Here is a 72,089-nt window from a genome sequence, read left to right on the forward strand (position 1 = left end):
ATCTAGGGAAGCCATACTGGAAAGATGATAACTTCCCCTTAACTTCATAGATGGAGTCTCCATGTGGTTAACCCTCCCCAGCCTGTGCACTCCACACTCCCAGATATCCTGAAGCCACATGCAGCTAGGGGCTGTGTACAAATAGCTGGGAGAAGCAGACACAATCTCAGGCGAGAGCCCAGTGACCCTCCTCACTCCCTCATGCTATGAGGGAGTGTTGACAGTCAACCTATTAGCTTAACGGTGACGGATTCTTGCAAGGAGCCACATTTGATATAATGAAGATGGCAGTTGCTTTGCTCAGAGGACCACCATCTATAATACCCACTATGAAGTAACCACACTTACTATGCACATGGTTTAACTGCAAAGTATGTCGGCTCCATGAAGACTTGGTGTGATATCTACGGGGAGAACACAGACCCTGGGGACATAGGTCCTCTCTTGCACAGGACACCGAGTGTGCTTTGAGCTGGAGGCCGCTGAATGTGCTGGGCTCAGGGGACGAGGGGTGAGAGTGGGCATTTGCCACTGTTCTGCCTAAGCACACACCCTTGGGGATTGCTTTTTCTCATCACACGGTGGCCAATTTGTATTCTGCTGTGTCACTGGGCTTGATTCTCAGAGAACACATCAAGGATGCATTGGAGGGTAGGTGTGTTACCTGGTCTCTCCATGTGTGCACACTTGTGTAGGCGAGAGTGCTTGCTTGAGAGAGAGTTGGAATTGGTCAGGGCCCTGTGGATGCCAGGCAAGCACTCTGCCCCTGAGCTATACCCCGACTCCATTTTGTTCTTCTCAGTTCCCCTAAGCTTCTCAGGCTGGCCTGGAACTCACTGTGTAGCCCAGACAGTCCTTGAACATTCAATCCTCCTGCCTCAGTTTCCCCAGTCAATGGGATCACAGACTTGAACCTCTGGCTACTTTGGCCTCATGGTGCTGATCCAGCAGACAGCAGAGAGGTTCTTCTGCTATTTGGAATGATTGGTCCCTGTTTCCAAGGCCATAGTGAAACCAGGGCCACACAAACACTCGGAGTACTCAGTAAACAGTACTCGGTGCTTGTCTGAGTCTCTCCAGAAGTTAGAGAGCCCAATACAAGAACTTTGGGCTGAGAGTGAGAACAGGCAACATATGGAATTATGAGTGGCCAGAGGCAGCTGCTACTGGTGGAGGCCTCATGGCCAATTAGACAAGTGAGGCCCACGGAAGCGCTGAGCACTCCCAGTTTCCCTGCTGGCTATCACTGCAGTGCTGGCCACCCTCCCCCTCCCCCATCTTCATTTTATATACAAGTGCTAGGAAGCGAACTCCCTCAATAGAGTCTTCAGTAACAGCCTAGTCAGTGGGCCGTGACTGAATTTGAGGAGTAATTTGTAGCTAGCAGAGGAGTCTCGGGACTGTGTACCCACTCCATCTGTAGCCAGATCTTTCCCACTTGTAAGAGAGATAGCTGCCTCTTGTTAGATGGAAACATAGAGCTTGTTTTCTGTTGGATGGGGTTCAGATATGCATGGAATTGTGTCCGAGGAAGGAGAGCAGGTGTGCACCGTGCCAGTTACAAATGTCTTCGTCTCTGCTCCCAGGCACGCTTGGCTGCTCCCGGGGAGGGGGGCGTAGAAATGGGTCCCGCTCTGTAAAGACTTTTCATTTTCCAGTTGGCTTGACATTAAACCTAGTCAGTAGAGGGCAGAGCAGGCACACTGCTGGAAAGGGAGTTTCCTCCCTGGTTCTGGAGCGTTCCCTGAATCATAGACTGACGCAGGACTAGCTGTCTTACCTGCTGCCCCTGAGCACAGGTGGGTGGCTTCTTTAACACCCCCTGCCTCAGTCACCCTGCAGGGTACAGCAGCCAGCAGCAGCCAGGGTGGCAGTAAAACCTCTGGTGGTGTTAAGGCTAAGAGTCTTCAGCATTTGGTCTCTAGGCAGTTTTCTGTGTTACTCTAGACAGTGGACTTCTGGCAAAGAGCCCGTTGTAGCAAATTTCACCTACATGACATCATAGCATCTTTTCTGATTGTGGCCACAAGACACTGTCTTTAGAAGGCTCTGGGGTCATTCTCTGGGTGTTCCCCTGGCCACAAGGTGAGACTGCCCCTCTTCTAGGCTGTTCCTCTTTTTTAGACTCTTTGCTCTTATCAGCCAATTTCACTAGTCCATGGCTGGAGTGAATTAATGACATCTTTGTCATTAAATGTCCCCATTAGACTCCGCTGTGGTTTCTATGCCCTCCTGGGCCCGCACTGCTACACCTGGACAGATGTGCAGACAGAGCTCTATGCAGCTGTGGCAGGGAGGCTGGAGGCTACTCAAGTGCTCAGGTAACTGGCAGAACTCATCCGGATCCAGCTCCAAATAGCCATACAACATTGGGCCCATCACCATCCCCTTCTTCCTGTGTAGGCAGCAAAGTCTGCCAGGGCCACCTTGAAGGTGACAGGGAAGCAAGCGGCAAGGGTTACCTGTTTATTTATGTATTTATGGGAAGTTGTGAAAAGGCTCTATTCCAGACAGAAAGAGTTCTGATAAAGAACCATTCAAGCCTAGAATTGATGAGGCTACGGGATTATCCACAGGAGCACGAGGGACTCAGAGACAGCAGGGAAGTCCCCCGAGCAACTTGCAGTTTTAACACTGAGGAGTCCCAACTTCGGCAGGGATGACCCATCAGGAAAAAAACTATAGGACCCACGAGCCCCACCCCTGTCTTATGCAACCTTGAAAAGGGGAGGGGCTTGGTGAGGATCCGGAAGATTCCTGAGCCCCTGAGCTTCTCCTTCCTTCCACAAAGGGGTCAACAGGCCCCATTTGTGTAGATGATAACAGCTGCTCTAATCCAAGATGGTGACAGTCATGTCTAGCCTGGAGGTGACTGGCAGGCCATACCAAAGAGTGATCTGAACCAGTGTGTGGGGCTCTGGGTGGTGGTGGTGGGGGCAAAGGGAGAAACTCTGTCTCTCCTTGGAGTGTACAAGTCTCTAAAGAGGGTCCCTACAAAGGCCTTTCAGCCACCCATCCCAACCTCTGTGATGAGGTCATAAGAAGGATGTGCAGGCTACCTGAGGGTGATTGGAGGGACGGGTGGTCCTGCTTGTTCTCTGTCACTCTCTCTCACTCATGGGCACTGGGCACCCTCAGCATCCAAGGCCAGATTTCAGTGATCGAAACATTCAGCATGTTAGCTGAAGTCCCTTCCCCGAGGAGCCTATTAAACAAATTCAGGAATTAGTGTGCAATCTTAGCGCCTGTTAAGTGCTCTGAGGAGAGGAAATGGGTTGAGAGGGAGAATCTAATTTAGAAGGGGGAGTGGGGAAGGAAAGTTCTCGGTGGGGGGTGTCAAGGTAGAGAACTTGAAGCATGAGGAGGTTGGGTGGTGGTGGTGGGAGACAGCAGCCTGGGACCAGTGGCTTCTAGAGAACAGGGGTTGGATCCTGGAGCCTGGTGTGTTGGCAGCTAAGCCCTTGCTACTGGAGATGGAATGGCTAAGTGTCAACATGGGGAGAAAAGGGAGAGAATATGGAGGTCAGAGAGGGGCTGGGTGTGGAAAGGGAGGGTAGAAGGAAAGAATAAGGTGGAACTTGGCTGTTGGTGGGGGATAGCACAGCCCTGCTGTGGCCTTGATGGAGGAGGGATATGAAGCTGCTTCTCCTCCTGAGTCTCCTGTCCACCAGGCTCTGAGGTCACTGGATCCTTAGCCCTGAGCCTGAGGGAGCCATGGCCCCACACATGCAATCAGGAAGGTATCAAGTCTGAGACTGTACACCCCACGTGTGTGTGTGTGGGGCATGGATGGCTTAATTAAGAGCCTGGCTTAATGTCTCTGGGTCTGCTCTGACAAGCAGTGACCCTGGGCTGCTTCCTCCCTTATCAGACCTGGAAGAGGATAAGGTTGCAGAGGGCAGAGGTCTGTGGGCTGGGTCACCTCCAGTTATGTTCCACATGGGTTGTCCAGAGAGGACCCGGAGCCCGTCCCCCACCTCAATAAGAACATGTGGTTACTGCCTGCTTCTCAGCTGGGCTGCAGAGCCTGCCCCTCCTCACTGTGATTAATTCAGTTTGGTAAAGCAGCATTTACGCTGGGAATTTAATCGTCATTTCTGATGGTGAAGGAATTGAAAAATAAATTGAAAGTGTCAGACGATGCATTAGGGCGGGTGATGGAGCGGAAGCAGCCACCCTCCCGGCCTCGCCATTGGGTGGTTCATGGGCCCAAGAAATTAGCCAAGTTGCTGTTGGATCAAGACGATGGCCGGATCAAGGACCAAGGTGACAAGAAGGGACATGAAGGGATGGAGACAAAGAAAGGAGGAGGATTCCCACTGAGGCAGGGCAATCTCTGGGCACCAGCCCCTGCCCCTCATCCAAGCTGGAGATGAGCCCAGAGCAGCAGAGACCTGCCCACAATGCTACTTGCTATAGTCCAGGAGTCTGCCGCCAGGCACGAGAACACCAAAGGGGTCCACCAGTTCTGCCCAGGGTCCATGACAGCAGTAAGAACATAACAAGGCAAGATCACAGACCCAAAGGACTACATGTCTTCATGGGGTGGGGAGTAGAGAGAGACCCACAGCAAATACAACAATGAGTGAATGAGCCAGACGACTTCTGAAACTATCAACTGGGAAGGAAATCAACCAGGCAAGGGCAGCGAGGAGCTGTGAGGAGCCGCTGGGGTTTGCATAGAATTGACATCAGGCAGAGATTCTGCATGAGATAGGCCTGCCAGACAAGGGTCAAGGGGCAAAGGGTAAAGGGCAAGGGGCAAGGGGCAAGGGGCAAGGGGCAAGGGGCAAGGGGCAAAGGGTAAGGGGCAGGGGCAAAGGGTAAGGGGCAGGGACAAGGAGCAAGGGGTAAGGAGCAAAGGGCAAGGGGCAAGGGGCAAAGGGCAAGGGCAAGGGGCAAGGGGCAAAGGGTAAGGGACAGGGGCAAAGGGTAAGGGGCAGGGACAAGGAGCAAGGGGTAAGGAGCAAAGGGCAAGGGGCAAGGGGCAAAGGGCAAGGGCAAGGGGAAAGGGCAAGGGGCAAGTGTTCAAGTTTGAGATGGTGAACTTGAAGACCTTGGAATCATTTAGAAATGACAGGAAGCCCACAGAGTAGTAATGAAGGTATGTGGGGGGTGTCTGGGAGAAGAGGCAGAGCCTGGACCATAACAGGGACTCTGGGCTTATCCTGAGTGCAGAAGGAGTCCACGGACAGTGTTTGGAGCAGGTGGGCATGCAATGGCTGCTGAGGCAATGGAGAAAGCAAGGGGCAGAAGAGGACCTGGTAGAAGACACTGTGGACACCAGTCTGGAGCAGAGTGGGAGAAGAGAAGCACCCATCCCCCACTACCCTCATGAGTACCAGGTCGTCAGATCGGCATTAGGGTCTGAAGGTGCCAGTGGTCACCTCTTCCCATCCACTCCCCCCACTCCTTTTCTTGTCAGAGAAAATTCACCAGCTTGCTTTTCTTTAAGACAATCCCTTTATTTCTCAGCTTGGTGGTCTGGAAGTTTCCACTCTGCTAAGCTTGGTGTGAGTTTCAGGGGTTCACTGCCCTATTGTAGGCCGCTATTGTTGAGGAAGTGAAAAGGAATCCTTCCAGTGTGCACACCCTGCACTGTGAGAGTGGCGTACCTGCCTCCTTTCCAGCCTGGCCAGGCTCCGCAGTCCTCTTCCTCCTATCCACTCTCCGGCCAGCACAAGAGGCAGCCACTGCCTGTTTGCTGCTGGGTGAATGAGGAGCAGGCCCAGCTGCAGGCCTCCTGGGGTGAATCCTGGGCAGTGGTCATTGTTAGCACGCAGGCTGGAAGGGGTGTGCCTGATTCCGGAAGTTCAAGTGTGGGCCAAGGAAAGGAGGATTGAGGAGGCAGAGGACTACGGGGGCAGGGGGAAGACTGCTGAGGAGGAGCTTATAGGTGGGGAGGAGGGACAGCTCATCTAGAAGAAATGTACCCGCTCCATGGCACCTGGATTTTAGCACCTAGGCTACTACTAGGTTCAGTTTCTGACACAATATCATAGCTATCCTGAGTTGGAACATATATGCACACATATATACATTCATGTTCACACATGCTTACTTACACACTCACGCACACACATTCAGATACAAACTTTTGTAAAGACATATTTGAAACACACATGCAGGTTCACATATTCATGCATACACACTCACGTACAGATACACATGCATGCACAAATAAATGCTCACACACTGAAGAAGAGACATATATACACACATGTACATACATACTTATGTACACACTCACATGCAGACACACATACATGCTCACACATGCACACACTCACGTACAGATAAACATACCTATAGTCATGTGCAGGCACATGCTCATACATATGAGTGATGCTCGCACATACCCCCACATTCATATAGACACACACAGACACACTCATATACAAGCACACACCCATGCACACTCACATACATACTCATGTGGAGATACATGCACATGCATATATATGTATATGTGTGCATGTATGCTTACATACATGTCTAGACACATATGCTCATTCACATGCATCCAGTGCATATACATACATGCTCACAGAGACACATTCACACAGGCTCTCAAACACACTCACATGCTGAAGCATGCACTCACAGACACTCAGGTTCAAGGACAAGCACCCCTCACCCTCAGGGTATCATAACCCCATTTGGCCAGGGAATTCCCTCTGTGGAACACCCTCTTCACAAGTCCTGTTTCCAGGTGGGCTGCAAGACTCACCAGCAGATGGAGAAGTGACAGGAGCGGTCGGGGAGAGACTGAATTCCATTTTTATTATCTGTGTCAGGACCCAATTTTTCAGGTGATAATTATAATAATTGAAAATGCTGTTATCAGGACTGGGGAGGGGGCACAGTGCACAGCTGGCTATGGGACAACGAGCAGGTGGCATTCTGGTAATGAGTGAGTGTGCCTCCCTTTCCCGAGCTCTTCTCATAACACTAGAAGGGCGGGCAGTGAGCTCAGAAGGGCGGGCTGAGGGTAGCTCAGAAGGGCGGGCTGAGGGTAGCTCTGAGCTGTGGCTGCTGAGTTCAATTCCTGCCTGAAGCCAACTCTGTGCACTTAAAGAAGTGACCTGACTCAGTTTCCTCATCTGTAAAATGGACCAAGGAGTGTGCGTCTGTCAGAGACTCTGTGAGGTTCTATGAGAGAGGGGTGCAATGGCCAGAACACTAGGCTGTGGGGCAGATTTATCATTGGTAAGTGCTGGGTGGAAGCTGACTTTCCTCCTTGAAGCAGAGGGCAGCGGAGGACACAGATTTCAGGTCTGATCATTGGTGGTTCAAAGTCTAACATGCAAATTGGGGATACGAGCCTTACTCCTGGTTGCTGTGAGGACCAGATGTGGTAATCAGTTTGCACCCAGCACCTCACAGGGATTGACAGCAGCATCTGCATCTAGGTCCACTCTCAACTTCCTTTCTGACCTCCTCCTTTGGTACCTAGAAGTCCCTGGTGCTTGTTTTTGCATCATGGCCCCAGGGGCTACCATTAGGTCCCAGGAAGAGGATGCAAACACTGGCAGAAACTCTCAGGAGTTCCTGACCGATCCCAGCAGCATACACCCTGGCCAGCTGTGCTCTGCTCTGCACTCCCCAGTGACCCCACTGGCCAACACTGTGGGTTTCTTGCAGGACACATGGCACTCCTGGTAGCTGGCACCCTGGGAGCTCTGGGCTGAGAGCCTTAGTCAGACTCTAGCTAGGACTAATGGGATTTTTGATGCCCAAAGCTCTTTGCCAGTGACAGGGGTCATTTGTGACCAACTATACCTGTTTCCTCCTGCCCCAGGTACAGCAGAGCCTGGGACAGCCGAGGACTGTCCTCAGGTGTGGCCCTCCTGCCTACACTTCCCCTTCTAACCCAGGCACTGGGGTCCTGGGTTCCGATTCTTTCCAGTGAATACCTAATGGCTTCCAGGATGGACTGTGAATGGCAATTGGCACTCCCAGCCCCGCACAGCGCGTCCTCCACAGGGCCACCTAATGAGTGCACGCTCCGGTGTGCTTCAGAGCCAAACACAAATGAGAAGCATTCCATGCTATCATTTAATTAGCTGTGGAAGGTGGAGCGGGATGTATAAGCCAGGAGATGGGGGTGGGGGGAGGTGGACTGCAGAGAAGAGAGAGCTAGGAAAGGGAGGGAGGGAGCGGGGGAAGGAAGAGGAGAGAGGGGGGGTTGGTGTTAAGGTTTCAGTTCACACCCAGGGAGGGGGCAGAATGGGGCAGGACCCAAGGAGCATGACCGCTCGGAGAGAGGTGGTACTGAGCAAGCGATTGCTTAAGGTCAGCTGTGTTTATGAGTGCATATGTGTTTTTGCACCCCTGCACCTGTGGATTTGATGTGTTCCTGTGAGTGTGTGGTCATGTGTGAGTCAGGTGTTAGTGCAAGAGTGTGTGCACGGGTGTGTGAGTGATCGTATGTGGACTCAGGATCAATGAGGACACACCCGTGTTTGCCTATGCCCATATGTGCACATGTACTTGTGAATACACACACGAGTGTTTGAGTGTTGGTGTGGGTTAGGGGTGTGAACGCATGTGAATGTTTTGTGAGCACAGGCAAATGTGGTTTTGGGGGGTGTCTGAGAGCATGTGTAAATGAAAATGTGTGACAATGAGCTCGTGTAAGTGTGTGTGTGAGCGAGTGCCCACGTAAATGGAAATGTGTGACAGTAAACTCGTGTAAGTGCATGTGAGCGTGTAAAGTATATTCATTAGCAGCAGCATGCTCACATCTCCAGGAAAGGGGCCTTTGTGATGTAAGCAGACACCCCTGAGGCTGTTTCCCACTTACAGATGGTCCGTGATGCTGCCAACACGGGATAAAACAGAAAGCCCATGTTCAGGAAGGATGAGTTTGATTCTCCAGGGAGGACCTAGCCATGGCTGGAGCTGTTAACTCTAGAATTCTTTTTTCAGTGAATGAGCCTAATGGTCTTTTCCACTGACGGTGAGCAATCTCCAAAAAGAAGGTCTATAAGAGTAAAGGCGACCAAGCAGTGGCAGGGGTCTGAAGCAATGTGGGAGGTACAGTGTGCCAACGTGCCAGTCCCAGGGTATGGAGGTTACTGACAGTATCCGATCATACGTGGGGCAAGAAGTCAGAAGATGGCTCTCAGTTTCCAACTACCCACCACTCCTTGCTCCGCTCATTCTTAAGTCATAAGGCCAACAAAAGCTGCCTAGTCTGGTATGTTTTACGCTTTAACTTAGCTTATTTAACTTCGTTATATAATTCTACTTCATTGTTTTATCATTTCATTGAATTTGCCAAGTGATCTATAAATACATTGTCTTGGGGACTGTCTGTCCCCAAACAGCTTGTATGGGGCAGGAAAGACTTGATGTTAGGGAATCTTTGATTTCCTAAGGTCCCAGAGCCTAGACCCTCATTCCTGGCAGCAAGAATGAACTGCATTTAACTAGATAATTCTACCCAGAAGTCAAGGAACCAGGTAACCCCGGCTGAAGTTGCCTGAGAGGGACACCCAGAGAGCTATCCGGGGTTCTGAAACACAGCGGCAAGCTACAGCGGGGAGCTGTCCGAGGTGCTAAAACCCAACGGAAAGCTACAGCAGGGTCCAAGGACCAGTTCTGTCTCCACTCTCTGTTTAACCGGGTTCCCCAGCCAATCTCCTCACGACCCAATCCATTGGTTGTCCTGTACTCACTCAACTGTTGGTTGGAAACCCAGAAAGCACCGGCGCTCAACATGTTTGTCGTCTTCATCCCCGTCTGCCTTCCATAATTTGTTTATTGCATTTTAGGTATTAGAGTGTAACCAGGTAAGTTGCAATGCTGAAAGAACTCCTAAGTGTGTCTGCAATGCCCTCAGATCTCTCCCTCTACAAGTCTGTTCTCCGAGGATGTAACACTTACATCCTTCCACCACGCATGGGAATCTACCTCTTCTACCTCGGCTGGCTGGCAGACCTATTCCAGCCAACAAGAGCAAACACATGCAGGAGACAGACTCTAGACGTCCTTCCACACCTTGCTCTCTCCCTCATGATGAACTTACAGAGGTGGGAATGGTCCCAAGATTGCCTGATGGAGGTGAAAATCCACTGGAGGGAGAGTCCAGAGTTCCCATGACAACTAACTGACATGTGAAGCCATCACAGAAGGCCCAGCAGCAGTGGACAGCTCACTCACCACAGATTCATGAGGAAGAAACAGAGAGAGCTTTGACACAAGCAACTGCAACTCCCCCCAAACCAGGACAACCAGAAGCTAGCTGTGCGCACATCACTCCCATGGTCGAAAGCCAGGAATGTGCTTGGCGAGGCCAGTAATACCCTGGGGCCAGGAGTTTTGGGGGAGCTGTGGGTTTGAATTCTTCCACTGTAGAGATTGAAGTTAACAATCTGAAGGGCTCTTAACATGTGACCTGTGGTGCACTTGAGATAGCCTGTGGTCCCTTTGTGCATATTGTTTAGTTTCCCCGTGGCTTGGTCCCATCGTATGATTGCTTTCTGTCCCATTTTTTTTCCACTGAAAACTGAACTTCTTGATAAACGTCCCTGGCAGAAGATATAAGTTGTGCAAAGACCTCCTGACCTCAGGTTTCCTATTTTCTCTTTTCTTTTCATCTCCTGGTCCTCTTTTTCAGGAACCTGACACTAAAGAAGGACTTGCTGGTCCAGGTCAGTCTCCACAATGTATCTTCTGTTCTCTACAAAGACGGGCTCCAGGCTGTCACGTTTGACTACAGTGAGTACAGTTTCTGTGAATCTTACCTACATGTGACGTGGGGTGCTGTGTTCAGTTCTTTTGGGCATAGGTTTTCTCTTTTGAGACAGTCTATGGCCAAAGCACCCTGGACACACCCAACCTTATTTTATTTTGAGACAAGGTCTCAAGTATTTCAGGCTGGCCTCAAACTTGATGAGTGGCTGGGGATGACCTTGAACTTATGATCCCCCTGCCTCCCTCCCTTTCTTCCTCCCCCATCCAAGTGCTGGGATTACAGGCATGCACCACCATTTGCACTTTACATCGTACGGGGGATTGAACCTAGGGTTTCATGCATGCTGGACAAGTACTCTACCTACCGATCCCCTAGGCTAGCATCGACTGGCATTCCAAAGACTGCTGTCATAACTCAAGTACCTCACTCTGCATTCGGAGACTGGGCCTCTACAAGGCTAATGTTAGGTTAAAATGGAGCCCTGTGACTATAGGTCTTTGTTTACAGTTCAAGACTAATGGTTCTCGATGAAACTACTGATTTATTTATGTACCTGCTCATTCCGAAGTGAGATATCGTTTCACTAAGTTGCCCAGACTGGTCTTGTATTTATCCTGTGGCTCAGGCAGGCCTTAAACACAGGATCCTCCTGCCTCAGCTCCTTGAGTAGGATTATAGGTCTTCACTGGCACTCCTGGCTTGGTGATTTGTTTAAATGTGGTCTTTTCCCTTTCATTCGATGTGTTTGGGGGGAACCGAGTCATTGGTGCCGCTTCCAGTACCGCAGTACCCAGGCTGGTGGGCACACAGATGGACACTGTCTTTAGCTTCTGGTTTGCAGCCCCTCCTACCTGTCACCACCTTCTGTGGCTCTAGGGCTCTGTGACAGAGGTGGGGTGTGGCTGCCAGGAGGCACTTGTTTTTCTGCAGACAATTAGGGGGAGATAGCTTCTAGAAAGAGTTTCCATGATTAACTCAAATGAAGTGTAAAATTGTTTTTGGTTTAAAGGCTTTGCTTACTGAGGGATCAAGTGGTAGGAGCGGCAGGCAGAGGAGGGAGGGTCCCGGCAGCCACTATGGCTGTCCCTACTCCTCAGTTTGCAGATCTTAGCAACGTGTCAGAAATGTATTGGGCCCCAGTCTGGCAGCCACTAGGGTGAGAACATTAGAGAGCTCACAACCCAGACTGGAAAGGATCTTTCACGTGGGAAGAATGTGGGTGGAAAGTGAGGTGATATTATACAGTTGCCCTGGGTTCTAATCCCAGCTGAGCCACATCCTGGCCAAGTGCCCCTGGCTGCCTGTTTCGGTCTTTGAATCCTGGTTGCCTAACTATAGGATGGGACACTCACCCCAGGGTCACTGGGAGTGCTGTATAAGGCAGTTATTTCAAGCCATAGCCCAAGGCTGGGCACAGGGAGTGCTCAGCAAAATCCCTGGGCTGGAGCAAATCTGTGTAAAGGGCTGGATGGGGCAGGAGAGCCTGGGAAGGAGGTGGAAAAAAATCAGGACTTGGGGAGGCTGGCAAGATGGTGTGGAGAGGTGGAGCTGAGGCCCTACAACCAGGTCACAGGGGCCCTGTGGTCTCTGCTGATCTGGTGGGAGTGTGAGGAGCTGTAGGAGGACTCTGTGGAGCCTATGAGAGGGCATAGAGCCTGTGTCCTGGTGGCCAAGGCAGTTGCCAGTGTTTGAGGTGTGAAGACAGTGCCCTGGACTGGGTAAGGATTGTTTCATCAGGGTCAGGGGTCAGAGAGTTCAAGGGGTCAGGGCTGGAAACTGGGGACCTGCAGCTGGGAAGCAGATGGTAGTAGGGCTGGACTGGACCAGGACCTAAGAAGTAACAGATGTCTAGGGCCAGAGACTCTGTGTTACAGGTCCTTGGGGAGGGAGGAGAGGGCCAGTCTGGATTGTGGAGAGGGCCAAGAATGATTAGACCTTCCGGCTGCTCTCCATTTGAGGGAGGAGCTGCTTAGACTCCAGGCTCAGTTTGACCTGAGCCACAGCTGATTCCCTAAGGCATACAGAGTTGTCGTAAAGCTCTTCCCTCAGCCCCAGCAGCCCTGGAAGGTAGCTCGGTATGTGTCACATGCTCTCTCCACATGGTGAATTCATGCTCTCTGGCTAGCCTAGCATCCCTTGCAGAGAGAAGGTCATAGACAGGATCAACCCCCACTCCCCATGGTTAGGACCGCAGGAGCCCTAATCAAGAAAGTTGGGACAGGAACAAAAAGATAGACTCTGAGGTACTGTTGAGACAGACAGACAGACAGACAGACAGACAGACAGACAGACAGACGTAGTAAGGGAGCAAGAATTAGAGGAAGCAGCAGGGAAGGCCTGGGATGTCAACAGCCCTTTCTATTGACCCTGACACCAGGTCTCGGACACTCCACCTTCTCAGTGTCTGGTCTCCTCAGATAAAAGAAGTCACTTTCTACCCAATGAATGTGATTGGGAGTAATGAAGCCGGAGGAGTCTCAGGAGACTGGATGGGGAAGATGGTCATCTCTTTGCAAACAGACAGAATTTGGTTTAGCTTAGAGGTGAGAGTTCGTACCATGCTCACAAAGGACCCACGCTTGGTTGCCACCACCCATGCTGGATAGCTCACAACTGCCTGTGACTCCAGCTCCAGGGGATTTAACGTCCCCCTTTGGCCTCCGTAGTTCACTGGATTCTTATGAACACCCCCTTCCACCAACAGACACACACACATGCACAGAATTTAAAAACAAAACAAAACAAAACAAAGGTAAAACCAAAAAATTGAAACAAGCAGGATTCCTGCTAACCTGACGAGGAGCTGGGCATTTTTCTGGCCTAGGGAAGCAGCTTAGGGAGAGTTCTGGACTCTGCCAAAGGCGTGCTGCTCCCCTGGTAAAAAGCATGGATCTGCAGCACTACCCCGAGCTTGGAACAGGGCATCCTTCCAGGAACTGCCACGCAGAGACTCTAAGCAGTGAGGTTAAGGGTGTGACCCAGATTCACAAGCCCCAGCCTGGTCCCTGTGCTCAGCTCTCTAACATGCCCAGGGGCGGGCAGTGTGGAGGCCTCTGCTGAGGTTTCGCTGTCTGCCTTTTACTATAATGCTAAGTACTGACCTCCAAGTGCTGGGAGTCAGCAAGCTGCCTTTGAGACCTGGCCCCCAGTTAATTCTGATTGGTAAATAAAGACACCAGCAGCCAAGTGCTGGGGAGAAAAGAGATAGGCAGGATTTAGGTTTCCTGGAACTTAGGAACTCAAGGATGAAGGAGAGAAGAGAGAGCAGCCATTCGATAGAGAAGCAAAAAGAATCACCACGGCCTTTGGACCAAGAGGATGTGGCAAGAGGGCTACCCAATTAGGTTAAGAGCAGCCAAGATAGAGCATAGTAAATCATATAATTTGGGGTTATCGATGGGAAAGTAGATTCTAATGGCATGGGGGATAGGCAGCTACACAGCTATTGTGCTGTTTAAGGCATATTAAAATATATAAGGCTCTGTGTGCCTTTCATTTGGGAACATAAATGGTATAAGGAAGGAACACTGCACTCAGGATATTTTTTGCAACAGCCTCTACGCGGGACACCTCTTCTCTTTCTTTCTTTCCCTCTACCCACTGTCTCTCTAGGCCAGAAGAGTTGGAAACAGGACCCAGGGTTCCAGCGCTCCAATAAACTGCCCACAGGGCCACCTCTCTGAGGCCCCAGCCTGGGCTGGGCAGGGAAGGTTAAGGCTGGAGCTGCCCTGACTGTTAGTGTTGATCCTGCAGTTCCCAAAGGCCTCAGGAGTTCCTGGAGCAAATGTTTTCTCTTCTAATGCACTGCAGCAGACTAAGGAGGGGCGGGTCTCCCTAGCAGCGTTAAAGAGTGGCATCCATTACCAGTGGTGGTCTGGCCCAGCAGCTCGAATAACTGTCCCAGAGTTGCGCCTGTGTGAGGATCTGGCTTTCCCAGCTGGCCACAAGCTTGGCCCGGTTTCTTTGGCCAGGGAGTGGAAACGAATGCCAAGATGACAGACTTCATGGTCAATGGACACAGGCTGGTTTCAGCTTCGTATGAGGAAGATCTGCCCCACCCCATGGATCCCTGGCAGCCCTTCACTGAGGAGGGTGTGGGGGGAGCTTTATATCAGGCTTTAACCAGCTCAATATCTCTAGTCTATAGCACCATAGGTGGGTGTAATGAGCTTCTGTGAGAATGGAGTCATCAGAAATGGATTGACTTCGCTCTGCCTAAGGCTGTACGATGACCTATGAGTCGAATCTGGGCCACCATCCAGAATGTAATACTTTGTGATACATGAAATTGTACCAAATCCAATGTCCGAGTTTGGGAGTGCATTTTTATTAGGTATAGCCAAGGCTTGTTTTCTCTTTGCACAGATTTCTCTTTGCATTAGATCTGGAAGGCTCGACTCCCAGTGCATCCTACCCCGAAGGGTGGAGGTGAGCCTGTAAGAGATGGCGCCTAGCAGGAGCTGTCAGGTCACTGGCTCACATTCTGGGAGGGACCCTGGCGCCTTTCTTTTGGTCTCTGTTGTGGATCCTGTCATAGGGTGAGGGGCTTAACTACATGTCCTCAGTCCATGACGTGTTGGATCGCCACAAGCCCAAAGCAATGGTGCCAACCAGCCATGGACCGAAACCTTCCCAGATCGATGCAAATAAAGCTTCCTTCTTCATTACTTGGCTATCTCAGCTATTTTGTAACAGTAATGGAAAGCTGAGGCATGCGTCATCACTCTCGCAGTACAATGGGGAAGGGGAGAGAGGGGCACGGAGAGGGAGGGAGAGGAAAGGGGGAGGGGGAGGGGATGGAGAGAGATTGTTAAAGCCTACTGTCCCTGTACAAGGGATGCTGACTCCCACCCTAGGCTGTAAAAATATTTTCATTTGTTTATTTTCTGTTTCTAAATTCTTTTATTAACAAGACAGTAAGGAGTGGGGAGGAATGGGCCGTGGGCAGCTGAGGTATATTTCAGGTGACCAGGTCTGTGATTGATACTGGCCTCTTGAAGTGGGACCAGGGGTGGGGGGGGGGAGCCAGAATAAGGCAGATGGGGTCTGGGAACAAATCCTAAAAGCAAAAGTATTTTAAAAAGAAAATTGGTTTTTAGCCTCAAAAAGATTTTTATTGGAGGTAAAAGGGTGATTCAGCCTGGGTTCACAATAAGATCCTATCTCACTGAGCAAAGGCATCCAGCAAGAGGGCTCAGCAGGTAAAGGTGTGTACTCCCGAGGCTGGCAACCTGAGGGCCTGCATGGGAGAAGGAAACCAATTCCCACCAAGTTGTCTTCTGAATTCTATATGCACCCCCAGACCCTCCACACCCACCTCAGACACACACACACACACACACACACACACACACACACGCCACATAACCTGCCACACATACATACATACATACCTCACGCACACACAACTGCCACACACACCTGCCATACCACACACAACCTGCCACTCACACCTGTCACACACATATACACACACATGCACACATGAGTGCACACAAGTGTCCACACGTACACACACTCCAAATGAATAGGTGTACAAGAATTTTAAATTACAAAGGTCTGGGACTGTAGCTCGGGACAGAGGACTTGCCCAGTGTGTACTCTCCTATAGCTTGTTTATACACTTAGTCACCAGCTAGTGACCCTGTTTGGGAGGTTGTGGGACCTGGGAGCCTCGATGGAAGGGTAGGTCCTGAGGCAGGGCTTGAGGCTGCGCAAGGGTTCCAATTGCTGGCCACTTCCTGCTCCTGAGTGGGGATAAGCCTCTTGCTCCTGGGCAGTGCCTTCTTGGCCTGCTGTCATTCTCCCCAGCATCACAGGCCGTATCTTGCTGGAGTCCATGCAAGCCCTCTTATTCTTAAGTTATTTTTGTTAGGGTATTTTAACACAATGGAAAAGTAACTAAGACATCTACTGAGGAAAAAACAAAAACAAAAACCCTCACCAATTTGGGGTTAATAGAAAACATGCTAGTTAAAATTATGTGTTTAACAGAACCAGCTTCGCCAAATAGTTTTTTCAGCAGAACTTTGGAGATCTGCAGCAGTGGTTCAGGATGGTAAAATCATAGCAGCAAAGACAAAGTAAGAATTGACAAACGGTCTATAGAAAGAAGACAGAGGCCTGAAGAATCTGCACACATGCTCTGTCCTTTTCAACAAACTCCTCCACCACCCGAGAGGTCTCGAGGAAAACGATTCTAGACACTTTCCCGCACACCTGCACAGATCAATTTGAGGTGAAACAGCTGATCTAAGCATGAAAATAGGACAGGAAGGGGGGTCATGTGACTCCATCATTTTGGGTACAGTCAGGATTTCTTAAGGCACAAAAGCGTTAATCACAATCATCATGAAAGGAAAAATAATCTTGAATTCTTTTTAGCTCAAACACCTTTTGATGGCCCAAACCCATTACTGAATACAAAACTCCACTTGAGCTCAGTGTGCAGAGTGTCTGCCTAGTGCATAGCAGGCACTGGGGTCAGTCCTCAGCACTGTGGAAGCTGGGCGTGTGGTGCACACCTGTGGTCCCAGCTCTCAGGGGGAGGAGGGGGAGGGGGAGGAGGAGGAAGGGGAGGAAGAGGAAGACCAGAAGCTCAAAATCACACTAGGCTACATAGAGAGTTTGAGGTTAACCTGGTCTACATGGAGGAGGAGGAGGAGGACCAAAAGCTCAAAGTCACATTAGGCTACATAGAGAGTTTGAGGTTAACCTGGTCTACATGGAGGAGGAGGAGGAGGAGGAGGAGGACCAAAAGCTCAAAGTCACATTAGGCTACATAGAGAGTTTGAGGTTAACCTGGTCTACATGGAGCAGGAGGAGGAGGGGGAGGGGGAGGAGGGGGAGGAGGGGGAGGAGGGGGAGGAGGAGGGGGAGGGGGAGGGGGAGGAGGAAGAGGAGGGGGAGGGGGAGGAGGAGGGGGAGGGGGAGGAGGAGAACCAGAAGCTCAAAGTCACACTAGTCTACATAGAGAGTTTGAGGTTAACCTGGGCTACATGAAACTGCAGCTAAAAACCCATGGGAAAGGGTCTGAAGGGAGAACTCAGGAGTTAAGAACACTCGCTGCTCTTCCAGGACCCTAGTTCAATTCCCAGCATCCAGGTCAAGTGACTCACAACTGTCTGTAATTCCAGCCCCGGGGAATCAGTCTTCTGTCCTCCTCCTGTTCCTCATTCATGTGAATGCAGGGATATTTCAAGACAGGGTTTCTCTGTGAGGCCCTGGCTGTCCTGGAACTCGCTCTGTAAACCACACTGACCTTGAACTCACAGAGGTCTACCTGCCTCTAAAGGTTTGGTTGCTGTTGTTGTTTTAGAAGATGCGGAGCCTCAATATAAAAAGAGCTCTTCACACGTCAAATCACCAGTCGAAAAATAGCACACATAGGGAAAGATATTACTGTTCCCCCTCTCATGGAAGAATGTCCGGTTTTGGAATTACTAGGACTCTGTACCAAGATAAAGTTGAAAAGACTGAAAAAGAGATTAAAAAATTAACACACAGACAAAAAGCCAAACCTAAGAGACATGTATGGTGGCTCCTAGGTTGAGAGGTCGCAGTCTGTGGTCTGTTGTCTCTATTGTTCTGGGCCTGCAGATTGCTGTGGGGTGGAGGGTGTGGGAAAGCCAAGATGCTCACTCAGAGTCTGAGGGAAGCAGAGGAAGAGAAGGGGTGGGAGACCCCACTCCTGTGACCTACATCTGACAACAGCTCTATCTACTACTCCTGGCCTCCCAATCAAGCCACCATCTCATGAAGCTATTAAGGGGTTAGAACCCATGGAGAAGGTCTGAGCCCTCAAGATCCAAGTTCTGCAGAGCCCATGAGCTGGCAACCAAAGCGCCCCAATAAACCTGCAGGAGGCATTCATATTCTAATGGTAATGTGTGCACAGACATATGTGTGCACAGACATATGTGTGCAGAGACCTACATGTGTGCAAATGTGTTTGTAAAGAGGAGAAAGAGGGAACCATTGGCCAGCTGAAAAGAGAAGTTATATAGCCTCTTTGCCCAGCAAATCCTTCTGGTTTCCCTCTCAAACCCCCATCGAATCCTCTCCGTCCCCCTCTCTCCCAACACTGCTGCTGGTCCAAAATGGGCCTTGTGCTTCCTGATGTGGGTCCTGTCTCAGTGCAGGAGTTTTTTTCTGCTGGTGATCCCAGGAGATATCAGGCATGAGCGAGTGGGCCAGGAAAAGCTCAAACACAAGTGGGTGACCCTGCAGGCTTGGTCCTATGGGGGCCATCCAGAGGACAGTATGCAATGCCATTTGGATGCCAGTGAGAGGAGATGAATGGTTCCCTACTGTTTACCATTCCTCCTGGTAAGGGCTCCTGGGTTTTAAGCCTGTGGCCTCCAGGGATGTATTTTCTCCTGGGGACTGGCCATGTTTCAGAATGTTAGATGGCATTTCTGCTCCAGATGTGGCCTGCTTATAGGAAGCTGGCCGTCCAGCACAGTAGAAAGCAGAGGGCTTGGAGTCACTGGCAGAATCCTTGACCCTCAGCTCCCTGTCTGCAAGAGAACCAGGCCCTGAAAGGGCCCAGTTTTGCCTACCCAGCCAGGCCATTGATTGCTCTCTCTTGCTCTGAAGAGCCATCTTGCCTCTTCCCTTCCACTCAACACCCTGTCTGCTTCCTGGTAGATGTGAGATCGACTGCAAATTAAACTTAATGGAACTTGAGTGATTATGTTGACTTTTAAAAGTGCCTACAGATAAATAAATACCCAATCAGCTCTCTCAGCATATCAGCTTTTCTACTGTTTCCCCAGGGCAGATCTGTGGTGCTGAAGGGGTAGGGAACACCATGTGGCATGAGGCCAAGACAGCTTCCCAGAGTGGTGACTTGCCACACATAGAGCCTGAAGAATGCAGATGTCTGTGCCCTTTGACCCTCAGGCCAACTTCCTTCGGAAAATAGAGGTAGAGACCGGGAAGGTTTGAGCACAGGGTCATATGCGTGTCCACCTGACCACAAGAACTGGTAAAATAGCTTTGGTATGAGAATAAGGCGGGCCACTAAACAGGGAAATTCCATCCAGACATTCACATTGGTAAAGTGCTTATAAAAAGAAAGGGGAGACATAAAATATGGATACAAATTGCTAATTTTACCCCTACAGATTACTATTCCTGGATTATACAATCCAGACAGGTGGAAGGAAAAAATACCAGCAGGGTCTAAGGCCGGGTTGGGCTCTGAAAAAAATTGGTTTTTAAAATTCATCTATACTTCATGCATTTATTTGTGTCTGTGCAGGTATAAACAGGCTGGTTTGTGGAGGTCAGAGGTCAATGTCAAATGTCTTATGAGACATGGTCTCTCACTGAATCTGCAGCTCACCAATTAGGCTAGACTGGCTGGCCTAGGGATCTTCCAGTCTCCACCTTCCCAGAGCCAAGCTTCCAGACATTAGCTACCATGTGTGGGTTTTCACGCAGGTGCTGGGTATTTGAACTCAGGCTATTACGTTTGTACAGCAAGCACTTTGCCTACTAAGCCACTCTTGCCTCCTGCCTGGTTTTGAGGTTCATTTCTTCCCTTGCAGAACATCTATTACTAGAATGTTGTTTCAAATCAGAGATAAACCTGAAGGGTGTGAGTGGGGCTCACATCCTTCCTACAGCCTGTCTTTGGGAGACTGAGCTGGCTGGTATCTGCCTTCGAATTTGCCTTAAAATGGTACCCGGTGCCTTGAGACTGTTCTGGCAGACTCTGTGTGCCCAGGCGCCATTAGAGGTCTTCCCTTCCCTCAGCCTAAGGCTGTTGCCTCCAGTGATGGGTTTCTTTAGTGTGTACACTTCTTGAAGTGTGAGAGACTAGAGGCCTGAACCCTCATCATGCTCCCTGGAGCTGCCTGTGCAATGGGGATCATGGCGTCCCAAGAGGAAGAATGGCCGTTGTTGCTTCTCTATTACGCCAGAGAGTAAATCCAGAGCAGGGTGCTGCTTGACTCTAAACCTGGTCCCAGGGAGGCCAGAGGAGATGGAGCAGAGTCCCCCAGGGCTCCTTAGTTCCCTCCTTGATATGACAGACACCTGGCCCTGGCTACAGGGCTCCTGTTGGCCCCAAAGACATAATGGTTGTCTTTCAGATAGCCCTGGGTTCCATAGTGGAGGCCTAGGGAGGATATCTGGTTTTCTTATATGGGAAAGGAGTAGCTTATATGGGAGGAGCACAGAGCCAGTGTCTACTGCTCCTGTTGCAAGGCTGGGTGTGGAGTCTTCCCCCACTCCCATCTGGAGATCGGATTCACTCACTCAGTATTGATTGGGGCTGTTCCTAGGTTCGTGTTATTGTAAATGAATGACCACGAACATCCTTGTACGAGGCTCCCAGTGCTCGTGTACAGGACTCTCTGGGGGTGCGCTCTAGACGCAGAGCTGCTGGAAGATGAGGGGTGTGTGTGGTAGGCTTTACAAGACAATAGTGAATTAGTCTGAAGCGCCTGCTTCCGGGACACAATGGAGGGAGTGCCTTCCTCCCCACCTAACCACACTGCACTCTGCCCAGTCAGCAGGTGGATTCTTTCCCTGCCTCCAGTTGTGCTTCTCTGATTGCTAATGAGGCTTCGCATATTCGCAGGCACTGATGAGCCATTCAGCCTTCTTCTTGAAACCCCAATTCAAAGATTCAAGTCCTTCGATTAGGGTCGTTCTGGAATCTTCGTGTATTCAGAGTGGGACCATTTACTGCTCACATGCCAAAATATCGGCTTCCGCACCCTGCTCTATCTTGCCAGTTTCTCTGCGGTGACATTGGATGAACTGAATGTCTTTGTGGGAAGGGAATCCACTCTGCCCATCCCTTCTCTCGCGCCCATCCTTTTCTTGTTTCGTTTTGTTTTGTTTCGACGAATACCTCCTGTCTCACCGAACTCACCCGAAGAGTCTGTATTTTTCTTCCAAAAGTGTAGAAAGGAGAAGCGTATAAGAGATGGTGGTCCCCCCGGGGAGGAGAAAGGCCTGGTGGGAAGGGTCTGGGCTCACGGAAAGGTCTTTTTACAAAAAAAAATTACCTTGCTCAAACTCTTGAGCATACTCTATGCTCATGCACTATGTATGCCATGTACGTAGAGGTCAGAGGGAATTGTATAAGTCTGTTCTCTCCTTTTACCATTTACCATTTACCGGGAATCCAACTCAGGATGTCAGGCTTGGCAGCAAGTGCACTCACCACTGGGTTATCTTGCCTCCCATCGTGGAAATGGTCCTAACCATCAACCTGCAGCTCCCTGGGGTTTGCTCTGCTCTGCGACCTCCACAGCATAGGTGGTTTGACTGATAACTGGATAGAGACACCCAAGGCAGTGTCTGCTGTACACATGGAAGCTGTATAAGGAAGGCGTTCGATGTCACAATCAGGGTGGACGTCTCCAATGCCATTGCTGCACTCTTCCTGACACTGCCTTCTGTTCTAGACCCCACCGAAGGAGTGATCCACACCCACAGCTTTGCCCGGCCTTTTCTAGTCTTCTCAGGGGTCCTGAGTTTACCTCCATTTCACAGAGAGGGAGCAGACATCCAGAGACGTTAAGCAAGACGATCGATCCTTTGCCACACAGCTAAGAGGACCTGAGTGGTCCATGCTGATCTTTCTGTGGCGCCAAGCCCCTCCTTCTCACAGCCAGGCTTGGAAAAAGCTGAGGTGGCCCTGGGATCCTCGTGCCTACAGCAGGGCAGCAGCCCTCCTTAGTCCTGCCACACAACAAACAGGCTTGACCATCACATGCACGCACACGAGAGCATTTGTGCACTCATACACGCATGCACACAGACACACAGAAACACACAGACAGACAGACAGACACACACACACACACACACACACACAAACACACACACACATCTTAGAGCAGAACTGAATGAGGCCTTCTTTAGGGACAGTGAAGGAGAAAAGGACCAGACTGAGGGGAGAGACTGGGACTAGATAGAGCAGGGTGGGGCGGGGCGATGTCTGACCCTGCTGACCTTCACTAGCCTCACGGTGAGATGAGGCCGATGGAATTTCACACAAACACTCTTCAGAAGCACAGCACCCAGGTTGCGTGATGATTTATAAGAATTACTGAGGAGGTCATTTCTAAGATATCAGTTGTCAGCTAGGCATGAAGGGAGGAGCCCGGGGCTGGAGGAGGGAAAAGCCTGGAGCTGGACTACAAAACCAGCTTTAATGATCAAACTGGAGGGGGAGGGGGAGGGGGAAGGGGAGAGGGAAAGGGAGGGGAGGAGACAGGAGGAGGGGGAAGAGGAGGAGGGGGAGGAGGAGGAATAGGAGGAGGGGGAAGAAGAGGAGGGGGAGGAGGAGGAGGGGGAGGAGGAGGAGGAAGAGGAAGAGGAAGAGAAGGAGGAGGAGGAAGAGGAAGAGAAGGAGGAGGAGGAAGAGGAAGAGAAGGAGGAGGAGGAAGAGGAGGAGGAGGAGGAGGAAGCGGCAGCAGGGGATACAGAATAGAAAAAGGCCTGATGGCATGGTGTGGCAGAGTGGGCACTGGATCTCAGGCAGTCTCTAATACAGTGGACTGCAGCCCTAACATTTCGTGTGGTCCTTTGAATCTATGAGCATTGGCTCCTGGATCCCTCTCCCCATGGACACCCAAGCCCTAAGAGGCTGGCACCTGAAGACAGTAATTTCACAGTCACACATTGTCAGTGTGACTTTCCATGAGACCCAAGCACCCAACGTCAGAGATGCTCCACTAGGAGGTTATGGCCTCCCCTAAGTAACTCTCCAGTTTGAACTTGTCTCTGGTCCCGGGTAGTCTCAGCACAACCCAGTGTCTCCTCTGGGACCCAACACAGAGTAGCTCATGGCCAGCTTCCTGCCAAGCCACTACTGTAGGAATGAGTGACTGAGTGATGAGTCGCACGGCTCCACCCACTTCTGCTCCCTCAGCCCTTTAGCAGAGTCAGGCAGTGTCTGGGACAGAGGTAGAGTTGGAGTGGTCAGGAGAGGAAAGGGGGAGGCCAGACCAGGCCCCTGGGCTGTGGTGGGAAGCAGGGAGGCCAGGCTCCAGGGTCCCACGTGGTCTATAAGCTTTATTTCCTTTAGATTGAGAACAGTGTCCCAGGGGCTACCTCTGTCCCCTCCATCCCCTCTGTCTGTGCCGTTACTATAGCAGCCACCTCAGCTCGCATTGAGGGGGAGTGCGGAAATAGGTCAGATCGGTAATGAGGCCTCCCGGCTCTGATCTGCCCCCTGATGGGATATGGCTTCACAAGGCACCAGTTTCACATCAGAGCAGCTGGATCTGGACTCTGGATCAAAGGCCTCTGAGCCCAGATGCTAGGCCTGGGAGATCTGTCTGTGGCTTGGGCTCAGGAGGTCTCTTCTTGATCCTCCTCTAGTGAGTCACGGTACTGCAGAAGCCAGCTAGTGCTGGATTCCTGAGGGTATCACTTGACACCAGAACCAGCATCAGCAGGCTCTCCCGAGACTGAGACCCCCATCTAGGGACTGGTCCTGGAGTCCTTTCCAGTGACAGCTCATGGCCAATGAGAGACTTTTCATCCCACAAGCCTGAGTTCAAATCCTGGCAGTTTCTCCCAGGAGGGAATTACATATTTCCTTTGGGGGCAAGTGAGGAGTTACAGTTACCTTGTCGTGGTGTGAATGCAAAGAGACCCACTGCGCTAACGATAACCAATGGGGTGTGGAAAAGTGGTGGGGTAGGGAGGACACTCCTTCCCAGGGTAGGGTGGCCAGGACCCACTCTCATCTCTTGCTAGGCAACCGGTCACCCTCCCTGTTTAGACGATGTAGAAAGAGGGATGTCTTTGTCCCCCCAGTTCTGCTTCTCAAAGAGGCTTCTTGAAGTGGCATCTTTAATGTTTTAAAATGCTGAGCCCTGACCAGTTCCCACAGTTCCAGTCCGTACCTGCTGCTTGGGGGGCTAATTGCTCTGACCCAGCACCATGAGGCCAGGGATCTTGTCTTGTTTGTGACATACTAGGACAATATCTGGCTTACAGTAGGTGTTCAATCAATGCTGTTGAATGACTTTACACATGCACGCATGCACACATGCATGCACACATGCACACATGCACGCACACACACATGCACACATGCACGCACACATGAACACACACATGAACACATGCACACATGCACACACACGTGCACACCGTAGGATGCTTGGCCTTCTGTGGGACTCCATCAGACTTAGGTTTTTCCTGGAGCCCTCTTCCTTCACTGTACCACACATGTGGGGGTCTCTCCACTTAGCAGTGAGAAGGAGGGGCGACTCCCCTGTATGGGTGCAACTCAGCTCTCTTCCCCTCCACCCATCTGCCTCGTCTTAATTTGTTCTAGATACTTGTAAAGGAAGGCATGCATCTGAGGAGGGGAGGACCACACTCACTCAAGTGGGAGATGAGAGGGAGGAACAGTACAGAGACTGCTGTGCTGCCCACTGGACCCCAAGGCCCACACGGGTAAGCCGGATAGACTGACCAGAGCCTAGGTCTGCACAGCCTGGGAGCCTCTGTATGATCCCTGCAGCCCACAGGGGCTTAGGAGATGGAGTCAGAACAGCTAAGGTGTTTGCTGGAGCTCCTAACCCTCAGTGACCCAAGTCCATAGACTTTAGGAGTCCTGGGGTCCCCAGCTCTCAGCTAGGGAACTGCTTAGGCTAATTTGGGGGCAGGAACCCCTGATGCACTAGAGGATCCAGGACTACCAGCTTCTCCCAACATTACAGGTCCTTCTTCTCTGAGGGAACCAGATACCTTTCCAGGGGACAGCCCTGCTCTAAGCCAAAAGGGCACAGTGGGCCCAACACTGTGGGGTCCTGGATGCCCTCCAGCAGAGCAGGTACTCCCGAGGAGGTCAGATCATCCAGGAATGACAGTGGCTTGATGTTTCCAGTTCCTAAGCTGTTGACACCATGACTCAAGGAGCTCCAGTCAGCAAGGGACATGGCCCAGAAACTACAGCAACAACAGAATTGCTTCAAGTCTTTCCACCAGCAAACTGGAGTCCATGGCCTTCACCCCCAGAGGTTTCTGGTTCCATTTGAGCCACTCTGCTTGTGGGGTCATGGATGGGAAGGACTGAGGTACACAGGTGAGGAGGGACACAGGGCTGGTGACTCCCAGGCACCATCATATTTTAGTACTGAGAGGAACCTGAGACCCTAGGTCCAACCTCTTCCTCCTGCGGATGCTAAGGTGGGAGATCTGGAACTTTCCTTCTCTTATAGGGAGGGCTTTCTCATCTACCCGTCCCTCCTATGCATGGACTCTCAGAATCTGAGCTTCTTCAGTGAAGTCAAACATGCCTAGATGGAATCTTTGACTCTCAGACTTAGCATCAAGGCACATTCAGAGACTTGGAAGACCAAAGAACCAGGGAGTTAGGGATGGCTGGGAGAGGCAGAAGTCTATATTAGCCTGAGACACACAGTAAAGAGAATAGATGTCCTGGAATCGAAGTCTCAGCCAGGAGGAGCCTTAGTCATCTCTGCCTATGATGTAGAAGCCTCACTTCAAGGGCCTCAAGTGAGCCTTCAAGGGCTCACTTCAAGGATGGGGAGGTCCATCCCAAGGGTGAGTCTGCCTGACTGTCTCTTTCTGTTGACGTGGAACCCAGTTGTGCCTCACCTGACCCTGTACTAACACCTGCCTTTATCCCACACGCGTGTGCGTGCGTGCCTTCGTGCAATGATCTTACCCCACCATAGTGGCCAAGTCCCTGGGTGAACACAGGGACCAGCCTGATTCCTGGGTGGGGACTCCTGTCTTTCTCCAGACCCTTGGGCACAGCCTTACCTCCACCCACCCCAGTTCACTAAGGCAGAAGGGAAGACACAGAGCAGGGCTCCTCCCTGGAGGAGGGACTAAGAGAGACAAGTAATGAAGATAGACTGTCTGAGACGAGAGGAGAAATGGAGGCTGTTCTGGCCCTGTCAGGAAAGGAGAAATCATGCCCTTCTTTGGGGTCAAGAGAGTGTTTGAGGACAAGTATGAACAGACAGGCTTGGTCTGTGTGTGGCCAGTGAGTTACTTCAGCCCCTCTGCTGTGCTGTGCTATGCTATGCTATGCTATGCTATGCTATGCTATGCTATGCTATGCTATGCTATGCTATGCTATGCTATGCTTGGCTATGCTATGCTCGGCTATGCTATGCTATGCTCGGCTATGCTCAGCTGTACTCGGCTGTGCTTGGCTGTGCTCGGCACAGACCACAGCTATTCCCTCCCACCTTCCATCCTCAGCCTGGGGGAGGTCAGGGTGTTCACAGATAGAGCTGGGAAGCACGTCCCAGACGAGGAACCGCCTGTGAGAAAGCTTGGGAGCCAGCTGAGGCCTCCAGTGTTGGGAAGCAGCACACTGTGGGGTATCTAGGTGTAGGGTGCAGCTATAGGGCTGGAAGGGGCCTGAAGTGGGGGTGTCAGGAGCCTCTTGCAGAGACACCCTTCCACCTTCAGCCTGGGGTTGCCACACAGCACCCAGCCTCCAGGGACTTCACCAGTCAGGGAAGAGGGAAAGTTGAATTGCGTCAACACAGATCACTGGAAAATCTGTAGTGCTTCCAGCCAAATGCCGGCCTTTACTGTGGGGAAAGGTTTGTTCCAGAAACCCGACCTGAAAACATCAGGGCGCCTTAGAGGACCAGGTGAGGTCCTATTCCGACACAAAGAGCAGGATTTTATTAGGTTCACTACGAATGTCATCTAAGGAGGAAAGGAAGAGGTGTGTGACAAGATTGGGTGACCCTGCGCAGTTGTGGGGGGCACGCAGACACACGTGGAAGGGCTCCTCCATCCATGCAAGGCTGATGGGGCTGCTGCTCCAGTGGGCAGTGTCCCCACATGAGCCCTCAGCATCTCTGCCTGGGAACCTGGCTCTCCCTCTCTACAGGATCTGCACCCAGGCAGGCAGATGTGGCTCACTATCCCATCAGCCCACCCACTCCCCATTTCTCTAGTAGTCTCCCCCATCCTTGTGTCTAGGCTGGACCAGCCCTCCCCCAGGGTACAGACAGATATCCACCCCATGCTTCATCCTGGCCAGTCCTCTGACCAGCCTTATCACACCCAGGGAAGCCTTGTCACAGCATGGCTGGGAAGGTACCAGGTCGTTCTGAGAACTAAGCATAAACCTCACTTAGGTCTCAGGTGTCCTTTGTCCCACCTGCTTCCTCCTGGATTGCCTTGTCCTCTCAGATCCTAGCTGTGTCCCCAGAATTCTGTTCCACCCTTGAAAGGGTGTCTGAGTAGCCATAACAGAATAGCCATCGCAAGAAAGCACTGCGTCTGGTGGGGTTTCAGACGGCCGAGGCCCCCCATGCTCCATTCCTTCTTCTTGAGGTCATTGCCCTGATCGGATTGGCTGGTGGCCACATCTGTTAGGGGTGTTGTCTTGGTAGAGGATTGGTACGGGTACCTCGAGGGAGGTAGGCCTGAGTGTTAAGAAAGCTAGCTGACGGGCATAGTCACCATCAGAGAGGTTCCATTCTGCAACGGATGCAGAGGCCCGCAGGCAAGCAATCAGGCAGAACTTGATGAGGCCTGAGGAAGAGGGGAGAAGCATTGTAGGAGTCAGAAGGGTCAAGGACACCACCGCAAGAGAACCCACTAACCTGGACTCAGAGGGGCTCGGTGACACTGAACTGACCATCAGGGAGCCTGCGTGGGTCTAACCTAGGCTCTCCCTCTGCATGTATGTCATAGTTGTATAGCTTCACGTTTTTGTGGGCCTCCTAACAGTGAGAATGGGGGCTGTTTCTGGTATTTTTGCCTGCTTTTGGGCTTCCCCTCCTCCTAGTGGGTTGCCTTGTCCAGCCTTAATATAAAAGGGGGTGCCCAGTCTTATTGCAACTTGATTTGCCATATTTGGTTGATATTCCTGGGAGGCCTGCCCTTTTCTGAAGGGGTTCTAAGGAGTGGATGGGGAGGAGAGAGGGGAAACAGCAGTCGGGTTGGAATATATGAGAGAATAAATTGATAAAGAAAGGAATAAAGTCATCTGAGAGTGAGCTAATGGTTTTGCTGAGCTGGGCGCTGAGAAGCTGCCAGGAGCTTGTGGGGTGAGTTGGGGGGCGGTCCATGGGGACTTCATTGTGCTGGGGCAGGTGGGGACAGCTAGGTTAATTCCTGGTCTGTCTCCTGGTCCGTCTGTACTGTGGCAATGACAAGATCCTTCTCAGAGAGACTGTCAGTCTCTCATCGCCTGCTTCTCACACCCAGTATACTTCCTTGTCACAGCCAATTTCACCCACCTTGTGGGTTCCGCAGCTTACGCTCCCTGACCGATGGGATATGGGTCCCAGGAGTGTGTGAGGGAGACCGAGTCTCTCTTGCTTCACTTTTAAGGCTCGAGGGTCAGAGCATCTGCTGGGACCACAAAGGGCTGAGGGAGTGAGGAAGGAGGGAGGAGGAAGAAAGGAATGGGGAAGGGAGAGGTGAACAGGGGGCTGAAGAGAAGGAAGGAAAAGAGATGAGTCCAGCAAGAGGAAGATGCAGCATCCCTCTACACTTCTCCCAGGCATCTGTCACAGATAGGTCATCGTTAATGGCAGGAACGGAACTCCAGGGTGGCACTGGGTGTTTCCCACCTGCCACCCCACTGAGCTACACAACCTCTTCCAGAAGGTGACCTTGCTGGTGCCGTTGATGGGGATCAAGGGTACCATCTCAGATTTCCCCGCAGACTCAGCAGCCTGACTTTCGCACAGACCTCTCGACTTTCGCACAGACCTCTCATCTAGGATCCTCTGCAAAAGTCACCAGGATGCCCAACAATGCAGCGGGGGCTGAGACTAGACACAGACAGACCTGGTCCCAAGTCCACCTTTCCACTGTCCAGCCCCCCCAGGGGCGGCTGGTCCCTCTGAGCCTTAGTACCTATTTCTGTAAAGTAACCTGAACACTAGTGTCACCTCGCTGTGGTGTGGTGTGGTGGCCAGAGAAAGGAGTGGGCACACCCCCGTGACACCAAGCTCAGTGCAGAAGACAGGACTCTGTGGGCCATCTCCTATTGGAAGCCAGAAATGTTTCATATTTTGAGACTTTGGTTTTAGGAATGTTTTCACACACACATAGTAGGTGTTTGGCTTACGGGATGGAGCCCTCAGACTCGACCACAAGTGACCTGGCGTTTCCTCTTCCCATTTGCAGACATTCCCTCCCCTGGTGGTCTTCCTCCCAGAAGCATCAGAATCCTGGGACTCTGGAGGAAGGAACAACTCTGTGGGCTTCTCGATCTCTTTCCGCTTTTATCCTGTTTCGCTATCGACTTCAGCAGCTTAATGCACTGGCTCGTCTCTCGGTGAGCTAGTAACAAAACGCCAGGGAAACCAAGGTCTCGGCGCCCTCTGCTCCGGCTTTTATCCATCCAATTTCATGCAGCTGGAGCCCTGGCTGCCACTAAGCCGGGGAAATGCGGGAACTGTATTCAATCACAAGGTACAGGCAGGTGACAGGTCTCTCACCACTGCCCGCCCCCAGGCTCCCACGCTCCTGGATCAGAGGAACCGTCCTTAGGAATACCTGTCTCTATTCTCCTGTTTTTCTTCTCAGTCGTTTCTGGGGCATCACGAGGGTCCAGAGCCTCCTCTACAGGGTAGTGCCAGAGAATAGTGTCCCCAGAACAAGGATGTGGCAGGCAGCCCCAGGGCCAAGGGAATTCCTACTTTTAATCTGTGCATGTGTTTGTGTGCATGCTTGTGTGTGTGCACATGTGTTTACATGTGCATGCATATGTGTATGTGTTTGTGAGAGTGTGCGCATGTGGAGACCAGAGGTCAATTCTGGTGCAACTCAGAAGCTATCCACTTTCCCCCTGAGACCTGGGGCTTGCTGATTTGGCTACACAGCCATGGAGCACCAGAGTTCCTCCTGCTTCTTCCTTCTCATTGCTTGGATGACAAGTGTGTATGCCCAACATGCCAGGTTTTGTTTTGTTCTGGTGTGGGTTTGGGGGATCAAATTGAGGTCTTTGTGCTTGAACGGTGTCCTGGCTGTTTTTTAGGTTCTTTACTTCTATGTTTGGTTGATTGGTTGGTTGGTCGGTTGGTTGGCCTTGAACTCACAGAGATTCACTTGCCTCTGCCTTCAGAGTGCACACTGCCACCTCCTGGTCTTGACTGGGTTTTAGTCAACTGACACAAGCTAGAGTTACTCACGAAGAGGAACTTCAGAAATGCTTCCATCGGACTGTCTATGGATGAGACTATTTCCACAATTGCTAATTGATAGGGAAGGGTCCAGTCCACTGTGGGCGGCACCCTCCCTAGGCAGGTGGTCCTGTATAAGAAAGCAGGTTGAACAAGCCATGAGGAGCAAGCCATTAAGTAGCACTCCTCTATGGCCCTTGCTTCAGTTCCTGCCTCCAGGTTCCTGTCCAGTTTGAGTTCCTTTCCTGGCTTCCCTCAGAGATAGACTGCTACCTGGAAATGTTAGGCAAAAAAGAGCCTTTCCTCTGAAAGTTGCTTTTGGTCATGGTGTTTTATCACAGCAATAGAACCCCTAACGAAGACACACAGAGAGCATGTCTTACCTAAGCATCCCTCCAGCCTTCCCCTTTTGTTTTTACTAGTACATATTTCTTTACATTGTAGGGAGCATATTTGGCTGCTCATTGCCATAGGGGGAAAAAGCAGTAATTTATCTCTCAAGACCCTGAAGGCTGAAGTCTGTGATCTGGGTACCAACTGGATCTACTTCTGCCGTGGCCTGTCTGCCTAATACATTGGTGACTGCCTACCTTCTGGGTCCTCAGACTACAAAGGCAGGGAATCTGACCATGAGACTCCTCCCCACCCCCACCATTTCCCATCACATGGTTGGGAGGAGTGTTGAGGATTCAGCATACAAATTTCCTATATGGGCACGCTAGCAACTGGGGGTATATTGCTGTCATTGCAGGGGGGTAGAACAGTCCCACTTCTAAAATTCAGCACATGCCCAAGCTAGATGCCTTGCTTCCGGCCAGATGTGGTTGTGCACACTTGTAATCCTAGTACTCCAGAGGTTGAGATGCGGCCTTGGGTGGGGGCGGGGGTTGCTGTGAGTTTGATGCCAACCTGGGCTACTTAGTGAGAACCAGGCTAGCCTAGGCAACTTAGCGAGCACCAGATGAGCCAGGGCCAAACAGCAAGACCTGGACTCAAAGCAAACAAAATCGAAGTGCCTATTTCCTTCCTTGGGTCCTCAACCCCTTTTCCAAATTAAACACAGCAGCAGAGGCGGAAGCGGAAGCAGCCATTTTGCCTCCCTGTGCCCTGCCCCTTCATTCCCCCCCCCCATGCTGTTTTGGGTACATTCACTCAGTTCAGCCTCCGTGTCAGCCGATGAGGCAGACACTGTTTACGAGTTGGAGAAACTGAGGGTGGTGCTGTGCCGTGACACTCCTAAGATCCTGTGATAATGTCAGAGAGATTTCTGCTCGGGTTCGGGTGAGGCCAGAACCCACCCTTTCCACTGAGGCTTAGTATTCTTTCACGCACGCAGCGCTTTGGTTTCTTTACGTGCATTAGGACTGCTTGGTGCATGCTAATGTGTCAGATACTTGTGGGGCATTTGGGAGTGGTCCCCTGGCAAACATACCCCACTCTTTGTTTCCTCTACCCTCTACCTCTACCTCCATCAGCGCTGAGTATTCGGGTGGGAGGAGCTTGAGTTTTAACTAGCAATGGCTTCTGCCATTTCCTTTCTGTTCATTCACCACTATTTCTGTTACTCCCGTGCGATCCAGGGCTTTCTCATTGTTAGAGTCAAGCAGGTCACGCAGAGAAAACGCACTGCTGTGTGGACTGCTTGTTCTAGGATTTACCCACTTCTGTGGTGGCCACTGTCTACGGTGTGCTCTGCAGCCCTGAGGACCTTTCTCGCTTGTCCGTGGGTGCGCATGTGCTTCAGCAGGTGAACTGTTTCCTGCAGGACAGACCTCTTCCCATTCCCCTTATGTCCTCTGCAGCCTTGCCTGGGACCTCACCTGGGTGGGACCTGCACCCTGCAGCTTCTGGCAATCTCAGACAAGGCCTGACCACTTACTGCAGCGCGTATCCCAGAGGGAACACTCTCGCCACCGCTGGCATCCCATGGCATCCTACCAGACACGTAAAAGGATTCTTTTGCCTAGAAAGGATGACTGGACAAAGACCGGAATGGAGACAGCCTGAAGAGCCATCAGTGGGGAACTTGGGAAGGGGTGTGCGCAGGTGCGGCGGTAGAGGCGGGGTGGAGGGGCGGGGGGGGGGGGGACTGGGGCGGTGGTTGGAGAGGAAAAGGGAGAAAAAGGTAGAGGGGAAAGGAGAAAGGGAGAATGAAAGGAGAGAGAGGGAAAGGACCTCAGCCTTTGAACCTTTAGTGCAGCCTGTAGCTTCATAACAAGGGACAAGGTCCAGGCCAGCATGAGCGCTCTATGGGTAAGGGTGTTTGCCACCTGACAACCTACACTCAATCCCCAGAAACCACACAGCCGAAGGAGAGAACCAACTCCTGCAAGGCGTCTTCTAGCCCCAACATTCACACTTTTGCACACTTATAAATAAACGTGAAAAGAATTTAAAAATGAATGATATCCACCAATATTTCCTAATGCAGAAAAGATATTATTATTATTATTATTATTATTATTATTATTATTATTATTATTATTGAATGATTAAAAAGCAAAAAACACGGAGAAATACAATATGGTACCATTTAACTATTTAAAAACAGAGCCGGGGGAATACAGTCAAACATGGTTTCCTGAAAGAGGTTAAGGCCTCCTGGCTCTGAAGCCACTTGGGCAGGATGGCAATTCCAGCCTCTGGGTCCCTCCCTGGGCTCTTCTCCTGTAGCTGCTAGGGAAGGCTCCCTAGCATCTCTGGGTAGGAAATAGCTAATGCTGCCATCTTTTAGTTCCCAACTGGCAGGCCCCAAGTGTAGGGGGAGAAATCGAGCTGCTCTGCACAAGGCAGAGGAGACAGAAAGGCAGAACACAGAGTGGGGTTCAGAGACCATGGACCTGGCAGTCCTGTCCTCAGAGCTCCCCACGTCTTCTCTGTGGCTGCTCCTCTCCCATAGCCACGGTTGCTGGCCTAGGATAGTTACTGCAGTCCTGGACCCTGGTTAACACTAGAACTCCAGATGGGCGGTGCCTGTGCCCTCCAGTGATGTGAGCTGGGTGATCTGGAGGTTCCCGCAGTAGAGGATCTGTGAAGACACACTTTGTAGCTACTGGGCATGTCACTGTGCCTTGGCTCCTGGCACAAGGCTCAGTGACTCTCCCCTTAGCTGCTGTGACAAAGCCCCAAGACTAGCAAGTGCAAAGCAAGGGTTTTGGAAACCAAGATAGACCCAACCCCAGGCCTGCATCCTACAAGCTGCTTCTCCAAGCTATGAGTGGTGGGATGGCGGCAGTGAGGGGGTCACAGTGTGACAGGGTCTGGAAAGTGCATTATGCAAATACCAACCGTTCAGTCAGCAGGCACAATATCTCTTTTATTTCTTTTAAAAATATTACATTTGTGTGTGTGCATGCACGTGTGTGAGCTTGCAAGCCTTAGCACACTTTACGACATGAGAGAATAACTTGCAAGTGTTGGTTCTCTTCTTCCACTCTGTGGGATCCTGGGATTGAACCCAGGCTTAGCTGCAAGCGCCCTTACCCTGTGAGCCAGCTTGTCACCCCCTAGTGTTTCTCCTTTAGAAAGGAAATCCTCAGCAGAGAGGAAAGGGGAGAGCGCCCACACACAGAGCAGTGCAGCCTTTACCACACCCATACACATCAACAGCCATTTTTCTCTTTAGGGAACTTAACGGCTCTAGTTAGATATATTCTTTGTTTTGGAATTGTTATAATTTTCCTTCTGTGACGCATCTTTATTTCCATACACCGCTCACAGGCCGGGCGAGCATTTTCAAAGAGCTTTGATTTTCTGTGAACTCTTGGGCATTCCAAGGAGATGAGCTCTGTCTCTTCCTCCCCTAGCCACCCACCCTTCATTTCTTTCTGCTCTAGAGAGGACCTCCTGGTGGTGACCACCACCCTGGCCTCCTTCCTGGGATCAGGGGGGAAGCTTTTCTGTTTGCTTGTCCCCTCAAAACACCCTCCATTTCTCTCATTTCCTAGCTTGCTGGGTTTTGGGCCTGAGTGGATGACAGTTTGGTTGAGCGCCTTTCCTGCACCCGTTCAGATGAGCATCTGTTTTTCAAAGACTCCCTAATGTGACAAATTACTTTCCCAAAGACATTTCTGCTAACCATGTACCACACTCCCGGCAGAAGGAAGCCACTGTGATCAATTACCTGTTTCATTCATTGCTGGGATGTTCAGTGCCATTATAATTTTTTTACATTAATTAATTGAAAAGTAATCATAGTCCTCATATTGAGTGCAGGGCCTTGTGTATGCTAAGCCAATACTGTAGCCCTTGAGCTTGGTCCCCAGGCCTTTGTGTTTATTTTTACAATGTTTATTCATAGATCTGGAGCAATGGCCTGCTGGGTAAGAGCACTCACTGCTCCAGGAGAGGACCTGGTTTGCTTCCCAGAACCTACATCATGGCTCACAACCATACACATGCGCACGCCAGCTGCCCTACAGATCTGGCAGTCAGAAAACATCTTTAGGAAGTACCTGGTTGAGCTGTGGATTTTCTTGTTTCTATCCCTATGCGGTGTGATCTAGCTGGGCCAGTCTCCCGATGCCAGCCACCACCTCTGGCTTTTAAAAATGGCTTCCGGTGATGGTCATTGGCTCCTCAGACTTAGCAAACTTAGTGGTTTGAAGAGATTTGGCCCCCATAGACTCCTGTGTTTGAATGCTTGCCCACAGGGAGTGATACTATTAGGGGTGTGGCCTTGTTGGAATAGGTGTGGCCTTGTTGGAGGAAGTGTGTCACTGTAGGTGGGCTTTAAGGTCCTATGTTCAGGCTTTGCCCTGTGCAGAAGAGACCCTCCTGGGGTTGGGGATTTAGCTCAGTGGTAGAGCGCTTGCCTAGCAACCGCAAGGCCCTGGGTTTGGTCCCCAGCTCCGGGAAAAGAAAAAAAAAGAAAAAAAGAAGAAACCCTCCTCCTAGCTGCCCATGAGACAGTTTTCTCCCAACTGCCTTCTGATCAAGATGCAGAACTCTCAGGGTCATGCCTGCCTGGATGCTGCCATGCTTCCGCCTTGATGATAATGGACTGGAGCTCTGAACCTGTAAGCCAGCCCCAATTAACTGTTGTCCTTGTAAGAGTTGCCTTGTCATGTGTCATGTGTCACCATGCGTCATGGTGTCTCTTCGCAGCAATGGAAGCCCTCACTGACACACACACACACACACACACACACACACACACACACACACACACACACGGAGTTTGCGAGAAACTGTACTGATTGATTGGTTTTTGAGAATTTGGGGTTGGTTTTGATCTTTACGTTTTTATCCAGGAATGTGCTCCGTGAGTCCAAAATCCAGAGCTTATTGGCACTGCATTCTGCATCTAGTTTTCCTTTCGAGCATCTCAAGTTTTGGGGCAACCTCCCTTTTCTATGGCATGTGTCTTGTTTTGTTCTCTGGCTCTCTTTTTATGCCCCCCCCTTCTCCATTTCTATTTCTTTTCCAGGCAATAACTTTGGTTTTGTTACATTTTATTTTTAATCTATCCTATCCATGCCTCAGTTTCCCTGAATGATACTGAAGAAGACCATCTCTGGAGTAAATGGCGAAGGTCAGAGGTTGGCCACAGCTGTCCACTTCGGCAGGTGTGGAGAGGAGGCTGGGAGAGCCTTGTGCTCCCAGGGAATGCTGGGAAGAGGGGGCGAGAGTTTTCCATAGATGTTGGGAAGGCCAGAGAATTCCATTGATGTGTGAGCAATATTTCTGGGACTTCTCGAGGGGAGTGGGTCTCAGTAACAGGGCAGGGTGAACAGGCAAGGACTTTTGGGGACTGTGGGTGAGGGACTAAAAGTCAGCCAGAGAGACAGACCCCCTTCTCTCTCAGGGAACTCTGTGGTTCCAGTAGACACTCCACTGTACCTCAGAAAAGAGCTCACATAAGTCTCCACCCCCCACCTCCCCACCCGCCACGACTGAGAGTCACCAAAGTTTGGAAAATTCTAAATAAATAAATAAATGCTAAGGGCTGGGGATGCAGCTCAAGGGCTAGTGTATTGGCTTAGCATGCCAAAGCCCTGTATTTAATCACAGCGCTACAATTGCATTATCAGTTAATTAGTGTAAAATGAATTATTCAATTAATATAAAAAATTATATAACACGGTTGAAAGTCCCAGCAGTAAATCGGGGAGCAACACAGACAGTATGGTTCTATCTTAAGCTCTGACCTTTGCTTTTAGGGTCCCCGTCCTCAGCCAGGATCTCAGAGGGGAAGCAAAAGGAGGTGAGCCACTATATACTCACCTAGCCCCTTATCAGTTATGGTCCCCCAGCCTCGGTGAGCTCTGAGCTGGGAAACATGTATAGACAAATGGCCAAGCCCACGTGTTTGGAAGCGTCGAGCAGCGGCAGGCTAATTGCTGCCGTGGCTTCTGTGTTTGGCTGTGGAGGCTGCCGACGGGCAGGAGGCTTGTGAAGCTGCCGGTGGTTCTGAAACTAACCCAGACCCCAGTGAGGCCCCCAGTGTCACTTGCTGACAGCTGGTTTTGAAAATCGCTCTTTCTGTCACTCTCAGGGCCAAACAAGTTATTATTAGTCTCTCGCTAGCTTTGCTGGGTGACACTTCCGAAGTGCGGGTCATGAGGACGACGGTTGCCTAGGTTACTTTCGGAGATTGAAGGCTACTTTTGTTCAGACTTTTCATTTGTGCAGGTGACCTTTCACATCCGGAGGTAAAGCCCTCCACCCTTGGCTCCGGCCGACGACTCCGTTGTCTGAACACATGAAACAGAAAGAACATGAAGACAGGACAAGCTGGCCTCACTTCCAGTGTCTTTCCCCACGACTTAAACCACAGGCTTCTCTATCCCCGTAAGTGGCCCTGAGCCCTGTGCTTGGGGAGGCTGAGCCAAGCCTTGAGTCTTTTTCTCCATGCGTGGCCACTCTGTGAATAAATTCTCTTTTACAAAACTTACCATTTCAGTGATTAGGCAGCCACTGCATCTGTGCTTATAGTGTCCTTGGGAGCTCAGAGGGGATTTGACTGAAGGCAGAGCCCAGAGGAATTGACGTCCACTGGTAGGTTGTGCTCAGCCAAATGGATGAATGAACTGGTGATAAATTCACTTAAGTTTTTCTAAAGGAAAATTAGGCCAGGGGTTTCCCTCTAGCCCTCCCTAAAAACTCTCAGTACCAGAGCCAAAGTCAGGAATCAGTCTCAGAAGAGAGATCCAGACACCCAAGCTGACAACTCCACTTAGCAGCATGCTCTGGTAACAGTGACTGTACACAAGAACACTACAATAGCTTCATGTCTGGAATGAGAGGGTTACTTGTTAACTTTACCCAATCTAGAATCACCTATGAGGAGAGTCTCAGGGAGGGATTATCTAGATCAGATTGGCCTGTAGGTGTTTTGTCTGTGTAGAATTACCCTGCCAACATTGAGGTGGGAAGAACAGCCCACTATGGGCGATACCATTCCCTAGACTGGAGATCCTGGGTTATGTAAGAATGGAGAAATCGAACTGAACACACTCCCATAACCTGCAGGCATTACCTAATTGCTCAAGTCCAGTGCATGCATAAAGACACCAGACACCAAAGCACTGCTCACCCGGGGACCTCCACCCCCATCTCCGTTGTGGGAAGCAGCTATGCTTTTGGAGCAAAGCAAAAGTGGTTGTTTTGTCTCCTGCCCTGACCCTTCAAACCCTTCCCTCGTTTCATTCATCTGCAACACAGATCAATACATTAAAGGCTCTTCTTCCTCACGACTCTCTCCTCAGCTGAATGATTTTTTTTTAGTTGGCACACTAACGTTTGCTCTTTGTCCTGTTAAGACCCGTGGGTGCTGTCCTATAGCCACTGGTGCAGGAATTTTAAACATTATTTTTTTTTAGGTTAACCTACAAAGTAATGGGTTTTGTGATGGCTTTTTCATAGGCATGTGTCATTATAGTCTGCTCTCGCTCATTTCCCCCCCCCCCCCCAGGGCTTCCTCTGTGCCTCTCCCCCTTCTGCTTGGTTCCCCACTCCTTACCTTCCACCTTTTCAACCCTGTAACACTAGATAAAGCAAGGACAGAATAGAGAGGAAAGGAAAGGTCTCTGAGTGAAGTCAGGGGCCAGAAAAGGGGTGGCGTTATTATTAGACTATTTCCGTTGGTTGGAGTGTCGAGTTCCTTGGGGCAAGTCTGATCTGTGCTATCAGGATATCTAATTTCATCTTGTTGTTTCTTTCCACAAAAGTATTTAACATACCACAAACAACATCAACTGATAGGCCAACGATACTCCAACAACACACTGCCACCTCTTGTGGGGTCCTAGCATTTATATATTCTCTGAAAAACGTCTCCAGAATTCCAAAAGTCACACAATCACAGAAGTGATCTGAAGCTGGCAAACCCCTCCCCTCCAATCAAAGCACAAGAAAAATCACATCATCTGTGGTGGACAATCAGAAGCAGGTCCTATACCTGGGATTAAAACAAAAACCTAGTCTTGTGGTAGTTCAGTGTTTTTTGTTGTTTTTTTTTTTTAAGACACCAAAATTCCAGAATTGTCAGTGCAGTCCCCACCTTACAAAAGTCTTCTGTTGTTCTTTTGTGTCAAATACATTCCATCACTCTCTCTCTCCTCCTTCCCTTTAAGATCTCTCCCTCCCCTCTAAGATCTCTCCCTCCCCCTAAGATGTCTTCCTCCTCTCTAAGATTTCTTTTTCCTTCTAAAAATCTTTCTCCCTCCCCCTAAGATCTCTCCTCCCTTCAAGATCTCTCCCTCCCCTCTAAGAATCCTCTTTCTAATCTCATGCCTGTACACGTATGTGTGTGCACAGGCACATGCCTACACATACGTTATTTAGTTCCTATGAGACAGGGTCTTGCTATGTAGTCCTAGCTGGCTTGTAGCTTAATATGTAGACCAGGCCAGAATTAAATTTGTGAAAATCCTCCTGCCTCTGCTTCTTGAGTGTGAGGAAATAGGCATCTGCCACCGTATTGTTGGACTGCATACATTTATTCCCTTAAATTTAGGATCCATGTTTGAGATAAACATTATGTGTCCCAGTCTGGCTTCTTTCACTTAACATAATGATCTCCAGTTCAAACCACTTTTTTTTTCTCTGAACATGACATCATTTCGTGTTTCTTTACTGATGAATAAAAAATTTGAAGACATGAATCTTTCGGGAGATTTTCAAACCTAAGACTCCTGTTCCTCATCCCCTCCTCCTTTGAGCAGGCAATGATGGCTTCTCAGCTGTTTCAACAGCTTCTCTTTCCAAAAATGTCATATTTGCTGCGCCTTACACAGTCTTTCCAGGTTGGCTTCTTTTGCTTAGCAATACATGCAGGAGATTTATCCATTCTCTCGCATCTTGCTAGAGCATTTATGTTCGTCGCTGCATAATATTCCGCGGTAGGTATGTGCCGCAGTTTACTCACTCTTTCCCCTGACATAGGGACAGAATAGCCGTTTCTGGCTTTGGGGAATTGCAAGTAAAGTGGCTATAAATACTGAAATGTAGACTTTCATGTAGACAAAGGTTTAAGGTCAGTTGAGTGATTACTTAGAGATGTGTTTACTGGCCTACATGCTAACTTAGGCCTGAAAGTGTGTGTGCCTACTTCACAAGCCCACTGGTGTGAGGAAGAGTTCTTATGCTCTTTATCCCACAGCCAGGAGTGCTATCAGCTTCCTCTTTAAAACAAAGAAAACAGATAAGAATCCCACCCTTTTAATGTTAAAAATATGTATTTGTGGGGGGTGGGTTTTGGGTCTGTGGGTGCAATGCCCTCAGTGGCCAGAAGAGGGCACCAGGATCTATTGGAACTGTGGTTAAGTAGGGTTGGGAGCTACTCAGCAAAGGTGCTGGGAACCAGATACACATCCCCTGTGAGGGCGCCAGATCGTCTAACCCCTAAGGCAGTTCTGCCCTCCAGCTTCTTTAACTCATTTGTCATCAGACTCTATCTTAGTTAGGGTTTTACCGCTGTGAATAGACATCATGACCAAAGCAAAATACAACACTTAGTTGGGGCTGGCTTTCAGGTTGAGAGGTTCAGTCCATTATCATCAAGGCAGGAACATGGCAGCATCCAGGCAGGCATAGTACAGGAGAAGCTGAGAGTTCTACATCTTCATCTGAAGGCTGCTAGCAGAATACTGACTTCCAGGCAGCTAGGATGAGGGTCTTAAGCTGATGCCCACCATGACACTACCTATTCCAACAAGGCCACACCTCCTACTAGTGCCACTGCCCTGGCACTACAAGCACATACAAGACAGACTCTAATGGTGTCTCCTTGCTTCTGTTTTCAACCCACCCATGGAATGAGGCAGGACACCTGTCTGCAAGCGTATTCACTCTCCATTCATCTTCTCTGGTGAGGAGTGTTCAGATCTTTTGCTCATGTTTTTGCTGGAAAATTTTCTTACTGTCAATTGTGTAAGGTGTAAGGTAAAGGTCTGAGCCCACTTCTGGATTTGAAAACTCACCAAACCCTACCAGTCCTGGAGCTCCAAACCCTACTAATCCCTGAGCCCTAGGCTTGCCTTGAAATCTCACAAATCTCCACCCAGAAAACTCCACCCCCAAGAAACCATATCTGAAGTCTGTTTCCCACTCAGTTCCCTGCTACTTCTTGCCTTAGCAGAGGCAGCCACCCTCTGTGTCGCTCCCAACAAACACCTGTGTGAGGTTCGTTGTGAGGTGTAATGGAGTGATCTTCCCCTGCTCCCTCCTGACTGCCAGGATCCATTTCCCCTCAGAACTGCAACAGTTAATTTAGGTAACAGTAATAGTCCTGAGTCAGGTGTGGTGTGGTTGGTGAATATTTTCTCCCCAGCCTATTGGCTTATCTGCTGATCCTCTTAACCTCTTTTCAGAGAGAAGGGGGAAAAATGTAATTTTAGCGAAGTCCAACATCAATTGATTTTCCTTTCACGAATCAGGCTTTTAATCTTGAATATAAAACCCACTAGCAGGAGCTGAGGACACAGCTCACTTGGTAAAGTGCTTGTTGTGAATGCTTCGGGACTTGTGTTTACATCTTTGAAACCGCAGGAAACTCTGGTGCAGTAGGACACATCTCTAACCCCAGTGCTGGGGTAGGGAGGACACGGGACTTGCTGGCTGGCCAGCCAGTCTTGCTGAATTAATGAGCTTGGTCCAATGAGAGACCCTGTCTCAAAAACTAAGAACTCGCGGTGTCAACCTCTGACCCCCACATGCATGCCTACACTCACACACACACACACACACACACACACACACACACACACACATATGCGCACACATGTATGCACATACATACACATAAAAGCACATAAGCACGAATATACAAATCCTTGCCCACTACCAAAAGCAAAGCCGCCTGTGTTTTCTGCTGAAACTGTTGTGTTTTCTGTTTAGATTTTTTTCTTTTTTCTTTTTCTTTTTTTTTGCTGTTGATGGGAGATGTGCCCAGATTCATTTTAAAGATGCGGGTGTCCAATCACTTAGCACTGCTTCTCACGCAGGCCATCTTCTATCTGTGGGAGTGCTTTGGTTCTCTGCTGAGAACCCTGGGCAATTCCTGGCTAGTCACCACTTCTCCTCTTTCCTGTCTTCTCCTTTGGCTCTGCTAGTTTCAAGGAAGCGCATTAAGTATTCTGAAACACCCTTAGGAGGCTTACAGACTGTGGTCTGCTTTACCACACACCCCACCTCCTTCTACATTCCGGTGGGAGAGCGTCATCGGGAGCCATCTTTGTGTCTATGCACTCTGTTCTATGGCCATGCAGCCTATTGGATCTGTGCACAGCATCCGTCCCTTTTACAACACCTTCTCAGTGCTAGCCTTCCCTTCGGTTCCTCTAACTGTCCATCTCCTGAATTAACAGCCATTTTCTCTCTCCCCATTTTTCCCTGGAGCCCCCACACAGCCATCCAAATTGTTTAAAACCCTCGGCCGACAGTTCTTCAAATCTACACGGTTTCTGAGCCTCGTGCTTAGTTCTTAGGCTCCCTTTGTTTCTTCTTATCCACATTTTTCCTTCCCTCTTGTCCTCTCCTGTGATTTTTGTTGAAAGCCAGACATGCGGTAGCTAGTAATAGGGACTGAGTTGAAAAAAAAAAGCTTTCGGTGTGAAGATTTATTTTAATCAGGCTGGATTTAATGTTTAGTGCACTCAGGGGGGTCAAATGCAGCTGTAGGTTCTGGGGCCTGGATTCCTCAGTTCTTCTGTCTCTAGGCTTCTTCTTCAAAGAATCCTCTGCTTTTGTTTTTGAAACAGTCTTACTGTGTAGTCTCAGCCAGCTTGGGCTCTGCTAAGTAGCTCAGGCTGTCTATAAACGTCAGTCCTTCCTCACCAGCTTCCAGAGTGCTAGGAGAACAGGCTGTCTCAACAGGGGGTCCTCAGATAGCTGTGTCCTAAGTTCCTAGCCGCCCCCTCCGAGACCCCACCACACTCTATGGAGTGGTGCTTTGGAGGAGGCAATGGGGGAGGGTGGGAAGATGAGCCTCAGGGAAGAATCTCATTTCCTGTTTCTGTGGGACAGCAGGCTACAGTTGGGGGATTTCTTCCCTCCTAGGTGTGAGGGGTCAGGGGAAAGGTGGGAGCTGCACAGTTAGCTGCCAGCACAGTGCTTGCCTTGCACCCTGAGTTTGGATGCCCAGTATCCACACTAAAAGCTTGCAGTAGTGTGGGTCTGTGGGCAGCGGATCCTGGGGCCTTATTGGGAGCCAGCCTAGCGGCATCAGTGGGTTCAAGGTTCAGTGTAAGACCTTGTCTCAGAAAATACGGTGGAGAGCGACCGGGGAAAGAAATGTCTGGTGGGTTATAGGTTATAGAATAAGGGCATGAAAACTCCCCACCCCGTGTGGAGCATTATTTTTATTTGGAAAGAACACCAAAGCAGGTTTATAACTCTGTGCTCAGTGTAAGTGGCACCTAAGCTCTGCTGCCATTGAGCTGGGACAGTTAGATGACAGTGGCACCTTGAGTGCCCAGGAATGATGTCAATTCTGCACTCATCCCCGGGCAGACTCTGTTTTCTCTAAGCCCGGAATAGGCAAAGAGGAGCACACCCTTAATCCTGGCATTTTGGAGGCAGGAGAATCAGAAGTTCAAGATCATTTTCCCCATATGACCAGTTTAAGGGCAGCCTCTGCTACACAAGATCCTGTACAACCGAAGAAATAGTGTTCAGACCGGGTTCCGACTTCTCCTTCCTCTTCTGAGCTCCTCACTGGGTAAACTCCATATCCTCTCTGGGCCTCAGCCTCTGATCTTTGCTTAGGTGTGTGCTCTGAGAGACAAGATCTGCTTCTTCAGAGAGCTCATTCTTGCTGTGCATTGCTGGGTGCCTCTCTCTCTCTCTCTCTCTCTCTCTCTCTCTCTCTCCCTCCCTCCCTCCCTCTCTCACCTCCCCTTCCTTCCCCTCCCCTCCCCCCTCTCTCTCTCTCTCACACACACACACACGCCCCAACACACAAAGATGTATACACTCACATGCACACATCACACACATATACTCACATGTATACACACAAACTCGCATGTACACATCACACACACAAACACACCAGACAGACAGAACACACACACACATACACAATCACACACACATACACAAACACACCAGACAGACACACACACACAAACACACCAGACAGACAGACACAGACAGACACACACACCAGACAGATAGACAGGTACACACACACACAAACACACACACCCACACCAGACAGATAGACACACACACACACACAAACACACACCCCACACCAGACAGATAGACACACACACACAAACACACAAACACAAACACATACACACACAAACACAAACACACCAGACAGACACACACACACAAACACACCAGACAGACACACACATATCACACACACAAACACACCAGACAGACACACACATATCACACACACAAACACACCAGACAGACAGACACACACACAAACACACCAGACAGACACACACACAAACACACCAGACAGACAGACACACACACAAACACACCAGACAGACACACACACAAACACACCAGACAGACAGACAGACACACACAAACACACCAGATAGACAGACACACACACAAACACACCAGACAGACACACACACACAAACACACCAGACAGAAACACACACCAGACAGACACACACACACACACACACACAAACGCACCAGACAGACAGACACACACACACACACACACAAACACACCAGACAGACAGACACACACACACACAAACACACCAGACAGACACACACAGACAGACACACACACCAGACAGATAGACAGGTACACACACACACAAACATACACACCCACACCAGACAGATAGACACACACACACACAAACACAAACACATACACAAACACACCAGACAGACACACACACACAAACACACCAGACAGACAGACAGACACACACAAACACACCAGACAGACAGACACACACAAACACACCAGACAGACAGACACACACACACAAACACACCAGACAGACAGACACACACACAAACACACCAGACAGACAGACACACACACAGAAACACACACCAGACAGACACACACATACAAACGCACCAGACAGACAGACACACACACACACAAACACACACACACACACACACACACACACACACACACACAGCCTCAGATTACCTACGGACTCACTAAGGAATGATGCTCGCAAGTAACCCTCTCCCTCACTCTGGATCTTGGATTCGTGGACTCTCAAGTGCCCTCAGCAGTGCGTGTGACCCCCTAGGTCTGCTCACCCAGGGAAGGCACCGCAGCACAGCAAGCACCATTGCAGATCTTAGCTCATCCTATCTGCTCAGTTCCCGGTTAATTTCTGGCTTCTGCTTCCTGACTCCCTCACTCCCTGAGGAAACACGCCCATGGCTGGGGACAGATTGCTGGCTGCCAGTTTCTGCTGTGAAGAATGGAAGCGTCCGATGTCCCCTACCTGTCAGGCACAGGGCTGGAGAGTATCCCAGGACATGGGGTCCCAGGGCTGGCTCCTGTCCTGCACGCTGGCTTTTCGTCAGTGGTAAGAACGTTAACACAGGAACTCTGGCCTGAGCTTGGGCCCTTGGTGGCCTCCAGGTAGGTGTACACGGCTGCTGCACAGCCACAGCTGACTCTCTCACTGCCACAGAGCTACCAGGAGGGAGCTGTGTTCCACGTCCGCCTGACTGTGAATCCGTGAACTTGGGGAAGAGCAGCCTGAGCACTGAATGTCCCTGGGACTTGGCAAGTACGACCCAAAAAAGACCTTCCTGGGGACGTTCTGAGCCAGGAAGCCTTTCTATTCTCCTGAGTCCTTCTTGCTTAGGCCACTGGGCTTTTCCTAGGTAGGAGTGTCCACCATGGGTAGACTGGTGAGGACCAGGGCATCTGGGACACCAATTGCTTGCTGGTTTGGGCCACCGCTCCCCTCATTGTTCTTTGAGCAAGCCAGGTGGCCCCTGACCCTGGGTGGGGTTTAGGGCACTAGAGACTCCAGAATGACATCTCTTCAGGGTCCCTGCTAGCCTAGCTGGAGTGTATAAAAGGCCTTGGTTTATGAACTCTAAGCCGATGGAGAATTTAGAAGCTTGCTTCATCATTGATTTTGGGAGTAAGCTGACACAGCCTGGCTAGCTCTGCAGTGGGCTAGAGGCAAGAAGGAGTTATTGATGTGACCTTCGACCCTAGGAGGAGTGATAATGAGGTGAAGAAGCATCCATTTGTGTGGGGTTCCCTCCAGATCCTGTGAAGAGGGAGCGGCTATTTCGGAGGTAGATGCATGGTTCTGCCGATGCCGATGCCGGGAAAGAAATGAAGATTCTCCTGCAGGAATCTCTGAGGAGGCTCTGGCTTCACATAGGGGCTAGAGCAACAACAATTCCAGCAACTGCTGAAGTCAAGAGGCTACAGGCCAGCCTACCCTCCTGTCTCCCATGTCCCTCCTCCAGCAGCTGGTCAACAAGGCTCTGAGGACAGAGAATAGAAGTAGCTACCTTGTCACAGAGTGGGCAATGACACCTCTTGGGTGGACTCTGTGGGACCTTGGGAGGCTCTCACAGCCACCCTGAGCCTGTGTCTTCACCTATGACGATGAACTCAGTGGGGGTCTAAGGTGTGGACAGCCACAAATGCCAGGTTGACAGGACATTGCCATCTGTGGGACCTTGGACTCTTGCCTCTGCTGCAAGGAGGGAATGGCGCTGTCTTTGTGAGTGACTCCAGCACTCAGCCCCATGCTGGGTTGTGTGGCCAGTGACAATGCCCCTTTCTCAGTCTCCACCCACAGGGACAAGAGCCAGGAGCCCCATGTTCCTCATATTCTCTCTCTTCAGCCAGAAGACAGTGCAGAAGAGGTGACAGAACTGGCCCTGCCACACCAGGCTTCTTTTCTCTGTGCTTCAGTAAAGAGGGGGAGGGGCTGGTATAACTGAGGACTAAGGCTTTTATGCTTCCCAGGGACAGATGCCACAGACACCCTATGGGGACACTGTCAGTCTTATTTTACAGATGGGGAAACTGAGGCACACAAGGGAAATACCCTGCCCAGAGTCATTTGACCTCAAGGGTCTTGGCCCCCAAGCACTCACTGATGGGGGGCGGGGGTGTCTCATCTAACTTTGCAAACTGAAGAGTGAAATCCAGACACGGTCACGCTATGTGAGAGGTGGTGGGCACACAGATACTGCTCTGCAAACTGCTAAAACGTGGTCTGCTGGGAGCACAGCAGTTTGGGGAAGAGGCCTTGGGGAGACATCGCTCCAGCAGGTAGGGTCCAGCCCTGGGCTAAGATGTGTGCCCCAGACTCAGTCCTGTGAATGGAAAATACACAGCCCAGGCAGCTAGTCTGCCGGCACCTTGGTTCCTGCCTTTCTAAGAATTTGTACATTTTCCCATAGCTCAGTGTCACCATGTTATCTATGTGGCGTCTTTGGCCCTGTAATCAGGAGTGAGTTGTGGCCTCCTCTCAGCTGCTCACTGGGGTCTATCGACTCATCTGCTCTCATTATTTAGCTAGTAATTCTTCCCATGGGCTTCCATTGATTTCCAGAAAGAAGTATTTCGCCATGTAACGAGATCCTGCCTCGGGTGAATGAAAGTCATGTTAGCACAGTGCTCTCTCTCTCTCTCTCTCTCTCTCTCTCTCTCTCTCTCTCTCTCTCTCTCTCTTTCCGATTTAATTATAAAAACAGCATCACTTCAATACCAGGAACACTTGTGTGCGATCCTATGGATGGTGGCTTTGTGTCTTGCCTTTAAGCAAGCCTTACCTCATGTGCGTGAGTGTGTATGTGTGTGTGTGCATGTTTGTGTATTCGTGCACGTGAAGGTTGGAGGTCAGCTTCAGAAACCTCAGGACCTTCTCACCTTGTTTTTCTGAGGCAGGACCTCTCATTAAATCTGAAACTCCCCAGATAAGCTAGACTGGTTGGTCAACAAGTCCCAGGGACCATTCTGTCTCCACCTCTACAGTACTAGGATTGCAGGGAGACAGCATGCAATCCAAGGATCTCGAACCTGGCTGGAATGAAACGTTCTGCAGGGCTCTGCCCAGAACAGCCAAGGTATTATAGCTCTCGGAGGGGAAGCCAGGTTGGGCAGGCAGCCGATCTCTCCAGCTACCACTGCCTCTACCATTGCTGCCCCCTGCTATGACAGCAGTAGCATCTATGGTGGCAGGCAGACAGAAGTGGTACCTAGAGCCACTAAGCGAGTGGCTGGATGTGGTGGCAACCAGCAGCAAAGGGCATCTGGTAGCCACAATGGCAAGCTGCAGCGAGAGAGAGCTCCAGTCCGGCCTGCTGGGCAGAGCCAAGGTTCAATGACAAATGCTTCCTCAGAGTGTTACAGCTCAATAAAACAGCCACCCTCAGATGATTCTCAAGGAAATAACTCACCCACTTTATTCCATTCGGACAGGGACTTTACAAACATGTTGGGGGTACGGTGGGGTCCAGGAATAGACGCTTCCCATTGGCTCAGTCTGAGATGTTAGGGATGCTCTATTTGCATGGGGGAAAGACTTCAGGTGTTGTCCCTGTGTGACTGGCTGTCATGCCCTCTCAGTGGGGTGTTGTGATTACGTGTTTCAGGGCAGGTAGACCCTGGCTGGGAGCTGGTTCCAAAGCCTGTTGCTCTCATTATGAGAATTCCTGGGGTTTTTGAACCTGCTTCAACCTTACCAGGTCTTCTTTATGATGGCATGGTCCACTCGCCCCACAGAAGGTGAAGCTGTCTCCTCCAGGCCACAAGGACAGTGAGTGCAATGCCCCTGTGGCAGCTGAGAGGGTGTGTTGATTCAAAAATGGGTAGGTGGGCCTTGCAGGTGGAGGCTCCAGGGGACTCAAGGAACCTGGGGATCAGGAGAGAAAGCAGAGGAACTGTGCCACGTGTCAGGAGAAATTTGATTTCTCATTTGTTCGTTTGTTGTTGTTTTTTAGACAGTGTTTCTCTGAGTAGCCCTGGCTATCCTGGAACTCACTAAGCAGGCTAGGCTGGTCTCAGACTCACAGAGATCCATCTGCCTCTGCTTCTTGCGTGCTGAGATTAAAGGCATGTACCACCATGCCCAGCTGGAGAAGTCAGATTTCAGTCTTTGGGACCCTGGGGTGTTCTGAGAAATGTTACCAAGGGAAGTTTGAGTAGATTTTTGGTGGTGTCCTGTTCTCAGCCTCATCTGGATATGCTGAGGGGAGGAAGGAGTTTCAGAAACACGGAGAGGGAAGTGATGGGCAGGAGAGACTCTGGAGCTGAGAACACAGCCTTAGCAATCCAGGAGGACTGTCTGGAGGTGGCCTCTTCTAGAGGGCTGGGAGGGATGGAAGGGGCAAGTGACTCTGTGACTTCCTGTCTAGAGTCAGATCTAGAGCAACGAGTAGGACCTCAGGAGCCCAGTTACTAGGAAGCCATGGTGAGTGAATCTGGGCACTTCCTTTCCCAGGTGGATGAAGCTCTTCCCTCCAACCTGGTCTCTTGACTGTCCCCTATCCTGGATACTTTCATGTCAACTTGACATAAGCTAGAGTCCTCTGGAAAGAGGGACTTTCAACTGAGAAAATGCCTCTAAAGACTTGCCTGTAGTTAAGTCTCTAGGGGATCTTCTTGATTAATGATTGATGCGGGTTGGCCCAGAACACTGTGGTTGATGTCACCCTGGGCATGTGGTTCTGGGTTGTGTAAGAAGGCAGGCTGAGCAAGCCAGGGAGAGCAAGCCCAGGAGAGCAAGCCCAGGAGAGCAAGCCAGGGAGAGCAAGCCCAGGAGAGCAAGGCAGGGAGAGCAAGGCAGGGAGAGCAAGCCAGTAAGCGGCGTTCCTCCACGACCTCAGTTTCTTCGGTTCCTGCCCTGGCTTCTCTTCATGGACCACAGCTTTAAGCTGAAGTGAACTATCTCTTCTCCAAGTTGCTTTAGATCATGCTCTTTGCCCTGGCAACAGAAAAGTAACTAAGACACTTCTCAAGCCCTGCCCCTGGACTCCTGAACATCCATCCAGATTGAAGGTCCCTCAGCCCTCCCTGTCTCTAAGGAACAAGGTAGAGAGGAGACCCAGAGAGGGAGACTGATTTCCAAGGTCACACAGCAACCATAGGTAGAGTTGCAGAGTACAGGGTACAGGGCCTTGCAGCCCACTCTGGGCCACTGCTGACACACTGGACAGCACTCAAGCCATTCCTTCCCTCTGCGACCTGCTGACTGAGGACTAACAGCTCCATCATGTCCAGAGTCAAGAGCTCAGGAGCCCTCGTGTCCATGGTGACTTTTAGAATGGAGAAGTTGACAAATGGAGCCTCTCCATCCCCGGGGAATTATAGATTTCCTTTCTCCCTCTTCCTGTTGTCCCTTCATTTTTCACAGGCTTCTGTCAGACAGCCTTTCCCAGCAGCCATGTTCCTCAAAGGCTCCGTTCCTGCTGCAGACTGGACCCTCGAGGCTGCAGGACATTCAGCCCTTCCACTACCCCACCTTCCAGGCCTACCCTAAGCTTCTTTGTGCCAGCAACGGGAGAATATTCAGGAAGAAGCGTGAGGAAGTCACAGGAGGGTCTCAAGTTTCTTAGCATCTTGTTTACAAAGCTACCACATGGTAGGTTCCTATAGAGCAGCTTTGCTTAGCTCGACATGTCATGTGACCCCATATTCCATGGTGTGGTCCCCCAAACCTGTGGGGACATACCCTGAGCCCTAAACCAGGACACACCCCAGGGCTCCTGAACCTTCAGCTAATCGGTCTCCTATCTACTGTTTCCCCATGTACATTCAGATCTACGATCCAGCCAAATTTGTCAACTAGGCCACGAATTGAACTCTAATGACAGTGTAGGTCAATGCCTCTCTCTCCTAAAAGATCTTGCTGGTTCTTTGACTTTCTAAATGGCACCACCAGCAGTGGTTGAAGCATTCAAACACGTGAACCTCTGGAAGACATTTTACTTTCAAACCACTGTAGGAGTGATCTCTCTGTCTAAATCAGTCAGATCCCCTAATCTCACCTTCTTCAGGAGCAGTCTCTCAAGACAGAGAGGGGGGCGATCTTGGATGGGGAGGAGGGGATCTGTGGTTTTCATTGGCTAACTTGCAGATGGAGTAGATTTCTCCATGTAAAAACAAATCTTCCGAAAATAATTACCAATTCCGGTTCCCGGTCTGTAAAGGGCTGCCCTACTCTGAGTAGTTAAATCAAAATATTCCAGAGAATGCTGTATTCAGTGGGCTGTCTTTACTCTCCCGCCCTGCAGAACTTGTGTGGCGTTTTGCTCTTCCCTTCCCTTTCCATGGAGAGATGCTCTTTGTGGTGTCTGTCCAGCAATGCAAATACAGCGGCAGGATTGCCGTGTGAGGGCTGTTACTAAGTGACAGAAGGGTTCCTTCCACCCAAGACCTGTGATGGCCACTAATTGGCTAGGAGGAAGGTAGCATATACCTTGGGGACACACTGGAGAAAAGAAGAATTCATATTACGGGTGGATGGACAAGATTCCCATGAGATTTCATGACTGTATTTAAAGTAGGGCACACAAGGAGACTCAGGAGTTACTTATATGGAATACTTTAACGGAAGTTCTCCATGCAATCCTTTTGGTCTGTGGTTGAGTATGGATCAGTAAACCCAGAAATGGTGTAAACCCAGAAACGGCCAAATCTTACATACTGTAAATACAGGTGTTTCCACCTTAAACTCTCATGCCTTTTGTTCATTTGTTTTATTCTTTTTTGAGGCAGGGTCTTCCTATGTAGAGCGCTCTGGCCTTGGGCTGGTAGACATCCACCTGCCTCTGCCTCCTGTGTGCTGCAATTAAAGGCATGTGCCACTACAGCAGTCCACAATAACACCATCATTCCAACCAGCCACCTCTCGAGGGCTCAGCCCCCGTGTGTGGCCAGAAGCCACCAAGAAGAACAACTCAGGGCTAACAGTGCCCCAGCATCCCCTTCGTTCTGATGGTCTGGGATTTTATATCAGGACAGGACTGGCTTTTGCAGGTAGCAGAAGTGGGCTTCCAACATCATACCTTGACTGTGAACATGAACTCTTGGCAGCCTCTGCAGCCTAGGTTTAATTCCTGGCCCCACTCTTTGTTGGTCTCGTGCCTTTGTTGGTCAAGTGACTTCCTGGTTTGTGGAAGGACAACTAAGATTCTGCCCTTAAAGCGCTGGCCATTCTGCTCTGCCTTGCTCAGCTATGGCTGCTGTGATCACAGATTCTGCTCCTGTCTCCTGCGTAGACCTGATTCATCCTGTGACTGCCTTTCCTGGCTGTCCTCCTCTGTAGGTGGCTGGTGCTTCCTGGCCTGCTGATCAGCTGGGCAGCAGTTGCCCTGGGTGAGGCTGTTCTGCAAGGAAGGGCTCCAGGGCTCCCAGAGCATACAGCCTGGCCAGGTCCTGAGCAGACCCCTGTCACAGTCCTTCATGCCTTGTTCCAGAGAGGCTGGGGAGGAGGGGGGACCTCCAACGTCACTTGCCAAGGGTGTGAATTCAGTGATCTGGACATCAGCGACCTGGCATGTGGGTGATACTCGAAGGGACTTCCAGTTGAAACAGGAAACACCCCGCCCCTGGGGGGGGGGTGACCTGGTTACCACCAGGAGGAGTTCCTATGACCTCTGGACTCCTCTGAAGCACATGCATAAAGCCTCCTCATAGGCAAGCACACACCTGTTCTCCCACTTGCACGGTGCCCACTGACTCCCACCCCATAGAACTCAGAGAAAACCCAGGCATCTTTCCCACTCCATGGCTCTCAGGAAACTACAAAGCAAAGAGCTACCAAGACAGGGTCCTGTATGTTTGGATATGATGTAAATATTTACATTGCCCAAATGAATGCCCGAATCAACAATGCAGGAGGTGCAGATCAATGATACAAGGTGTGGGGGAACTTCTGCCCCAGTAATAGCGAGAAGGAAACCACATGGAGAAGTGGGGCTCAGGGAATGGCTTGAAAGGAAACTTTCTCAAGCAAAGGGAAAGAGGCCTGGGGGGGGGTGCAGCGAGGAGTTTGGGGTGGAGGAGAACAGCACCATCACTACCCCAGAAGGACTGTGGTGGCCTTTGGAACTGGGAACCTGAGGTCCGGTATGAAGTCTACACCCCTGGGCATAGAGACTCAGTTTTGCCAGCTGCTCCCTGCTGAGGACATGGGGTGCTGCTGTTGAGGGTCCTGGCAGAGCACAGAAGAGAGCAAACATTGGCGGGTGGTCACTGCTGGGTTTCAAAGCAGAGCATCCTGAGCTTGAGACAGAACCCAAGGTACCATTGTCATTGCTCCTGTGACTGTGGTGACCACACATTCGGGGGAAGGGTCTTCCATGCTCAACATGATCAGCATCCTACCACACCTGTTGTGCCGGTGTCCCCGTTGCCACTGTCATGGTCACTGTCATGCTTCTCAACCGTTAGAGAACATCACCTGTGCTTGGCTTTCAGGGTCCATATCCTCCCTGTTACCAATGGGGAAGCTGCAGGACAGAGAGGGGCAGACACCCATCCTGTGACACAGAGCAAGCCTGTGGGGGAGGCGGGCTCAAACCCTTGGGTGCCTGGCTTAGAGGCTGTAGGAGCTTAGATTGGAGGTGTCCCCAGAGGGTTGTACTAGAGCTTCCAGAAGGTGACTGGACCACACAGCCTGTGGCTACCTTGATGGATGAATCCACAAATGGAGCCAGGCTTTCACGGTACTGTTAGAGGCAAAGGAATGCAGGAAGAAGCTACAGGGGGCGGGTCATGGGACCTGTGGCTTTGAAGGCTATACCAGGTCCCCACGCCCCTCTGTCTGCTGCTTACCTGAGGCAAGCTACTTTGCACTCCTACATGCTTTCTGTTGGGACACCTTGCTGTCTTATACACGGCCCAACAGCCACGGGACCAGGACCAGAATCTCCACAAGGAACCAAAATCAACCTTTTTTCCTGGTAAATAGCTCCCTCTGGCATTTTGTTACAGTCAAAGCAAATGGCTGCAGAGGCAGAGTCTCTGCCCCTCACTCACAAAACAGCTAAGGACAGACTGACCCACTGACCTTCCACCCATACAGCCTCCGGGAGACAACCAGCAGCTGAAGGCCTACTATGTGCCCCCCCCCATAAATCCCTGTGGATACACAAACCCTGCAGCCCCCTGGTGTGTATTACCTCCATGGAGGGGGAATCCTGGGGGTCAAAGTGGGCGAGGCCACACTGGATGTTGCTGGGGTTGCTGATGGTTGTCGTGGGGTCAAAACAAAGTGATCCAGGACCTCCGTGTTTGGGGAACCTGGAACAGCAGAAAAGGGTCCATCAGTGATGGAGGAGAGACTAAGAGGGGAGAGACTGGGTAGCAAAGGTTGTGCTGGCTTCCCTGGATCATGGAGGACCTGGATGAGTGAGTACTCTGCCACGTCCAGTCTGGCCCCTGCCTGCCCACTGACTCCTGAAACACAGAGAAATTTCCAGAGGACGAATGACCCCGAGCTCTGCCAGCATCCATCCCCCCTGCATCAAAGCAAGCAGCAAGCCCCAGGCTCCCATTGGAATTCTCACCCTCTCCATCAAGGTAAGCGAGCCCCGTGCTCCTCGTGAAACGGTTTTGTTGCTACCTTGATCTCATTCGTTTGGTGGAGAAATGAGTTCTGTCAAACTCTTTGACGCGGACTGTCAGAGCAAAGTGTTTGGGGAGACGGATCTCTCACTCTGATGGCAAAACACATTTGTAACGAGCCTTTAATCCAGTTTTCCCCGCGAAAGCCGGAGCTGACATTTGGAAAAGCATTTGCCCCAACATTCCTCTCTGGTTTCCCCCTCTGCCCCTCTCCCAACATCCCCTCCCCACTTTGGTCCCTTACAAAAGACCACGGTGGAGATTGGCGCAGGCACAACTACAGCTACAGCGATCGATCGTTCTCTGGTTTCTTGCGATAATCTCAGGGGAACATAAGAGAACTCCAGCCGTGTAGCTCAGTGTCTGGGGAAGGGAGAGGACTCTGGGCACCTGCACCCAAACAGCCTGGCTTCTTGTGCCTGCCCTTTCCCCACACCATTCCACCCGCTTACACCTCAGCTCAGCACTTTACAGTCTGCAGTCTGGTCTTTCACCTTCACACGGAACGACCTATTATCAACATCCTGGTACCTGGATTCACTGCCTTGCTCAGCTCACGGGATGTTTGCATGCTGCAAAGATCCATGAGACAGAGCCCTCTCTGTGGATTCAGAGCCCAGTATCAAACAAACGGTTGCGACATTGGTTGGTGGTTTGGGCGCCACATGTCGTTACTACTTCCTGACTTGGGATGTGCTGAGCAGGGTGAACAGAGGAGCAAAGAAATATCGACAGCATAAGTGCTCCCTGAGAACCACCGATTGGCAGTGTCTGTCCAGCCTGGCCACATGCTCAAGAATGTGGACAAAGCTCTTTCTATTCCTGCTTTAGTATCCTGGCCAGTGTTGGCTTTTACTCCGCAGCCTGTTGCCTCATGGTTGCAAGACGGCTGCTGCTTTTCCGAGCATCACACCTCACATCTAAGTTGAGAAGAAAGCTGTGGATAAAACTGAAAAAAAAAATTTTTTTTCCCCAGAAACACTTCCACCATCCAAAGATTTCTTCTCATGCCCTTTGGCTGTTGAGGTCGTGAGCCCATCCCTAAGTTCCTCTCACCTTGTAGGTGTCTGCTGCTTCTGTGAGTGGAGTGGGGAAGGGGCAGTCATGACTACCTTTCCTTGTTGTTGGCTGATGAGTGATCCCAAGAATGTGGCTATGGGAGCCAAGTCTAGGACCTGGGAGTAGAGATTTGCACTCTGAATGTCTGCCCTGCCCACCAGCTGGGGCATGGCTGTCCCTTATAGGATCGTGACATGAGACTACCTGAACAGCATCTAACATGAATCTGTGAAGGTGATCTTGGGTCCTTTGCAGGTCTTAGTGCATGGGCTGTTCACACTACTAGCACAGACATTGTGTGCATCTGTGAAATGGGCCCATGGCTCCCACACTGCCCAGCCCCTAAGTAACATGGAGGGATTAGGAGCTCAGGAGAATGTGCAGTTCCTTCTCTCAGGAGCCCTGGCTGCGTGAGTGTACTGTCTCCTACTTCTAGGGGGCAAAGGGATACTTTCACTGCTGCTTTAAAGAGGCTCAGGGGAGGTAAGCCCGAGTCTAGAACTCTGTCCCTCTGCAGGGCCCTGGCTGGAGCTGCTCAGGTAGATGAGAGGGGAGTCATTCCTTATCCCAGGACAGTCATGTATGTCCAAGCTGGTGGCTGGGATGGCTTCTCTCTGCCTAGTTCTCGGTCTCTCCCAGAACTCCAGGGCCCAGGACCTGCCTGTGTTGTGGGAAGAGTCTCCCCGACTCTACCTGCCCCTTCTCCCAAGTCAGCAAATGAACAAACACACGTGGCCCTGTCGGTGACTCCAGATTCTTGGCAGCTTCTGCTCTTTGGGGAAATAAGGCATACTGTATACATTTGACAGACAATAGGCATATGCTGATGAGAGTAATCTGCTGATATTTATAGACACATTACAGTAGGCAAAGCCTGCTTCCCATAGCCACCCCCTGCCACACACACACAGCAGGCACTGTAAGCCTGGCACTCACCGTGGCCAGCCCTGCCGGGCCCTCAACCTCCCCTTGCTGGTGCCCTGATGTATCTGTGCTGCCATACCGCCTGCCTTTCAGGTGTGACTCAGTATTGTCCTTAGAAGTGGAGGGGGAAGGGAAGTTAAGAGAGATCCTGCAGACATCTTTTAGATGGAGAAACTGAGATTGATTGATTGATTCATCTAACAATCACTTGCCAATAGCCCCCATGTGCCAGGCTCTGTCCCCACACCCCACCCCTGCCCCCAGAAGCTGGGGATGTGGCAGGTGTGTTGTGGCAGGATGGGTAAAAGGGAAGTAAGGTATCAGCAAACCTGTCTGTTATTGCCAGTGCCGGGTGCCTAGCACAGGCCCCCAGCGGCTGAGGGAGAGGGAGGGGCTTTCTAAGCTGACCTATGCCACTCTTCTGTAGCTTCCTATTCTGTGAGCAGAGCCTCCTGTGGCTCTGTAAAAGCTCCCCAGGACACCCACATCCTTGACTTCCTCAAAGCTCTGCTTCTTTCTGCTACTTCCTGTCTTCAGGTTTAAAGACCACAGGATATCATCAGTATGACAGTGATGAGAGGATGTGTCAGGAGTTCCCTGGAAGGGGAGGAGTCTGGGGAGGCAGAATCTGGGGGTCCAACCAAGTTCTAGCTCTCCTAAGACCCACATAGGAGAGCCACTATGCTACCCATGGCCCAGAACACGGGCTTGGGTTTTCCTCTTCCTTGCTGTGGTGGTTGAGCCTCTCTGAGCTCAGATCCTCAGGTAAGGATTGCGGCTAGTCAAGAGGTAGGACCAGAATTACATGTGCGGTGTAAGGAGAGGGGGCTGCTGCTGTTTTTTAATGACCATGTGCCCTGGAGGGGGGGCTTCTCCTGCACCCTGGGGCACTGCTCACCTCTCACAGGTGGAACTCAGTCCAGGAGAAGTCAGGAACTGTAGCATGTAGTTTTCAAAAGACAGTCCTCACTATGGCCAGGCACTGGCACTGGCCGTCTCACCAACCCCCATGGGAAGCCCCAAGCGGCTGTCCACCCTGGTTCCCACAGCCAGCTAGCTGCCAAGCTGCTCACACTTCCCAGGCCACCCGCCCCCTGTGACTAGCCTGCAGAAAGATCCCCTTAGCCCGGTAAAATGATAATTAACACTAGAGACCTGTAATAACCAGCCAGATTTATAATGGTAAATCTCCAACCCCAAAATGCTTGCACAAAGAACACAAAACCCAATAGAAGCTGCACACCTAGGTTTGGCAAATGTACCCTGTGCTCCTTATTGCCCATCTATGAAGACTCTTGCTGTTTGCAGCTTCTCCAGACCATGTGGGTCAGCTCCATCTTCTTCTTCTTCTGGTTCCGTCTTGTCTCTCTCTGTCTCCATCTCATCTCCCTCCAGTCTCTCCCTCCCTCCCTCTGCCTCCCCCTCCCCCTCTCCCTCTCCCACCCCCTCTTTCCCTCTTTCCCCTCTCTAAAACTTTCCAGCTCCGCCCCCTCCTTCCACTGCCCAATCACAGGCTCTAGCCTTATCCGACCAATTAAGATTTCACCTGACCTCACCTCTGTAAAATGAATGCAAGAATTCTGACCACACCTGTGAGTGTGGAGGTGTGATCAGGTGAGTCAGTTGGGGTGGGAGGGGTTGGAGAGGTGGAAGGGTAGGGATTGAGGGGATGGGAGTGTGAGGGGTAGGGGGGACTGCGCTTGTGTGGCACTTCCTGGGTCACTCAGACAGGAACTGCAATGAGTCTCTTTACTGAGGCTGCTACTCCTGAGTTGTGTGGCCTTGACTGTTTGAAAGAATGAGGGAGGGCAGACAGAGACCACACTGCTTCCTAGGGCTGCAGAAATATTGTAGGCCTGTGTGTGAGGTGCTTAATGTGAGAGCCCAGCCAGAGCCAGCATTTACTATTTCCATCTGAGTAGGTGCAGGGCAGAGGGGACCATGAAGCTGCCTTTCCACTATCACCACCACCACCACCACCACCACCATCACCACCACCACCACCATCACCACCACCACCACCATCACTACCACCATCACTACCACCATCACTACCACTGCCACCACCACCACCACCACCATCACTACCACTGCCATCACCATCACCATCACCACCACCACTGAAAGATCTCAGTCTGAGAGACACCCTTATTCAAGTCTCGGGAAATCGCGGACCCCAGACACAGAGAGACCATTTTGGATGTAATAAGCAAAGGCGAGGTTTATTACGGAGATCTATTATGGGGATCTCCGGGCCGACACGTATCCCACGCAGGGGACAGAGGTGTCGACCCCGAGACTTAAAAGTCAGGGGTTTATATAGGGAAAGCTAGGGGGTTTGGCGCGGTTACACACAATTGGCTAATTTTTGGCGTGGCTATAAGTGATTGGCTCATTCAAACAGACAACACAGCAGAAGAGTACGTGCTGACTGGGGTGTACAGGATTTTAGAAGCTAGGGGCTTATCAGGGTTTGAAAGACATCTGGTTAAGGTGTGACTCTGAGTAAGCTGGGGGAGGTGCCTTTCTATATCTTAGTGGCCCATCAGTCTTGGCTGTAGGGCGGGCCCCGCCCTGTCTGGATTTTGAAACTTATTCTTTTAATTTTATATTTTAAACCTTAAATCTGTATAATTTTCTTTTCACCACCACCACCATTACCACCATCACCATCACCATCACCACCACCACCACCACCACCATCACCACCATCACCACCATCACAACCACCATCACCACCACCATCACCACCACCATCACCACCACTGCCATCACCACCACCATCACTACCACTGCCATCACCACCACCATCACTACCACTGCCATCACCACCACCATCACTACCATTACCATCACCACCACCACCATCACCACCACCACCATCATCACTACCACCACCATCACCACCATCATCATCACCACACTTGGGGACCAAAAAATTGAGGCTAAAAACAGTAAATTCCACATTTGGGAACAGACACAGTAAATGAAAATCTGTGATTAAAATGTTGGTCTGGCCCCTGGTGAGGCCCTTTGCTGAGCACAGTGCAGAAGCCCAACTACATGTCTTTCAGGCTCAAGGAACACACAAATACACGCATACACGCACAAGCACGCGCGCACGCACACACACACAGAGGCACACGCACACAGGCACATGCACACACACACATGAGCACACACACACGCACATACACCCTCACCCATCCCTCCAGCTCTCTACCCATTAGCAACTTCTTTTGTCCCAAAGTGCTGTGTGTTATTCTGCTACATGTGAAGAGCCCCAGACCAAACAAGGAAACACATCAACTCAGAAAAGAAATATATTTTTTTTTGAAAAATGCTTTTTCCAAACATAATGTGTCTCTGACAGGTTCAGAGAGGTCTCATCAAATAAAAGGTGCTAGGCTTCTGCAAACCTGGTTGGAAATGAGACCCTGGGTTTGTGCACTTGTATGACAGGTGACAATTAGCTGCCGGCTGCACTGTCACTGGATGCAGACATGTCACTAAGAAGTCATGAAGATGCTCATGTGGGAGTGGGGCTTGTCACCTGGCTTTGACTCTGCTGAGGACAGATGCTCCAGGTGTCATTCTGTCCTGTGCTCTCTGCTGAGACATCAAAGGCTTCACAGATGACATGGGGATATCACAGCCCTATTGTCTTAGCCTCAGCCTGGCCCCACAGAGGCTGTGCCCACCCACACCATGTTTCTCAGAGTAGGAAACTAAAGCTCAAAAGGGGGTCACATTCAAGGCCACACGACTGAAAAAAGGACGGGAGGAAGCTCTGACCTCTGACCTCCCTGGCTCAGCCCCAAGCTTCCCTGCCCAGTCCCCCTCCTGCAAGGAGTTCACCTGTGCTTCAGGTCTCCTTCAGCTCCTCTCAAGAGGCCATTTGCAGGCTAAAAAAATATGTTGGTTATAAAGGCTCTTACAATAGCGCCTGGCACTCAGTAAGTCCTTAGACGCTTAGCTATCCTGCTTATTAATTATAACCAATATTAATGATAGCATTAATGCTATTAAGAAAACATAGTCCTTTCAGCCCCGGAGCCTGTAGCTCTTCCTACATTAATCATGTCTACAAATCCTGAGCAGGGCAGATGAAAACCTGCCTCAGGCAAATGTGGAGCTGCAAAAACAGAGAAACTGCAGAGTCCAAGGAGACAGAGCCGCTACCAAGGAATGGCAGCCGGTCGTCCACAGGGACGTTAGGGGCAGAGAGCCAGGGAGCAATGAGTTCTGCTCCAAATGGAGTCAGGAGAGGAGCATGCTAGAGGCAGCTGAATCGGCACACTGTGCTGTTTGAGGAGGAACTATGCGTTCCAGTGGAGACGTTTGGAAGCTTGCGTGGGTTAGTTTTCCAGCGCTGTAACAGAACACCCGAGATGAAGAAAGGTTATGTGGACTCAGTTTCAGAAGTTTCAGTCTGTGGTTGAGTGGCCTTGTTGCCTTTGGGCATTTTTGGGGTGGAGAGGTGTCCTTGAGGGGATGGAGTATGTGGCAGAGGAGACGGTTGAGAAGAGAGAGGGAGGGGCTGGGACCAAACCTCCTTCAAGGGCATGCACCCAGTTACCTACTTTCATCCTCCTGGAGGACTCATTTCCTCAAGTTTCCATCATGTCGAAGTGACTGAGGGCCAGCACATGACATGGTGTGTGTGTGGCGGTATATATATATGCAGCATTTGACCATTGTGTATGTGTGTGTGTGTGTGTGTGTGTGTGTGTGTGTTTTATGGCACATGACCATAGTATGGGGGGGCTGGACTGCACATGACCATGGTGTGTGTGGGGGGGGAGGCAGCACATGACCATGGTGTGTATGGGGCTGGGTAGCACATGACCATGGTGTGTGTGTGTGTGTGTGTGTGTGTGTGTTATGGCACATGACCATGGTATGGGGGGGCTGGACTGCACATGACCATGGTGTGTATGGGGCTGGGTAGCACATGACCATGGTGTGTATGGGGCTGAACTGCACATGACCATGGTGTGTGTGTGGGGGGGGGGTGCAACACGTGACCATAGTGTGTGTGGGGCTCGGCAGCAGCAAGATTGGCCCATAATACTCTTGAGGTTATTTTTAAAAGCCAGAAGAAAGACACAGAACTCACAGGGGAGGAAGGAACTAGAGCGACAGTGGGGAACAGGGAGACAGGGACTCGAGGGCTAGCCATGGGGAAACGAGCCCCACCAGCAAAATCATCAAAACTAATGGGGGAATGTAAACAGACAACACAGGCGAGATCCCAGGAGACCAAATGGAAAGAAAGATCACAGTTAACACATTCTCCAGGCTGTGTGGCTCAGAGGGAGGGAGAGGCATTTATTCGATAGGCTGGTGGGTGACGGGTAGGTGGCCGGTGATTTTCCTGGGGATCAATGAAAGAAGAGAATAGAAGTGAAAATCCCCAATGCAGCAGGGAGAGAGGAGGGAACATTCTGTACAATATGAATCCTGCACACTCTCGCACGTGCACACACACACACACACACACACACACATGTGAGCGTGCATACACATACACATTCAGGTGTGCCTGTATACACATGCACACATACATGTACACATACCCACGTCCATCCACAAATACACATGCGCATATGCAATACACTACAGTATATAGCGGTAAATATTAAAAGAAAATGCTTCATCACACGCTATTGCTGGCCCCTGTGGGCCACACGGCATCTTCGAGATATTTTCATCTTAATCAAAAAAGCATCTCGACCGACTCGCCAAGTTTCCAATTTCCATCCCAAGCTGTTTGCGGCCACTCTCTGGGCCCTGCAGCAGCCGCCCTCTTGCTGTGAACTCTGCTCACATTCCCAGCAGCCGCCCCCAGTAGTGATAGTCACAACTCCCAGTAACCCATTAAAATCTAAACTCAATAAGCTTGTAATCTATCAGTCAGATTTGTATCAGTAGATCCTCACCCCACAGAACGACCACACACTAAGCTCTGAACCAATTAATATTAATACAAACTGCCCACCTACATAAGACAAATTGCCCTATAAAAATCCATCCCTTACGAAATATCCACAACTACCTGTGGCCATTCAAGGCCACACAGATCTGGGTCCTCCTCCTCCTCCTCCATCTTCCTTTCCTTTCTCCTCTCTCCAAAACTCTGTGCTCACCTTACCTTTTCACTGCCCAATCACAGGCCTTGCCTTAACTTGGCCCTGCCTTCGCCTACATACAGACAGCAGTCCACAATAGTACACACGTGCATATTCTTACACGCACAGCACACCCACATGCATGAACGTGCACACACACATACACACCCACTAGCGCACTTTAAAAGAACTGTCCTTGCAACCCAAAGCACTTTGGTTTTTAATAAAATCTCGATGAAGACTTGGGAGCCAGGTGCCTGCTAGTTCAGAGAAGCAGAGAAAGCGCCCAGCTCACCTTCTTGCACAGCTGGCATCCTAAAAGGAAAGCTCTCCTCTATGCCTTCTCATTTTCTTAACCCTCAAGCTGAGTGTCCCTCCTTTCTACCTCCTGCGTGTCTCTCCATCTGTTCTCCTAACTTCCTCTTACCGTCTGTGTCTTTTTCCTGTGTTCACTCCCTGTCAGTGAACGTGCTTCGGCTGCTGACCCAGGGCTGACTTCATTTAATCCTGTTTCCAGTATTCGTGCAGAAAGCTCTCGGATTAAAGGTGAGTTCTAGGGCTGAGCCACCCTACAAGTAGACACAGGTTTTTCCAGGAAACAGTATGGTCTCGGGGTTCACAGTGTGATCAATTACCCTGCAGAGAAGCACAGTATGAGAAGACAGAATCCAGCCGGCTGTCTCCCCTGTGCGGCTGTGGATGAATAGCTTGCCAACGCCACCCACCACTCTGCCTGTTTGTCCATCTATGGACCGGGATTGTTTGATCACATGACTTCAGGCTGCCCCATGTAGATACTGTCAGGGGTGTTACCTGCAGTAAGCACCATCTGAGAGCCTGATCTTGTCACTCTCACCAAGGTGGCCATGGCATCCTCAGTGTAGCCAGCCATTGCGATGCACCATGCTCGGCCTGCTAAGTCCAGAGCAGGGCCCCCAAATGAAACCTCAACTCAGCTTTCCTCAGGTCAGTTTCTGTTTACCAGGAAAGCCACCACCGCTTCCCTTATCGAACCCCAGCAGTCAGCTACCTGAGACAAGGGCATCTAGTTCTGGATTAACCCAAACAGCCCACAACATGTCACAGTCATCATGCTAGCCACCAGGTTGCTCTGGCCTGCCTGCCTCCTCCCACCAGTACCCTCCCAATAAAACTGGCCTCTGGCTGCTTTCCTCAACTCTGAGTCAGCCCAGCACTTTGCTTCCCCAAATAAACTAGACCATAGAGTGGTCTAGTTCAGAGACCTTACTGTGCCTTGCTTACCCAGCCTTCCCAACAGTGAGTGACAGAGGCCACTGCTCTCTCATTGTGTGGAAGAAAACAAGGTTGGAGGGCCCGAGAGCTAGAAAGAGGTACAGTGGAGGATGAGAAAATAGCATCTCTGGGTCTTGCTCCACTCCCTGTAACTTTGCAAGAATGTTCACACTGAGCCCCTCCCCAGTAGAGCACAGCTCTGAGAAGCCTGGTGGACTCAGGACAGGGGCAGGTTTTTACATTAGTGCAATGAGACCATCCAAATTCCACATAGCAGGACATCAGTAGCCTGAGGACCTCACTCTGAGCCTCAGTTTCCTTACCTGGTCAGTAACAAATGACACTCCCCTGCTACTGCTGTAGGTCATACAGTGTAAGAGTCTTGTGTCAGAAACAGACTTCGCGTGCCCCCTTTCCTCACCTGCTGTGACAACACTCTCTGCAGACGTGCTGCCTTTTCTACCTGTGAGGATTGTCTGAATGTCTCGGGCAGCCACCAGGGAACTCCCCAAAGTGACAGAGAGGCAAGGAGCAAACTCTAAGATGCCTGCTGATCTCTAGTCCTACAAATAACAGTTGGACAGCAGCCGTGACCAATCCTGTTTGGAGTATGTGAGCTCCTCAGGTGCCCACACTCCACTCACCTGCCAGGCAGGTGACATCCTGCTTTGGAAATCAGGAAGAGGGCCGGAAGGTGAGAAACCTGCCCAAGGACACAAATGAGCTGAGGCCCAGAATCTGGTTGACTCAGACTCTGTGGTCTGTTTGCTTCCAAAGGTCCTAGAAACTTCTAGCCCCTCCACTGTCCATTCCCTGGTAGATGTCAGTTTACCTGTGAAGAGGGAAGTCTATCCTGAGCTCACCGAATCCATGACTAAAAGTGTCGTCAAGTTCACGGGCACAGAACTAACCCCCTCCACCTGTTTTCTGTGCAGACATGACATCCTTGTTTCTGTCCATGCCTGCATGGTGGGCTCTGCCCTCTCTGAGACTGGCACCCCCGCTTCCCAATATCTACACCGGTTCTAGCAAGTCTGACTGGATGGTGACAGTCACGCTGAGGAAGAGGATGATGGCTGGGGGAGTGAATGGTGAGGAGGGGGACTTGGATGAGGGGACAATTAATTCTCACCCCTCAGTGGGCGCCGAGCTAGGTGTGGCCTCCAGCTTTAGAGATAAAATGGACAGAGTGGAGTATTTGGACTTGAGGGGGCAGGATGGAGGCCAAGAATCACAGATGCCTGCTGACACCCACGTAATCCACGTGATGGGCAGCACAGATGCTTTCCGTGCTTTGTCAAGAGAGCCAGATCCTCGGATTCTGAAGGTCTAGCCTAGGAACTCTAGGGCATGCCTCTGGCTCCTGTGGTACTGACCTCTTCTTTCCGGGGCCTTGTCAGGGTCAGTGTAGAGAGACACAACTCCTCTGTTTGTACCCCTGGCTTCACTCAGTCCCAGTGTTGTTTGTCGTGCTCATGCTCCTGATTCTCCATTCTTAGGTAAAAGCACAGCCCATATCAAGCAGAACAGGGCTTGCACAGGGCTGAGGGGCGAGTGACAATCTGAAGATGTGTCAGAAGACACAGGCCTGTGACAAGGGCAGCGAACGTGGGAGCAGCGTGGCTGTTCTGGGGCAACCTGAGGCAACCCTGAGGCACACAGCCAGCAGTGAGACCACAGTGACCTAAACCAGTATTTATTGAACACCTACTGTATACCAAAACCCATACCGGATACTGAAGAACCAGGTGAATCTGGGCCTCGGGTGAGGGATGTGAAGGGGACCCAGATCCAGGCTCAGTGTAAATTGTGATGTCACGGGAATGAGGGACCGCCCTTGTCTCCTACTGAGGCCCATAGAGCGAGGTCCTTGTCTGAAATGTAGAAGTCCCCCGGGGCCTGAGTCCCCAGCCACCTGATCCTGTGGCGTCACATGGAGACTCCAAGAGGCAGATTCCAACTATCTCTCAGTCCCAAACCGTATGGCAAACTCTCTCATGTGGGCATTAATTAGACTTCCTGGAGGTTAATTTGTAAAGAGAAAGTGGAAGTGTGTTATTTAAACAGTGATTATTAAAATCATGCTGGGGGTTTCTGCATAATAGGTAATTATCTGCAGACATAATTGGGAAAACAATGCCGTTGGTTCTGTTTAGCCCTTCCCTCAGATCCAGGCCTAATCCTGCTGAGCAGCCGGTGTTAGTTAAATAATATTCTTATTGAATCCAGAACGAGGCCAGGGAGGTGCTTCTCCGCCATGCCTCCAAGCCCTTAGCCGGGAGTCTAGACAGAGACACTATATTTGGTTTCTGGGGGGAGGGGGTGTGGCCTTCAGCTTATCTTCTCCTCTGTCCTCTGGGGACACCCTAAGCTTTGTGTTTGTACATCCAAGTGTCTTTCCATTTTTCCCTGTGCATTTTTCTTTTTAAATCTGAGCTTTGTCATTTCTTCAGACAGCTAGAGTTTCCATTGCTGTGAACAGATACCATGACCAAGGCAACTCTAATAAAGGACAACATTTAATTGGGGCAGGCTTACAGGTTCAGAGGTTCAGCCCATTATCATCATGGTGGGAGCATGGCAGCATCCAGGCTGACACCGTGTGGGAAGAGCTGAGAACTCTACATCGTGATGAAGGCAGGTAGGAGGAGTCTAGCATTCCGCACTGGGCGGAGCTTGAGCATAGGAGCCCTCAAAACCAGCCTACACAGTGACGTACTTCCTCCAACGAGGCCACACCTCCTGATTGTGCCTTTTCCCACGGACCGAGCATATTCACACCACCACATCGTGCAGCCATTTTCCGTGGGTACCCATGCCTTCCCTTCCTCCATGTCTTAGTTCACCTGTTCCTACCATCTCCTGCCCTTCGTGGTCTCGTCTACCCTCCCCGTGTGTGCTCCATTCAGGGCTCACTGGCGATTCAGATTCATTCTTTCAGTCTGAATGTCATTCATTCACCCACTGGAGTCTCCTGGGCTCCAGGACCTGTCGCTTCCTTTACACGCCTGGTCGCTGCCTTTAATGAGATGCATTTGCTACTTTTCAGCTGCTGTCCTTAAAACACCATAACCAAGGCATCTTAAAGACAAAGGTTTATTTGAGCGTATGGTTTGAGAGGGCTAAGAACTCATTAGGGTGGGGAGGTATGACAGCAAGCCACAGGCATAGTGGCAGGAACGGAATGCTGAACGCTCACAGCTCAACGGCATGCATGAGGCAGAGAGGGCAAGCAGAAAGTGAAGACTTTTAATTCCCACCCTCCTCCCCAGTGCAAACCACCTAAAATCCAAGTGTTCGAATCCCCCAGTTTATACGGGACTTTTCTCACTTATCAGTCACTGTTTACTTCCCATACATATGAGAATGTTTACAATTGTGTTGGGCCCCTCTCTGTCATTGTGGCAAACACCTGAGAAGGTCAACTTTTAAAAGAAAAGGGGCCTGGTGTGACTTTCAGTGGGTAAAGGAGCTTGCTGGAAAGCCTACTGACCTTAATTTGATCCTTAGACTCTGTGGTTCAGTTTTTTGCACATCAGGTGGGGAAGGATAGAGGGAAGCCGAACTCCACAACCTGCTACTTCCCCTGAGGTTTCTGGGCACCGATGTGGGCAAGGATGAAGTGAAGGCTAGGCCAGGTGTGTCAGCAGGATCCTAGAGTTGGAGGGGAGGTTTCCTTTGAAGAAGTCAATGTTATAGCTCTTTTAGAAAACAGTTCTTTTAAGTGATCATCAACTAAACAGCTTATGTGTATACACTTTATTGAGGTGAATCAAGGATAGATATAGATACAGATATAGATATAGATATCCTTTGAAGGGGTTCTTCTTAGGGTGAAGTTTTATTGACTGGGGTTCTGAGGATACCTCATTTGCATGGAGAAGCATTCTAGGGAGTTGAACGTGGAATTTTGCCAAGGATTATGTGACATTCCTCAGGTAGAAGATTGGGGTTGGGCACCCAAGATCAGGCAGATAAGAGGAAGCCCCACGGGGCTGGGGATTTAGCTCAGTGGTAGAGCGCTTACCTAGGAAGCGCAAGGCCCTAGGTTCGGTCCCCAGCTCCGAAAAAAAGAACCAAAAAAAAAAAAAAAAAAAAGAGGAAGCCCCACTAGGAAAAGGGAGTCCTCCATTTTGTGCTGAGCTCATGAAAGCTGTCTGGGCATGGTAGGCTACAACCTTAGTAGCATAGCAGAAGGAGAGTTCCAAGCAAACTCTGACCTACACACACACTCCATCCAGGATGCGCACGCGCACACACACGCGCACACACACACACACACACACACGGGGGAGGGCGGGGAGAGAGAGAGAGAGAGAGCATCAGTAAATCAATCTCTGTTGGGGTGGTTTTGAGGTTCATGATCCACTAGCTCCATGCTTTGAGATCTTAGGAATATACTCATCACACCTAAAGACCTCCCACCAGATCCTGCCCTCTTCCTGTCTCCTTCCTCCCTCCTTCCCTTCCTCTCTGTTTTCCCTCTCTCCTTCCCTCTCTAGCACTACAGCCCCTGCTTGCCTACAACTTTTGATCCTCTTGCTCCACTTTCCGAGTGCTGAGATTACAGGGGTTTGCCAGCATGCCTGCCGATAGACCCTGACTTTAAAAGTTCTAATGCCTTCCAACAGTGCTGTTCCGGGAACCAAGGTTTCAACACACACGTTCTTGTCAGTGGCATGTGCTCGTGTGTGCAGACAGCCACTTGTGCCACATTTGGGCTCTGGAGGACACATTTTGGCTGCCGTGCATGTCACTGCTATGAGAATTCTCTGGGGCAGCAGGTAGATGTATTAGCCAGCCATGGATCTGGGGGTGGGGTGGGGTGGTGTTGCTGGACACACACTGTGCCGTTTGCCCAGAGACTTGCTCCTGAGTCACTTTGCTCACCAGGACTTCACCTCACTCTCTTGGTCTATCTCAGGTCCTAGAATCATCCCTTCCCCAGAGCTTCAGGCAGAGCTTGCTTCTTCGGGTTCTTCCATGGGCCTCTCTTAGCCTTGGTTCTCTCTGTCTATCCTGGAGCTATCTCTTCAGGTCACTTTGGCAGTAACTTGTGGGCATGGTTAAGCCTAGGCACCTGCCACTGTGGGTATCTGCAGCCTGGTTCTTCTGGGGAAAGTCTGGGACCCAAAACACTGTACTCAGAGTGATGGTGACGGAAGGGTTAGGGAAATGAGACATTTATAACCCCGATTCCTAGTGACCACTAATAGAAAGCCATTGTGTATGTATTGGGGGAGGGGGTTGCTTATTCCCTGGCCCCCTGTCTCATGGGGCAATCAGCATCACCTAGAATGAGTGCTGCTTTCATCAACTGGTCCTTACAAGCCTGACCTGTACTAAGGGGAGGACTGGGCTGGGCAAGATGTCAAGGTGTTGGCATAACAGGAATCTGAGGGCAAGATGTGTCCCAGAGTCATCTCACTGTGACTCTGTGCTCAACTTTGATGCCCACAGGGAGTCACTGACTTTTACAAATGACCCAAGAACTCCTTCACAGGGACCTTTTGAAAAGAGGGATTCTTGAAAAGAATGAAATGGGATAATGTTTGTGTATTAGACACCTGAATACCCAATGAAGGCAACTTAGGGGAGGGAGGGTTTAGTTTGGGTCTCCATTTGAAGTATAGTCTGTCTTGGAGCGTTAGATGTGGTAGTAAGAATGGCTCCAACTGTGGTGGAAAAACTAAGGTGGATGCTTAGATCCTGTCCACCATCAGGAAGCAGACGGGAGAATGCTGGTGCTCAGCTGGTGCTTAGCTGGTCTCATTGTTGTGAAGGCGCTACGACTAAGGCAACTCTTATGAAGGACAACATTTAATTGGGGCTGGCTTACAGTTTCAGAGGCTTAGTCTATTATCATTAATGGTGGGAAGCATGGTAGCAGGCAGGCGGGCATCTTGATCTGAAGTCAGCCAAGAAGAGCCTGTCTCCTGCAGGCAGTCAGGAGGAGGCTGTCTACACTGGGTGGAGCTTGAACATAGGATCTCAAAGCTCATCCCCACAGTGATACACTTCCTCCAACAAGGCCACACCCACTCCAACAAGGCCACACCCACTCCAACAAGGCCACACCCACTCCAACAAGGCCACACCCACTCCAACAAGGCCACACCCACTCCAACAAGACCACACCTCCTAATGCCACTTTTCATGGGCCAAGCATATTCAAACCACCACAGTTGGCTTTCTCCTGTTTCCTTCTTCATCCCAGCCCATGGGATGGTGCTGCCCACACTCAGGGTGAATCTTCTCTCCTCATTTTATTCTCTCAGAAGGTGAGTCTCCTAGTTGATTCTAAACCTCATCAAACTGACAATAAAGGACAGGCAATATGGCTGAATGGGTAAAGGTGTTTGCTGCCAAGTGTGAAGGCCTGAGTTCGACTCCTAGGACTTAGATGGTTGAAGGAAGAAGCTGACTCCTGAAAGTTGTCCTCTGACCTCCACACACATGTGGTGGCATGCACTGGCACCCACACACATGCACACACAAAATCAATAAATACAATATTGGTTTAGAACTTGGCAAAAAGATGAACCATCAGAGGTCATGCAAGGGTTCAGCCCTTGCTTGTCCTAGAGGCCATGGTCACTGTTGCTGTGGGGTGACGGGGGAGGGGGTTACTCATCCTCATTGTCATTTCTTAATTAATCTCAAACTCATGGACCACCCAGGTGTGGATGATTTAACCCGCACCACCCTGCATCTGCCAGCCTCATTTCTGTTTCCCAGCCCTCTGAGGAAGCTTTACCCTAGGTGGGGATTCCTTGCCAGCTACACAAGCACCGAGATCAAAGGCCCAGGCAGGAGACTGATCCCCACATCTGGAGCCTAATTTGTGCTGGAGGCTTGCTGCTTATTTGCTCCTTGGAATTACCTCATGGCTTCAAAACCATATTTAAAAACATCAGAAGTGGTTGTCCCTTCCCCTGGCTGGCGCTCTGTCTCTTGAGTCATCATGGTCTTACCAAAGTGTCTCACAGACTCTCCAGTGAAGGTGCTGATGGTACAGGTCGATTTGAGAAAATGCAGGCGATTGAGTTTTCCTCCTAACCTTTTGCATGTAGCTGTAGCTATTAAAAGGGCTTTCAAAGGTTACTTTCTCCTTAGGAAAGTGCGTGTGAGCTCAGGAAATGCCTACGTTCCGGTCAAGCCCTCTTCTCTCCCCAGCGCAGGCGCCTCTTCCGTGAAGGGCTTCAGGGCTGATTTCTCCTTCCAGCCTGAGGTCTCGTCCTGATGCTGAGAACCTCTTCCTTCCTTCTCTTTCCTCCAAGAGCCTGAGCTCAGGCAGAGCATGCAGTGAGAAATTTAGGGTTTGGGCTTCCCAGTACCCTCGATGTAGATTTTCCCCACACCCTGTGGTCTGTTGGGCACTAAGCTCTGTAGCAGGTCCTTCCTGAATTGACCCTGCTCCACCACCATCATTACTGTAGGGGGGAGGGGCTGCCCACCTCTCTCATTCTGTTCTAACTCTCCTAGACCGGGTGTAGTTTCATTAAGCAGCAGGAGAACAAAACAAAAACAAAAAACAAAAAACCCAAGGCAAGGCCCAACTGATCCATGGCTACCATCTTCCGCATAGTAGGGGTCACAGACTCTGTGACCTCTAACCTCACTTGCCTTCTCTCCCTTTCTCATTTATGGCCACATAGGTCTCCCTGCTTACTGTATAGTAAGCCATGCTCACTCCCACACTGTGGCTCCTGTAGCCAGAGTCTCTCTGCCTCCACAGGGACTCCAGGCTCACTTCCATTCTCCAGGACCATCTTCCAGTGACAGACTCTACTGATCGCCCGCTCAGTCCCCCCAGACCTTTTGGCACTGCCCCTCTTTCCTCTCTCTTTGCCTGACCACTTACCAGCACCCAAGGGCTC

The 72,089-nt window shown here is 50.6% G+C and overlaps 1 long non-coding RNA gene across 2 annotated transcripts; it reads left to right on the top strand.

Moving 5' to 3' along the window:
• The first annotated feature begins 8,632 nt into the window (after positions 1 to 8,632).
• Positions 8,633 to 48,644, top strand: LOC120102989 (uncharacterized). 2 transcript variants are annotated; one of them, XR_005505016.2, is made up of 5 exons: positions 8,633 to 9,202; positions 10,625 to 10,725; positions 29,828 to 29,978; positions 32,628 to 32,871; positions 33,121 to 33,206. It is a non-coding gene; the product is annotated as an uncharacterized LOC120102989 (long non-coding RNA). The 2 variants fall into 2 exon arrangements; XR_005505017.2 differs by lacking the exons at positions 29,828 to 29,978; positions 32,628 to 32,871; positions 33,121 to 33,206 and adding exons at positions 45,924 to 46,022; positions 46,463 to 48,644.
• Positions 48,645 to 72,089: the final 23,445 nt, after the last annotated feature.

The sequence above is a fragment of the Rattus norvegicus genome, chromosome 5 (genome assembly GCF_036323735.1).
Source record: "Rattus norvegicus strain BN/NHsdMcwi chromosome 5, GRCr8, whole genome shotgun sequence".
Lineage (NCBI taxonomy): Eukaryota > Metazoa > Chordata > Mammalia > Rodentia > Muridae > Rattus > Rattus norvegicus.